Here is a 71,565-nt window from a genome sequence, read left to right as displayed (position 1 = left end):
AAACAATCTTTGTGTTCCCTTCAAGCTAGGTGAAGGACGGCTTTCACACACACTTATCTCTCAGAACTGAGCATGTGGAGGGACGTTCGTTCATCCAGCACAAAGGGAACGGGTTGCAGGAGAAACCCTTACTCTGGATTCTCAGCCTGTTTCCTAGTGTCGGTTTGAAGTGCCTGCCGTTTTCACTGTAAAACCGAGTTGGAGCTTGTACCTCCCCATATATATGTATGGAGTCGTGTTTGCAACTGAAAAGAAACTTTGTGTTCCCTTCACGCTAGGTGAAGGACGGCTTTCACACACACTTATCCCTCAGAACTGAGCATGTGGAGAGACGTTCGTTCATCCAGCACAAAGGGAACGGGTTGTAGGAGAAACCCTTACTCTGGTTTCTCAGTCTGTTTCCTAGTGCCGGTTTGAAGTGCCTGCCGTTTTCACTGTAAAACCGAGTTGGAGCTTGTACCTCCCCATATATATGTATGGAGTGAGTGGAGTTGGCAACTGATAAGAAACTTTGTGTTCCCTTCACGCTAGGTGAAGGACGGCTTTCACACACACTTATCCCTCAGAACTGAGCATGTGGAGAGACGTTCGTTCATCCAGCACAAAGGGAACGGGTTGTAGGAGAAACCCTTACTCTGGATTCTCAGCCTGTTTCCTAGTGTCGGTTTGAAGTGCCTGCCATTTTCACTGTAAAACCGAATTGGAGCTTGTACCTCCCCATATATATGTATGGAATCGTGTTTGCAACTGAAAAGAAACTTCGTGTTCCCTTCACGCTAGGTGAAGGACGGCTTTCACACACACTTATCCCTCAGAACTGAGCATGTGGAGAGACGTTCGTTCATCCAGCACAAAGGGAACGGGTTGTAGGAGAAACCCTTACTCTGGTTTCTCAGTCTGTTTCCTAGTGCCGGTTTGAAGTGCCTGCCGTTTTCACTGTAAAACCGAGTTGGAGCTTGTACCTCCCCATATATATGTATGGAGTGGAGTTGGCAACTGAAAAGAAACTTTGTGTTCCCTTCAAGCTAGGTGAAGGACGGCTTTCACACACACTTATCTCTCAGAACTGAGCATGTGGAGAGACGTTCGTTCATCCAGCACAAAGGGAACGGGATGTAGGAGAAACCCTTACTCTGGTTTCTCAGTCTGTTTCCTAGTGCCGGTTTGAAGTGCCTGCCGTTTTCACTGTAAAACCGAGTTGGAGCTTGTTCCTCCCCATATATATGTATGGAGTGGAGTTTGCAATTGAAAAGAAACTTTGTGTTCCCTTCAAGCTAGGTGAAGGACGGCTTTCACACACACTTATCTCTCAGAACTGAGCATGTGGAGAGACGTTCGTTCATCCAGCACAAAGGGAACGGGTTGCAGGAGAAACCCTTACTCTGGTTTCTCAGTCTGTTTCCTAGTGCCGGTTTGAAGTCAATGACGTTTTCACTGTAAATCCGAGTTGCAGCTTGTTCCTCGCCATATATATATATGGAGTGGAGTTTGCAACTGAAAAGAAACTTTGTGTTCCCTTCAAGCTAGGTGAAGGACGGCTTTCACACACACTTATCTCTCAGAACTGAGCATGTGGAGAGACGTTCGTTCATCCAGCACAAAGGGAACGGGATGTAGGAGAAACCCTTACTCTGGTTTCTCAGTCTGTTTCCTAGTGCCGGTTTGAAGTGCCTGCCGTTTTCACTGTAAAACCGAGTTGGAGCTTGTTCCTCCCCATATATATGTATGGAGTGGAGTTTGCAATTGAAAAGAAACTTTGTGTTCCCTTCAAGCTAGGTGAAGGACGGATTTCACACACACTTATCTCTCAGAACTGAGCATGTGGAGAGACGTTCGTTCATCCAGCACAAAGGGAACGGGTTGCAGGAGAAACCCTTACTCTGGTTTCTCAGTCTGTTTCCTAGTGCCGGTTTAAAGTGCCTGACGTTTTCACTGTAAAACCAAGTTGGAGCTTGTACCTCCCCATATATATGTATGGAGTGGAGTTGGCAACTGAAAAGAAACTTTGTGTTCCCTTCAAGCTAGGTGAAGGACGGCTTTCACACACACTTATCTCTCAGAACTGAGCATGTGGAGAGACGTTCATTCATCCAGCACAAAGGGAACGGGTTGCAGGAGAAACCCTTACTCTGGTTTCTCAGTCTGTTTCCTAGTGCCGGTGTGAAGTGCCTGCCGTTTTCACTGTAAAACCGAGTTGGAGCTTGTACCTCCCCATTTATATGTATGGAGTGGAGTTTGCAACTGAAAAGAAACTTTGTGTTCCCTTCAAGCTAGGTGAAGGACGGCTTTCACACACACTTATCTCTCAGAACTGAGCATGTGGAGGGACGTTCGTTCATCCAGCACAAAGGGAACGGGTTGCAGGAGAAACCCTTACTCTGGATTCTCAGCCTGTTTCCTAGTGTCGGTTTGAAGTGCCTGCCGTTTTCACTGTAAAACCGAATTGGAGCTTGTACCTCCCCATATATATGTATGGAGTCGTGTTTGCAACTGAAAAGAAACTTTGTGTTCCCTTCACGCTAGGTGAAGGACGGCTTTCACACACACTTATCCCTCAGAACTGAGCATGTGGAGAGACGTTCGTTCATCCAGCACAAAGGGAACGGGTTGTAGGAGAAACCCTTACTCTGGTTTCTCAGTCTGTTTCCTAGTTCCGGTTTGAAGTGCCTGCCGTTTTCACTGTAAAACCGAGTTGGAGATTGTACCTCCCCATATATATGTATGGAGTGGAGTTGGCAACTGAAAAGAAACTTTGTGTTCCCTTCAAGCTAGGTGAAGGACGGCTTTCACACACACTTATCTCTCAGAACTGAGCATGTGGAGAGACGTTCGTTCATCCACTACAAAGGGAACGGTTTGCAGGAGAAACCCTTACTCTGGTTTCTCAGTCTGTTTCCTAGGGCCGGTTTGAAGTGCCTGCCGTTTTCACTGTAAAACCGAGTTGGAGCTTGTTCCTCCCCATATATATGTAAGGAGTGGAGTTTGCAACTGAAAAGAAACTTTGTGTTCCCTTCAAGATAGGTGAAGGTTGACTTTTACACACAGTTATCTCTCAGAACTGAGCATGTGGAGAGACGTTCGTTCATCCAGCACAAAGGGAACGGGTTGCAAGAGAAACCCTTACTCTGGTTTCTCAGTCTGTTTCCTAGTGCCGGTTTGAAGTGCCTGCCGTTTTCACTGTAAAACCGAGTTGGAGCTTGTTCCTCCCCATATATATGTATGGAGTGGAGTTTGCAATTGAAAAGAAACTTCGTGTTCCCTTTAAGCTAGGTGAAGGACGGCTTTCACACACACTTATCTCTCAGAACTGAGCATGTTGAGAGACGTTCGTTCATCCAGCACAAAGGGAACGGGATGTAGGAGAAACCCTTACTGTGGTTTCTCAGTCTGTTTCCTAGTGCCGGTTTGAAGTGCCTGCCGTTTTCACAGTAAAACCGAGTTGGAGCTTGTTCCTCCCCATATATATGTATGGAGTGGAGTTTGCAACTGAAAAGAAACTTTGTGTTCCCTTCAAGCTATGTGAAGGACGGATTTCACACACACTTATCTCTCAGAACTGAGCATGTGGAGAGACGTTCGTTCATCCAGCACAAAGGGAACGGGATGTAGGAGAAACCCTTACTCTGGTTTCTCAGTCTGTTTCCTAGTTCCGGTTTGAAGTGCCTGCCGTTTTCACTGTAAAACCGAGTTGGAGCTTGTTCCTCCCCATATATATGTATGGAGTGGATTTGGCAACTTTAAAGAAACTTTGTGTTCCCTTCAAGCTAGGTGAAGGTCGGCTTTCACACACACTTATCTCTCAGAACTGAGCATGTGGAGAGACGTTCTTTCATCCAGCACAAAGGGAACGGGATGTAGGAGAAACCTTTACTCTGGTTTCTCAGTCTGTTTCCTAGTGCCGGTTTGAAGTGCCTGCCGTTTTCACTGTAAAACCGAGTTGGAGCTTGTTCCTCCCCATATATATGTATGGAGTGGAGTTTGCAATTGAAAAGAAACTTTGTGTTCCCTTCAAGCTAGGTGAAGGACGGCTTTCACACACACTTATCTCTCAGAACTGAGCATGTGGAGAGACGTTCGTTCATCCAGCACAAAGGGAACGGGTTGCAGGAGAAACCCTTACTCTGGTTTCTCAGTCTGTTTCCTAGTGCCGGTTTGAAGTCAATGACGTTTTCACTGTAAATCCGAGTTGCAGCTTGTTCTTCGCCATATATATATATGGAGTGGAGGTTGCAACTGAAAAGAAACTTTGTGTTCCATTCAAGCAAGGTGAAGGACGGCTTTCACACACACTTATCTCTCAGAACTGAGCATGTGGAGAGACGTTCGTTCATCCAGCACAAAGGGAACGGGATGTAGGAGAAACCCTTACTCTGGTTTCTCAGTTTGTTTCCTAGTGCCGGTTTGAAGTGCCTGCCGTTTTCACTGTAAAACCGAGTTGGAGCTTGTTCCTCCCCATATATATGTATGGAGTGGAGTTTGCAATTGAAAAGAAACTTTGTGTTCCCTTCAAACTAGGTGAAGGACGGCTTTCACACACACTTATCTCTCAGAACTGAGCATGTGGAGAGACGTTCGTTCATCCAGCACAAAGGGAAAGGGTTGCAGGAGAAACCCTTACTCTGGTTTCTCAGTCTGTTTCCTAGTGCCGGTTTGAAGTCAATGACGTTTTCACTGTAAATCCGAGTTGCAGCTTGTTCCTCGCCATATATATATATGGAGTGGAGTTTGCAACTGAAAAGAAACTTTGTGTTCCCTTCAAGCTAGGTGAAGGACGGCTTTCACACACACTTATCTCTCAGAACTGAGCATGTGGAGAGACGTTCGTTCATCCAGCACAAAGGGAACGGGTTGCAGGAGAAACCCTTACTCTGGTTTCTCAGTCTGTTTCCTAATGCCGGTTTGAAGTGCCTGCCGTTTTCACTGTAAAACCGAGTTGGAGCTTGTACCTCCCCATATATATGTATGGAGTGCAGTTTGAAACTGAAAAGAAACTTTGTGTTCCCTTCAAGCTAGGTGAAGGATGGCTTTCACACACACTTATCTCTCAGATCTGAGCATGTGGACAGACGTTCGTTCATCCAGCACATAGGGAACGGTTTGCAGGAGAAACCCTTACTCTGGTTTCTCAGTCTGTTTCCCAGTGCCGGTTTGAAGTGCCTGCCGTTTTCACTGTAAAACCGAGTTGGAGATGGTACCTCCCCTTATATATGAATCGAGTGGAGTTTGCAACTGAAAAAAACTTTGTGTTCCCTTCAAGCTAGGTGAAGGACGGCTTTCACACACACTTATCTCTCAGAACTGAGCATGTGGAGAGACGTTCGTTCATCCAGCACAAAGGGAACGGGTTGCAGGAGAAACCCTTACTCTGGTTTCTCAGTCTGTTTCCTAGTGCCGGTTTGAAGTGCCTGCCGTTTTCACTGTAAAACCGAGTTGGAGCTTGTACCTCCCCATATATATGTATGGAGTGGAGTTGGCAACTGAAAAGAAACTTTGTGTTCCCTTCAAGCTAGGTGAAGGACGGCTTTCACACACACTTATCTCTCAGAACTGAGCATGTGGAGAGACGTTCGTTCATCCAGCACAAAGGGAACGGGTTGCAGGAGAAACCCTTACTCTGGTTTCTCAGTCTGTTTCCTAGTGCCGGTTTGAAGTCAATGACGTTTTCACTGTAAATCCGAGTTGCAGCTTGTTCCTCGCCATATATATATATGGAGTGGTGTTTGCAACTGAAAAGAAACTTTGTGTTCCCTTCAAGCTAGGTGAAGGACGGCTTTCACACACACTTATCTCTCAGAACTGAGCATGTGGAGAGACGTTCGTTCATCCAGCACAAATGGAACGGGATGTAGGAGAAACCCTTACTCTGGTTTCTCAGTCTGTTTCCTAGTGCCGGTTTGAAGTGCCTGCCGTTTTCACTGTAAAACCGAGTTGGAGCTTGTTCCTCCCCATATATATGTATGGAGTGGAGTTTGCAATTGAAAAGAAACTTTGTGTTCCCTTCAAGCTAGGTGAAGGACGGATTTCACACACACTTATCTCTCAGAACTGAGCATGTGGAGAGACGTTCGTTCATCCAGCACAAAGGGAACGGGTTGCAGGAGAAACCCTTACCCTGGTTTCGCAGTCTGTTTCCTAGTGCCGGTTTAAAGTGCCTGACGTTTTCACTGTAAAACCAAGTTGGAGCTTGTACCTCCCCATATATATGTATGGAGTGGAGTTGGCAACTGAAAAGAAACTTTGTGTTCCCTTCAAGCTAGGTGAAGGACGGCTTTCACACACACTTATCTCTCAGAACTGAGCATGTGGAGAGACGTTCGTTCATCCAGCACAAAGGGAACGGGTTGCAGGAGAAACCCTTACTCTGGTTTCTCAGTCTGTTTCCTAGTGCCGGTTTGAAGTCAATGACGTTTTCACTGTAAATCCGAGTTGCAGCTTGTTCCTCGCCATATATATATATGGAGTGGAGTTTGCAACTGAAAAGAAACTTTGTGTTCCCTTCAAGCTAGGTGAAGGACGGCTTTCACACACACTTATCTCTCAGAACTGAGCATGTGGAGAGACGTTCGTTCATCCAGCACAAATGGAACGGGATGTAGGAGAAACCCTTACTCTGGTTTCTCAGTCTGTTTCCTAGTGCCGGTTTGAAGTGCCTGCCGTTTTCACTGTAAAACCGAGTTGGAGCTTGTTCCTCCCCATATATATGTATGGAGTGGAGTTTGCAATTGAAAAGAAACTTTGTGTTCCCTTCAAGCTAGGTGAAGGACGGATTTCACACACACTTATCTCTCAGAACTGAGCATGTGGAGAGACGTTCGTTCATCCAGCACAAAGGGAACAGGTTGCAGGAGAAACCCTTACTCTGGTTTCTCAGTCTGTTTCCTAGTGCCGGTTTAAAGTGCCTGACGTTTTCACTGTAAAACCAAGTTGGAGCTTGTACCTCCCCATATATATGTATGGAGTGGTTTTGGCAACTGAAAAGAAACTTTGTGTTCCCTTCAAGCTAGGTGAAGGACGGCTTTCACACACACTTATCTCTCAGAACTGAGCATGTGGAGAGACGTTCGTTCATCCAGCACAAAGGGAACGGGTTGCAGGAGAAACCCTTACTCTGGTTTCTCAGTCTGTTTCCTAGTGCCGGTGTGAAGTGCCTGCCGTTTTCACTGTAAAACCGAGTTGGAGCTTGTACCTCCCCATATATATGTATGGAGCGGAGTTTGCAACTGAAAAGAAACTTTGTGTTCCCTTCAAGCTAGGTGAAGGACGGCTTTCACACACACTTATCTCTCAGAACTGAGCATGTGGAGGGACGTTCGTTCATCCAGCACAAAGGGAACGGTTTGCAGGAGAAACCCTTTCTCTGGATTCTCAGCCTATTTCCTAGTGTCGGTTTGAAGTGCCTGCCGTTTTCACTGTAAAACCGAATTGGAGCTTGTACCTCCCCATATATATGTATGGAGTCGTGTTTGCAACTGAAAAGAAACTTTGTGTTCCCTTCACGCTAGATGAAGGACGGCTTTCACACACACTTATCCCTCAGAACTGAGCATGTGGAGAGACGTTCGTTCATCCAGCACAAAGGGAACGGGTTGCAGGAGAAACCCTTACTCTGGTTTCTCAGTCTGTTTCCTAGTGCCGGTTTGAAGTGCCTGCCGTTTTCACTGTAAAACCGAGTTGGAGCTTGTACCTCCCCATATATATGTATGGAGTGGAGTTGGCAACTGAAAAGAAACTTTGTGTTCCCTTCAAGCTAGGTGAAGGACGGCTTTCACACACACTTATCTCTCAGAACTGAGCATGTGGAGAGACGTTCGTTCATCCAGCACAAAGGGAACGGGTTGCAAGAGAAACCCTTACTCTGGTTTCTCAGTCTGTTTCCTAGTGCCGGTTTGAAGTGCCTGCCGTTTTCACTGTAAAACCGAGTTGGAGCTTGTTCCTCCCCATATATATGTAAGGAGTGGAGTTTGCAACTGAAAAGAAACTTTGTGTTCCCTTCAAGATAGGTGAAGGTTGGCTTTCACACACAGTTATCTCTCAGAACTGAGCATGTGGAGAGACGTTCGTTCATCCAGCACAAAGGGAACGGGTTGCAGGAGAAACCCTTACTCTGGTTTCTCAGTCTGTTTCCTAGTGCCGGATTGAAGTGCCTGCCGTTTTCACTGTAAAACCGAGTTGGAGCTTGTTCCTCCCCATATATATGTATGGAGTGGAGTTGGCAACTTTAAAGAAACTTTGTGTTCCCTTCAAGCTAGGTGAAGGACGGCTTTCACACACACTTATCTCTCAGAACTGAGCATGTGGAGATACGTTCGTTCATCCAGCACAAAGGGAACGGGTTGCAGGAGAAACCCTTACTCTGGTTTCTCAGTCTGTTTCCTTGTGCCGGTTTAAAGTGCCTGCCGTTTTCACTGTAAAACCAAGTTGGAGCTTGTACCTCCCCATATATATGTATGGAGTGGAGTTTGCAACTGAAAAGAAACTTTGTGTTCCCTTCAAGCTAGGTGAAGGACGGCTGTCACACACACTTATCTCTCAGAACTGAGCATGTGGAGAGACGTTCGTTCATCCAGCACAAAGGGAACGGGTTGCAGGTGAAACCCTTACTCTGCTTTCTCAGCTTGTTTCCTACTGTCGGTTTGAAGTGCCTGCCGTTTTCACTGTAAAACCGAGTTGGAGCTTGTTCCTCCCCATATATATGTATGGAGTGGAGTTTGCAACTGAAAAGAAACTTTGTGTTCCCTTCAAGCTAGGTGAAGGTCGGCTTTCACACACACTTATCTCTCAGAACTGAGCATGTGGAGAGACGTTCGTTCATTCAGCACAAAGGGAACGGGTTGCAGGAGAAACCCTTACTCTGGTTTCTCAGTCTCTTTCCTAGTGCCGGTTTGAAGTGCCTGCCGTTTTCACTGTAAAACCGAGTTGGAGCTTGTACCTCCCCATATATATGTATGGAGTGGAGTTGGCAACTGAAAAGAAACTTTGTGTTCCCTTCAAGCTAGGTGAAGGACGGCTTTCACACACACTTATCTCTCAGAACTGAGCATGTGGAGAGACGTTCGTTCATCCAGCACAAAGGGAACGGGTTGCAGGAGAAACCCTTACTCTGGTTTCTCAGTCTGTTTCCTAGTGCCGGTTTGAAGTGCCTGCCGTTGTCACTGTAAAACCGAGTTGGAGCTTGTTCCTCCCCATATATATGTATGGAGTGGAGTTGGCAACTGAAAAGAAACTTTGTGTTCCCTTCAAGCTAGGTGAAGGACGGCTTTCACACACACTTATATCTCAGAACTGAGCATGTGGAGGGACGTTCGTTCATCCAGCATAAAGGGAAAGGGTTGCAGGAGAAACCCTTACTCTGGTTTCTCAGTCTGTTTCCTAGTGGCGGTTTGAAGTGCCTGCCGTTCTCACTGTAAAACCGAGTTGGAGCTTGTACCTCCCCATATATATATATGGAGTGGAGTTGGCAACTGAAAAGAAACTTTGTGTTCCCTTCAAGCTAGGTGAAGGACGGCTTTCACACACACTTATCTCTCAGAAGTGAGCATGAGAAGAGACGTTCGTTCATCCAGCACAAAGGGAACGGTTTGCAGGAGAAACCTTTACTCTGGTTTCTCAGTCTGTTTCCTAGTGCCGGTTTGAAGTGCCTGCCGTTTTCACTGTAAAACCGAGTTGGAGCTTGTTCCTCCCCATCTATATGTAAGGAGTGGAGTTGGCAACTGAAAAGAAACTTTGTGTTCCCTTCAAGCTAGGTGAAGGACGGCTTTCACACACACTTATCTCTCAGAACTGAGCATGTGGAGAGACGTTCGTTCATCCAGCACAAATGGAACGGATTGCAGGAGAAACCCTTACTCTGGTTTCTCAGTCTGTTTCCTAGTGCCGGTTTGAAGTGACTGCCGTTTTCACTGTAAAGCCGAGTTGGAGCTTGTACCTCCCCATATATATGTATGGAGTGGAGTTTGCAATTGAAAAGAAACTTTGTGTTCCCTTCAAGCTAGGTGAAGGCCGGCTTTCACACACACTTATCTCTCAGAACTGAGCATGTGGAGAGACGTTTGTTCATCCAGCACAAAGGGAACGGGTTGCAGGAGAAACCCTTACTCTGGTTTCTCAGTCTGTTTCCTAGTGCCGGTTTGAAGTGCCTGCCGTTTTCACTGTAAAGCCGAGTTGGAGCTTGTACCTCCCCATATATATGTATGGAGTGGAGTTGGCAACTGAAAAGAAACTTTGTGTTCCCTTCAAGCTAGGTGAAGTACGGCTTTCACACACACTTATCTCTCAGAACTGAGCATGTGGAGAGACGTTCGTTCATCCAGCACAAAGGGAACGGGTTGCAGGAGAAACCCTTACTCTGGTTTCTCAGTCTGTTTCCTAGTGCCGGTTTGAAGTGCCTGCCGTTTTCACTGTAAAACCGAGTTGGAGCTTGTTCCTCCCCATCTATATGTAAGGAGTGGAGTTGGCAACTGAAAAGAAACTTTGTGTTCCCTTCAAGCTAGGTGAAGGACGGCTTTCACACACACTTATCTCTCAGAACTGAGCATGTGGAGAGACGTTCGTTCATCCAGCACAAATGGAACGGATTGCAGGAGAAACCCTTACTCTGGTTTCTCAGTCTGTTTCCTAGTGCCGGTTTGAAGTGACTGCCGTTTTCACTGTAAAGCCGAGTTGGAGCTTGTACCTCCCCATATATATGTATGGAGTGGAGTTTGCAATTGAAAAGAAACTTTGTGTTCCCTTCAAGCTAGGTGAAGGCCGGCTTTCACACACACTTATCTCTCAGAACTGAGCATGTGGAGAGACGTTCGTTCATCCAGCACAAAGGGAACGGGTTGCAGGAGAAACCCTTACTCTGGTTTCTCAGTCTGTTTCCTAGTGCCGGTTTGAAGTGCCTGCCGTTTTCACTGTAAAGCCGAGTTGGAGCTTGTACCTCCCCATATATATGTATGGAGTGGAGTTGGCAACTGAAAAGAAACTTTGTGTTCCCTTCAAGCTAGGTGAAGTACGGCTTTCACACACACTTATCTCTCAGAACTGAGCATGTGGAGAGACGTTCGTTCATCCAGCACAAAGGGAACGGGTTGCAGGAGAAACCCTTACTCTGGTTTCTCAGTCTGTTTCCTAGTGCCGGTTTGAAGTGCCTGCCGTTTTCACTGTAAAACCGAGTTGGAGCTTGTACCTCCCCATATATATGTATGGAGTGCAGTTTGAAACTGAAAAGAAACTTTGTGTTCCCTTCAAGCTAGGTGAAGGATGGCTTTCACACACACTTATCTCTCAGATCTGAGCATGTGGACAGACGTTCGTTCATCCAGCACATAGGGAACGGTTTGCAGGAGAAATCCTTACTCTGGTTTCTCAGTCTGTTTCCTAGTGCCGGTTTGAAGTGCCTGCCGTTTTCACTGTAAAACCGAGTTGGAGATTGTACCTCCCCTTATATATGAATCGAGTGGAGTTTGCAACTGAAAAAAACTTTGTGTTCCCTTCAAGCTAGGTGAAGGACGGCTTTCACACACACTTATCTCTCAGAACTGAGCATGTGGAGAGACGTTCGTTCATCCAGCACAAAGGGAACGGGGTGCAGGAGAAACCCTTACTCTGGTTTCTCAGTCTGTTTCCTAGTGCCGGTTTGAAGTGCCTGCCGTTTTCACTGTAAAACCGAGTTGGAGCTTGTACCTCCCCATATATATGTATGGAGTGGAGTTGGCAACTGAAAAGAAACATTGTGTTCCCTTCAAGCTAGGTGAAGGACGGCTTTCACACACACTTATCTCTCAGAACTGAGCATGTGGAAAGACGTTCGTTCATCCAGCACAAAGGGAACGGGTTCCAGGAGAAACCCTTACTCTGGTTTCTCAGTCTGTTTCCTAGTGCCGGTTTGAAGTGCCTGCCGTTTTCACTGTAAAACCGAGTTGGAGCTTGTACCTCCACATATATATGTATGGAGTGGAGTTGGCAACCGAAAAGAAACTTTGTGTTCCCTTCAAGCTAGGTGAAGGACGGCTTTCACACACACTTATCTCTCAGAACTGAGCATGTGGAGAGACGTTCGTTCATCCAGCACAAAGGGAACCGGTTGCAGGAGAAACCCTTACTCTGGTTTCTCAGTCTGTTTCCTAGTGCCGGTTTGAAGTGCCTGCCGTTTTCACTGTAAAACCGAGTTGGAGCTTGTACCTCCCCATATATATGTATGGAGTGGAGTTGGCAACTGAAAAGAAACTTTGTGTTCCCTTCAAGCTAGGTGAAGGCCGGCTTTCACACACACTTATCTCTCAGAACTGAGCATGTGGAGAGACGTTCGTTCATCCAGCACAAAGGGAACGGGTTGCAGGAGAAACCCTTACCCTGGTTTCGCAGTCTGTTTCCTAGTGCCGGTTTAAAGTGCCTGACGTTTTCACTGTAAAACCAAGTTGGAGCTTGTACCTCCCCATATATATGTATGGAGTGGAGTTGGCAACTGAAAAGAAACTTTGTGTTCCCTTCAAGCTAGGTGAAGGACGGCTTTCACACACACTTATCTCTCAGAACTGAGCATGTGGAGAGACGTTCGTTCATCCAGCACAAAGGGAACGGGTTGCAGGAGAAACCCTTACTCTGGTTTCTCAGTCTGTTTCCTAGTGCCGGTTTGAAGTCAATGACGTTTTCACTGTAAATCCGAGTTGCAGCTTGTTCCTAGCCATATATATATATGGAGTGGAGTTTGCAACTGAAAAGAAACTTTGTGTTCCCTTCAAGCTAGGTGAAGGACGGCTTTCACACACACTTATCTCTCAGAACTGAGCATGTGGAGAGACGTTCGTTCATCCAGCACAAATGGAACGGGATGTAGGAGAAACCCTTACTCTGGTTTCTCAGTCTGTTTCCTAGTGCCGGTTTGAAGTGCCTGCCGTTTTCACTGTAAAACCGAGTTGGAGCTTGTTCCTCCCCATATATATGTATGGAGTGGAGTTTGCAATTGAAAAGAAACTTTGTGTTCCCTTCAAGCTAGGTGAAGGACGGATTTCACACACACTTATCTCTCAGAACTGAGCATGTGGAGAGACGTTCGTTCATCCAGCACAAAGGGAACAGGTTGCAGGAGAAACCCTTACTCTGGTTTCTCAGTCTGTTTCCTAGTGCCGGTTTAAAGTGCCTGACGTTTTCACTGTAAAACCAAGTTGGAGCTTGTACCTCCCCATATATATGTATGGAGTGGTTTTGGCAACTGAAAAGAAACTTTGTGTTCCCTTCAAGCTAGGTGAAGGACGGCTTTCGCACACACTTATCTCTCAGAACTGAGCATGTGGAGAGACGTTCGTTCATCTAGCACAAAGGGAACGGGTTGCAGGAGAAACCCTTACTCTGGTTTCTCAGTCTGTTTCCTAGTGCCGGTGTGAAGTGCCTGCCGTTTTCACTGTAAAACCGAGTTGGAGCTTGTACCTCCCCATATATATGTATGGAGCGGAGTTTGCAACTGAAAAGAAACTTTGTGTTCCCTTCAAGCTAGGTGAAGGACGGCTTTCACACACACTTATCTCTCAGAACTGAGCATGTGGAGGGACGTTCGTTCATCCAGCACAAAGGGAACGGTTTGCAGGAGAAACCCTTTCTCTGGATTCTCAGCCTATTTCCTAGTGTCGGTTTGAAGTGCCTGCCGTTTTCACTGTAAAACCGAATTGGAGCTTGTACCTCCCCATATATATGTATGGAGTCGTGTTTGCAACTGAAAAGAAACTTTGTGTTCCCTTCACGCTAGATGAAGGACGGCTTTCACACACACTTATCCCTCAGAACTGAGCATGTGGAGAGACGTTCGTTCATCCAGCACAAAGGGAACGGGTTGCAGGAGAAACCCTTACTCTGGTTTCTTAGTCTGTTTCCTAGTGCCGGTTTGAAGTGCCTGCCGTTTTCACTGTAAAACTGAGTTGGAGCTTGTACCTCCCCATATATATGTATGGAGTGGAGTTGGCAACTGAAAAGAAACTTTGTGTTCCCTTCAAGCTAGGTGAAGGACGGCTTTCACACACACTTATCTCTCAGAACTGAGCATGTGGAGAGACGTTCGTTCATCCAGCACAAAGGGAACGGGTTGCAAGAGAAACCCTTACTCTGGTTTCTCAGTCTGTTTCCTAGTGCCGGTTTGAAGTGCCTGCCATTTTCACTGTAAAACCGAGTTGGAGCTTGTTCCTCCCCATATATATGTAAGGAGTGGAGTTTGCAACTGAAAGAAACTTTGTGTTCCCTTCAAGATAGGTGAAGGTTGGCTTTCACACACAGTTATCTCTCAGAACTGAGCATGAGGAGAGACGTTCGTTCATCCAGCACAAAGGGAACGGGTTGCAGGAGAAACCCTTACTCTGGTTTCTCAGTCTGTTTCCTAGTGCCGGATTGAAGTGCCTGCCGTTTTCACTGTAAAACCGAGTTGGAGCTTGTTCCTCCCCATATATATGTATGGAGTGGATTTGGCAACTTTAAAGAAACTTTGTGTTCCCTTCAAGCTAGGTGAAGGACGGCTTTCACACACACTTATCTCTCAGAACTGAGCATGTGGAGAGACGTTCGTTCATCCAGCACAAAGGGAACGGTTTGCAGGAGAAACCCTTACTCTGGTTTCTCAGTCTGTTTCCTAGTGCCGGTTTAAAGTGCCTGCCGTTTTCACTGTAAAACCAAGTTGGAGCTTGTACCTCCCCATATATATGTATGGAGTGGAGTTTGCAACTGAAAAGAAACTTTGTGTTCCCTTCAAGCTAGGTGAAGGACGGCTGTCACACACACTTATCTCTCAGAACTGAGCATGTGGAGAGACGTTCGTTCATCCAGCACAAAGGGAACGGGTTGCAGGTGAAACCCTTACTCTGCTTTCTCAGCTTGTTTCCTACTGTCGGTTTGAAGTGCCTGCCGTTTTCACTGTAAAACCGAGTTGGAGCTTGTTCCTCCCCATATATATGTATGGAGTGGAGTTGGCAACTGAAAAGAAACTTTGTGTTCCCTTCAAGCTAGGTGAAGGACGGGTTTCACACACACTTATCTCTCAAAACTGAGCATGTGGAGAGACGTTCGTTCATCCAGCACAAAGGGAACGGGTTGCAGGTGAAACCCTTACTCTGGTTTCTCAGCCTGTTTCCTAGTGTCGGTTTGAAGTGCCTGCCGTTTTCACTGTAAAACCGAGTTGGAGCTTGTACCTCCCCATATATATGTATGGAATGTTGTTTGCAACTGAAAAGAAACTTTGTGTTCCCTTCAAGCTAGGTGAAGGTCGGCTTTCACACACACTTATCTCTCAGAACTGAGCATGTGGAGAGACGTTCGTTCATTCAGCACAAAGGGAACGGGTTGCAGGAGAAACCCTTACTCTGGTTTCTCAGTCTCTTTCCTAGTGCCGGTTTGAAGTGCCTGCCGTTTTCACTGTAAAACCGAGTTGGAGCTTGTACCTCCCCATATATATGTATGGAGTGGAGTTGGCAACTGAAAAGAAACTTTGTGTTCCCTTCAAGCTAGGTGAAGGACGGCTTTCACACACACTTATCTCTCAGAACTGAGCATGTGGAGAGACGTTCGTTCATCCAGCACAAAGGGAACGGGTTGCAGGAGAAACCCTTACTCTGGTTTCTCAGTCTGTTTCCTAGTGCCGGTTTGAAGTGCCTGCCGTTTTCACTGTAAAACCGAGTTGGAGCTTGTTCCTCCCCATATATATGTATGGAGTGGAGTTGGCAACTGAAAAGAAACTTTGTGTTCCCTTCAAGCTAGGTGAAGGACGGCTTTCACACACACTTATATCTCAGAACTGAGCATGTGGAGGGACGTTCGTTCATCCAGCATAAAGGGAACGGGTTGCAGGAGAAACCCTTACTCTGGTTTCTCAGTCTGTTTCCTAGTGGCGGTTTGAAGTGCCTGCCGTTCTCACTGTAAAACCGAGTTGGAGCTTGTACCTCCCCATATATATATATGGAGTGGAGTTGGCAACTGAAAAGAAACTTTGTGTTCCCTTCAAGCTAGGTGAAGGACGGCTTTCACACACACTTATCTCTCAGAAGTGAGCATGAGAAGAGACGTTCGTTCATCCAGCACAAAGGGAACGGTTTGCAGGAGAAACCTTTACTCTGGTTTCTCAGTCTGTTTCCTAGTGCCGGTTTGAAGTGCCTGCCGTTTTCACTGTAAAACCGAGTTGGAGCTTGTTCCTCCCCATCTATATGTAAGGAGTGGAGTTGGCAACTGAAAAGAAACTTTGTGTTCCCTTCAAGCTAGGTGAAGGACGGCTTTCACACACACTTATCTCTCAGAACTGAGCATGTGGAGAGACGTTCGTTCATCCAGCACAAATGGAACGGATTGCAGGAGAAACCCTTACTCTGGTTTCTCAGTCTGTTTCCTAGTGCCGGTTTGAAGTGACTGCCGTTTTCACTGTAAAGCCGAGTTGGAGCTTGTACCTCCCCATATATATGTATGGAGTGGAGTTTGCAATTGAAAAGAAACTTTGTGTTCCCTTCAAGCTAGGTGAAGGCCGGCTTTCACACACACTTATCTCTCAGAACTGAGCATGTGGAGAGACGTTCGTTCATCCAGCACAAAGGGAACGGGTTGCAGGAGAAACCCTTACTCTGGTTTCTCAGTCTGTTTCCTAGTGCCGGTTTGAAGTGCCTGCCGTTTTCACTGTAAAACCGAGTTGGAGCTTGTTCCTCCCCATATATATGTATGGAGTGGATTTTGCAACTGAAAAGAAACTTTGTGTTCCCTTCAAGCTAGGTGAAGGACGGGTTTCACACACACTTATCTCTCAAAACTGAGCATGTGGAGAGACGTTCGTTCATCCAGCACAAAGGGAACGGGTTGCAGGTGAAACCCTTACTCTGGTTTCTCAGCCTGTTTCCTAGTGTCGGTTTGAAGTGCCTGCCGTTTTCACTGTAAAACCGAGTTGGAGCTTGTACCTCCCCATATATATGTATGGAATGGTGTTTGCAACTGAAAAGAAACTTTGTGTTCCCTTCAAGCTAGGTGAATTTCGGCTTTCACACACACTTATCTCTCAGAACTGAGCATGTGGAGAGACGTTCGTTCATTCAGCACAAAGGGAACGGGTTGCAGGAGAAACCCTTACTCTGGTTTCTCAGTCTCTTTCCTAGTGCCGGTTTGAAGTGCCTGCCGTTTTCACTGTAAAACCGAGTTGGAGCTTGTACCTCCCCATATATATGTATGGAGTGGAGTTGGCAACTGAAAAGAAACTTTGTGTTCCCTTCAAGCTAGGTGAAGGACGGCTTTCACACACACTTATCTCTCAGAACTGAGCATGTGGAGAGACGTTCGTTCATCCAGCACAAAGGGAACGGGTTGCAGGAGAAACCCTTACTCTGGTTTCTCAGTCTGTTTCCTAGTGCCGGTTTGAAGTGCCTGCCGTTGTCACTGTAAAACCGAGTTGGAGCTTGTTCCTCCCCATATATATGTATGGAGTGGAGTTGGCAACTGAAAAGAAACTTTGTGTTCCCTTCAAGCTAGGTGAAGGACGGCTTTCACACACACTTATATCTCAGAACTGAGCATGTGGAGGGACGTTCGTTCATCCAGCATAAAGGGAAAGGGTTGCAGGAGAAACCCTTACTCTGGTTTCTCAGTCTGTTTCCTAGTGGCGGTTTGAAGTGCCTGCCGTTCTCACTGTAAAACCGAGTTGGAGCTTGTACCTCCCCATATATATATATGGAGTGGAGTTGGCAACTGAAAAGAAACTTTGTGTTCCCTTCAAGCTAGGTGAAGGACGGCTTTCACACACACTTATCTCTCAGAAGTGAGCATGAGAAGAGACGTTCGTTCATCCAGCACAAAGGGAACGGTTTGCAGGAGAAACCTTTACTCTGGTTTCTCAGTCTGTTTCCTAGTGCCGGTTTGAAGTGCCTGCCGTTTTCACTGTAAAACCGAGTTGGAGCTTGTTCCTCCCCATCTATATGTAAGGAGTGGAGTTGGCAACTGAAAAGAAACTTTGTGTTCCCTTCAAGCTAGGTGAAGGACGGCTTTCACACACACTTATCTCTCAGAACTGAGCATGTGGAGAGACGTTCGTTCATCCAGCACAAATGGAACGGATTGCAGGAGAAACCCTTACTCTGGTTTCTCAGTCTGTTTCCTAGTGCCGGTTTGAAGTGACTGCCGTTTTCACTGTAAAGCCGAGTTGGAGCTTGTACCTCCCCATATATATGTATGGAGTGGAGTTTGCAATTGAAAAGAAACTTTGTGTTCCCTTCAAGCTAGGTGAAGGCCGGCTTTCACACACACTTATCTCTCAGAACTGAGCATGTGGAGAGACGTTCGTTCATCCAGCACAAAGGGAACGGGTTGCAGGAGAAACCCTTACTCTGGTTTCTCAGTCTGTTTCCTAGTGCCGGTTTGAAGTGCCTGCCGTTTTCACTGTAAAGCCGAGTTGGAGCTTGTACCTCCCCATATATATGTATGGAGTGGAGTTGGCAACTGAAAAGAAACTTTGTGTTCCCTTCAAGCTAGGTGAAGGACGGCTTTCACACACACTTATCTCTCAGAACTGAGCATGTGGAGAGACGTTCGTTCATCCAGCACAAAGGGAACGGGTTGCAGGAGAAACCCTTACTCTGGTTTCTCAGTCTGTTTCCTAGTGCCGGTTTGAAGTGCCTGCCGTTTTCACTGTAAAACCGAGTTGGAGCTTGTACCTCCCCATATATATGTATGGAGTGCAGTTTGAAACTGAAAAGAAACTTTGTGTTCCCTTCAACCTAGGTGAAGGATGGCTTTCACACACACTTATCTCTCAGATCTGAGCATGTGGACAGACGTTCGTTCATCCAGCACATAGGGAACGGTTTGCAGGAGAAATCCTTACTCTGGTTTCTCAGTCTGTTTCCTAGTGCCGGTTTGAAGTGCCTGCCGTTTTCACTGTAAAACCGAGTTGGAGATTGTACCTCCCCTTATATATGAATCGAGTGGAGTTTGCAACTGAAAAAAACTTTGTGTTCCCTTCAAGCTAGGTGAAGGACGGCTTTCACACACACTTATCTCTCAGAACTGAGCATGTGGAGAGACGTTCGTTCATCCAACACAAAGGGAACGGGGTGCAGGAGAAACCCTTACTCTGGTTTCTCAGTCTGTTTCCTAGTGCCGGTTTGAAGTGCCTGCCGTTTTCACTGTAAAACCGAGTTGGAGCTTGTACCTCCCCATATATATGTATGGAATGGAGTTGGCAACTGAAAAGAAACATTGTGTTCCCTTCAAGCTAGGTGAAGGACGGCTTTCACACACACTTATCTCTCAGAACTGAGCATGTGGAAAGACGTTCGTTCATCCAGCACAAAGGGAACGGGTTCCAGGAGAAACCCTTACTCTGGTTTCTCAGTCTGTTTCCTAGTGCCGGTTTGAAGTGCCTGCCGTTTTCACTGTAAAACCGAGTTGGAGCTTGTACCTCCCCATATATATGTATGGAGTGGAGTTGGCAACTGAAAAGAAACTTTGTGTTCCCTTCAAGCTAGGTGAAGGACGGCTTTCACACACACTTATCTCTCAGAACTGAGCATGTGGAGAGACGTTCGTTCATCCAGCACAAAGGGAACCGGTTGCAGGAGAAACCCTTACTCTGGTTTCTCAGTCTGTTTCCTAGTGCCGGTTTGAAGTGCCTGCCGTTTTCACTGTAAAACCGAGTTGGAGCCTGTACCTCCCCATATATATGTATGGAGTGGAGTTGGCAACTGAAAAGAAACTTTGTGTTCCCTTCAAGCTAGGTGAAGGCCGGCTTTCACACACACTTATCTCTCAGAACTGAGCATGTGGAGAGACGTTCGTTCATCCAGCACAAAGGGAACGGGTTGCAGGAGAAACCCTTACCCTGGTTTCGCAGTCTGTTTCCTAGTGCCGGTTTAAAGTGCCTGACGTTTTCACTGTAAAACCAAGTTGGAGCTTGTACCTCCCCATATATATGTATGGAGTGGAGTTGGCAACTGAAAAGAAACTTTGTGTTCCCTTCAATCTAGGTGAAGGACGGCTTTCACACACACTTATCTCTCAGAACTGAGCATGTGGAGAGACGTTCGTTCATCCAGCACAAAGGGAACGGGTTGCAGGAGAAACCCTTACTCTGGTTTCTCAGTCTGTTTCCTAGTGCCGGTTTGAAGTCAATGACGTTTTCACTGTAAATCCGAGTTGCAGCTTGTTCCTAGCCATATATATGTATGGAGTGGAGTTTGCAACTGAAAAGAAACTTTGTGTTCCCTTCAAGCTAGGTGAAGGACGGCTTTCACACACACTTATCTCTCAGAACTGAGCATGTGGAGAGACGTTCGTTCATCCAGCACAAATGGAACGGGATGTAGGAGAAACCCTTACTCTGGTTTCTCAGTCTGTTTCCTAGTGCCGGTTTGAAGTGCCTGCCGTTTTCACTGTAAAACCGAGTTGGAGCTTGTTCCTCCCCATATATATGTATGGAGTGGAGTTTGCAATTGAAAAGAAACTTTGTGTTCCCTTCAAGCTAGGTGAAGGACGGATTTCACACACACTTATCTCTCAGAACTGAGCATGTGGAGAGACGTTCGTTCATCCAGCACAAAGGGAACAGGTTGCAGGAGAAACCCTTACTCTGGTTTCTCAGTCTGTTTCCTAGTGCCGGTTTAAAGTGCCTGACGTTTTCACTGTAAAACCAAGTTGGAGCTTGTACCTCCCCATATATATGTATGGAGTGGTTTTGGCAACTGAAAAGAAACTTTGTGTTCCCTTCAAGCTAGGTGAAGGACGGCTTTCACACACACTTATCTCTCAGAACTGAGCATGTGGAGAGACGTTCGTTCATCTAGCACAAAGGGAACGGGTTGCAGGAGAAACCCTTACTCTGGTTTCTCAGTCTGTTTCCTAGTGCCGGTGTGAAGTGCCTGCCGTTTTCACTGTAAAACCGAGTTGGAGCTTGTACCTCCCCATATATATGTATGGAGTCGTGTTTGCAACTGAAAAGAAACTTTGTGTTCCCTTCACGCTAGATGAAGGACGGCTTTCACACACACTTATCCCTCAGAACTGAGCATGTGGAGAGACGTTCGTTCATCCAGCACAAAGGGAACGGGTTGCAGGAGAAACCCTTACTCTGGTTTCTCAGTCTGTTTCCTAGTGCCGGATTGAAGTGCCTGCCGTTTTCACTGTAAAACCGAGTTGGAGCTTGTTCCTCCCCATATATATGTATGGAGTGGAGTTGGCAACTTTAAAGAAACTTTGTGTTCCCTTCAAGCTAGGTGAAGGACGGCTTTCACACACACTTATCTCTCAGAACTGAGCATGTGGAGAGACGTTCGTTCATCCAGCACAAAGGGAACGGGTTGCAGGAGAAACCCTTACTCTGGTTTCTCAGTCTGTTTCCTAGTGCCGGTTTAAAGTGCCTGCCGTTTTCACTGTAAAACCAAGTTGGAGCTTGTACCTCCCCATATATATGTATGGAGTGGAGTTTGCAACTGAAAAGAAACTTTGTGTTCCCTTCAAGCTAGGTGAAGGACGGCTGTCACACACACTTATCTCTCAGAACTGAGCATGTGGAGAGACGTTCGTTCATCCAGCACAAAGGGAACGGGTTGCAGGTGAAACCCTTACTCTGCTTTCTCAGCTTGTTTCCTACTGTCGGTTTGAAGTGCCTGCCGTTTTCACTGTAAAACCGAGTTGGAGCTTGTTCCTCCCCATATATATGTATGGAGTGGAGTTGGCAACAGAAAAGAAACTTTGTGTTCCCTTCAAGCTAGGTGAAGGACGGGTTTCACACACACTTATCTCTCAAAACTGAGCATGTGGAGAGACGTTCGTTCATCCAGCACAAAGGGAACGGGTTGCAGGTGAAACCCTTACTCTGGTTTCTCAGCCTGTTTCCTAGTGTCGGTTTGAAGTGCCTGCCGTTTTCACTGTAAAACCGAGTTGGAGCTTGTACCTCCCCATATATATGTATGGAATGGTGTTTGCAACTGAAAAGAAACTTTGTGTTCCCTTCAAGCTAGGTGAAGGTCGGCTTTCACACACACTTATCTCTCAGAACTGAGCATGTGGAGAGACGTTCGTTCATTCAGCACAAAGGGAACGGGTTGCAGGAGAAACCCTTACTCTGGTTTCTCAGTCTCTTTCCTAGTGCCGGTTTGAAGTGCCTGCCGTTTTCACTGTAAAACCGAGTTGGAGCTTGTACCTCCCCATATATATGTATGGAGTGGAGTTGGCAACTGAAAAGAAACTTTGTGTTCCCTTCAAGCCATGTGAAGGACGGCTTTCACACACACTTATCTCTCAGAACTGAGCATGTGGAGAGACGTTCGTTCATCCAGCACAAAGGGAACGGGTTGCAGGAGAAACCCTTACTCTGGTTTCTCAGTCTGTTTCCTAGTGCCGGTTTGAAGTGCCTGCCGTTTTCACTGTAAAACCGAGTTGGAGCTTGTTCCTCCCCATATATATGTATGGAGTGGAGTTGGCAACTGAAAAGAAACTTTGTGTTCCCTTCAAGCTAGGTGAAGGACGGCTTTCACACACACTTATATCTCAGAACTGAGCATGTGGAGGGACGTTCGTTCATCCAGCATAAAGGGAACGGGTTGCAGGAGAAACCCTTACTCTGGTTTCTCAGTCTGTTTCCTAGTGGCGGTTTGAAGTGCCTGCCGTTCTCACTGTAAAACCGAGTTGGAGCTTGTACCTCCCCATATATATATATGGAGTGGAGTTGGCAACTGAAAAGAAACTTTGTGTTCCCTTCAAGCTAGGTGAAGGACGGCTTTCACACACACTTATCTCTCAGAAGTGAGCATGAGAAGAGACGTTCGTTCATCCAGCACAAATGGAACGGTTTGCAGGAGAAACCTTTACTCTGGTTTCTCAGTCTGTTTCCTAGTGCCGGTTTGAAGTGCCTGCCGTTTTCACTGTAAAACCGAGTTGGAGCTTGTTCCTCCCCATCTATATGTAAGGAGTGGAGTTGGCAACTGAGAAGAAACTTTGTGTTCCCTTCAAGCTAGGTGAAGGATGGCTTTCACACACACTTATCTCTCAGATCTGAGCATGTGGACAGACGTTCGTTCATCCAGCACATAGGGAACGGTTTGCAGGAGAAATCCTTACTCTGGTTTCTCAGTCTGTTTCCTAGTGCCGGTTTGAAGTGCCTGCCGTTTTCACTGTAAAACCGAGTTGGAGATTGTACCTCCCCTTATATATGAATCGAGTGGAGTTTGCAACTGAAAAAAACTTTGTGTTCCCTTCAAGCTAGGTGAAGGACGGCTTTCACACACACTTATCTCTCAGAACTGAGCATGTGGAGAGACGTTCGTTCATCCAGCACAAAGGGAACGGGGTGCAGGAGAAACCCTTACTCTGGTTTCTCAGTCTGTTTCCTAGTGCCGGTTTGAAGTGCCTGCCGTTTTCACTGTAAAACCGAGTTGGAGCTTGTACCTCCCCATATATATGTATGGAGTGGAGATTGCAACTGAAAAGAAACTTTGTGTTCCCTTCAAGCTAGGTGAAGGACGGCTTTCACACACACTTATCTCTCAGAACTGAGCATGTGGAAAGACGTTCGTTCATCCAGCACAAAGGGAACGGGTTCCAGGAGAAACCCTTACTCTGGTTTCTCAGTCTGTTTCCTAGTGCCGGTTTGAAGTGCCTGCCGTTTTCACTGTAAAACCGAGTTGGAGCTTGTACCTCCCCATATATATGTATGGAGTGGAGTTGGCAACTGAAAAGAAACTTTGTGTTCCCTTCAAGCTAGGTGAAGGACGGCTTTCACACACACTTATCTCTCAGAACTGAGCATGTGGAGAGACGTTCGTTCATCCAGCACAAAGGGAACGGGTTGCAGGAGAAACCCTTACTCTGGTTTCTCAGTCTGTTTCCTAGTGCCGGTTTGAAGTCAATGACGTTTTCACTGTAAATCCGAGTTGCAGCTTGTTCCTCGCCATATATATATATGGAGTGGAGTTTGCAACTGAAAAGAAACTTTGTGTTCCCTTCAAGCTAGGTGAAGGACGGCTTTCACACACACTTATCTCTCAGAACTGAGCATGTGGAGAGACGTTCGTTCATCCAGCACAAAGGGAACGGGATGTAGGAGAAACCCTTACTCTGGTTTCTCAGTCTGTTTCCTAGTGCCGGTTTGAAGTGCCTGCCGTTTTCACTGTAAAACCGAGTTGGAGCTTGTTCCTCCCCATATATATGTATGGAGTGGAGTTTGCAATTGAAAAGAAACTTTGTGTTCCCTTCAAGCTAGGTGAAGGACGGATTTCACACACACTTATCTCTCAGAACTGAGCATGTGGAGAGACGTTCGTTCATCCAGCACAAAGGGAACGGGATGTAGGAGAAACCCTTACTCTGGTTTCTCAGTCTGTTTCCTAGTGCCGGTTTGAAGTGCCTGCCGTTTTCACTGTAAAACCGAGTTGGAGCTTGTTCCTCCCCATATATATGTAAGGAGAGGAGTTTGCAACTGAAAAGAAACTTTGTGTTCCCTTTAAGCTAGGTGAAGTACGGATTTCACACACACTTATCTCTCAGAACTGAGCATGTGGAGAGACGTTCGTTCATCCAGCACAAAGGGAACGGGATGTAGGAGAAACCCTTACTCTGGTTTCTCAGTCTGTTTCCTAGTTCCGGTTTGAAGTGCCTGCCGTTTTCACTGTAAAACCGAGTTGGAGCTTGTTCCTCCCCATATATATGTATGGAGTGGAGTTGGCAACTTTAAAGAAACTTTGTGTTCCCTTCAAGCTAGGTGAAGGACGGCTTTCACACACACTTATCTCTCAGAACTGAGCATGTGGAGAGACGTTCGTTCATCCAGCACAAAGGGAACGGGATGTAGGAGAAACCCTTACTCTGGTTTCTCAGTCTGTTTCCTAGTGCCGGTTTGAAGTGCCTGCCGTTTTCACTGTAAAACCGAGTTGGAGCTTGTTCCTCCCCATATATATGTATGGAGTGGAGTTTGCAATTGAAAAGAAACTTTGTGTTCCCTTCAAGCTAGGTGAAGGACGGCTTTCACACACACTTATCTCTCAGAACTGAGCATGTGGAGAGACGTTCGTTCATCCAGCACAAAGGGAACGGGTTGCAGGAGAAACCCTTACTCTGGTTTCTCAGTCTGTTTCCTAGTGCCGGTTTGAAGTCAATGACGTTTTCACTGTAAATCCGAGTTGCAGCTTGTTCCTCGCCATATATATATATGGAGTGGAGTTTGCTACTGAAAAGAAACTTTGTGTTCCCTTCAAGCTAGGTGAAGGACGGCTTTCACACACACTTATCTCTCAGAACTGAGCATGTGGAGAGACGTTCGTTCATCCAGCACAAAGGGAACGGGATGTAGGAGAAACCCTTACTCTGGTTTCTCAGTCTGTTTCCTAGTGCCGGTTTGAAGTGCCTGACGTTTTCACTGTAAAACCAAGTTGGAGCTTGTTCCTCCCCATATATATGTATGGAGTGGAGTTTGCAATTGAAAAGAAACTTTGTGTTCCCTTCAAGCTAGGTGAAGGACGGATTTCACACACACTTATCTCTCAGAACTGAGCATGTGGAGAGACGTTCGTTCATCCAGCACAAAGGGAACGGGTTGCAGAAGAAACCCTTACTCTGGTTTCTCAGTCTGTTTCCTAGTGCCGGTTTAAAGTGCCTGACGTTTTCACTGTAAAACCAAGTTGGAGCTTGTACCTCCCCATATATATGTATGGAGTGGAGTTGGCAACTGAAAAGAAACTTTGTGTTCCCTTCAAGCTAGGTGAAGGACGGCTTTCACACACACTTATCTCTCAGAACTGAGCATGTGGAGAGACGTTCGTTCATCCAGCACAAAGGGAACGGGTTGCAGGAGAAACCCTTACTCTGGTTTCTCAGTCTGTTTCCTAGTGCCGGTGTGAAGTGCCTGCCGTTTTCACTGTAAAACCGAGTTGGAGCTTGTACCTCCCCATATATATGTATGGAGTGGAGTTTGCAACTGAAAAGAAACTTTGTGTTCCCTTCAAGCTAGGTGAAGGACGGCTTTCACACACACTTATCTCTCAGAACTGAGCATGTGGAGGGTCGTTCGTTCATCCAGCACAAAGGGAACGGGTTGCAGGAGAAACCCTTACTCTGGATTCTCAGCCTGTTTCCTAGTGTCGGTTTGAAGTGCCTGCCGTTTTCACTGTAAAACCGAATTGGAGCTTGTACCTCCCCATATATATGTATGGAGTCGTGTTTGCAACTGAAAAGAAACTTTGTGTTCCCTTCACGCTAGGTGAAGGACGGCTTTCACACACACTTATCTCTCATAACTGAGCATGTGGAGAGACGTTCGTTCATCCAGCACAAAGGGAACGGGATGTAGGAGAAACCCTTACTCTGGTTTCTCAGTCTGTTTCCTAGTGCCGGTTTGAAGTGCCTGCCGTTTTCACTGTAAAACCGAGTTGGAGCTTTTCCTCCCCATATATATGTAAGGAGAGGAGTTTGCAACTGAAAAGAAACTTTGTGTTCCCTTTAAGCTAGGTGAAGTACGGATTTCACACACACTTATCTCTCAGAACTGAGCATGTGGAGAGACGTTCGTTCATCCAGCACAAAGGGAACGGGATGTAGGAGAAACCCTTACTCTGGTTTCTCAGTCTGTTTCCTAGTTCCAGTTTGAAGTGCCTGCCGTTTTCACTGTAAAACCGAGTTGGAGCTTGTTCCTCCCCATATATATGTATGGAGTGGAGTTGGCAACTTTAAAGAAACTTTGTGTTCCCTTCAAGCTAGGTGAAGGACGGCTTTCACACACACTTATCTCTCAGAACTGAGCATGTGGAGAGACGTTCGTTCATCCAGCACAAAGGGAACGGGATGTAGGAGAAACCCTTACTCTGGTTTCTCAGTCTGTTTCCTAGTGCCGGTTTGAAGTGCCTGCCGTTTTCACTGTAAAACCGAGTTGGAGCTTGTTCCTCCCCATATATATGTATGGAGTGGAGTTTGCAATTGAAAAGAAACTTTGTGTTCCCTTCAAGCTAGGTGAAGGACGGCTTTCACACACACTTATCTCTCAGAACTGAGCATGTGGAGAGACGTTCGTTCATCCAGCACAAAGGGAACGGGTTGCAGGAGAAACCCTTACTCTGGTTTCTCAGTCTGTTTCCTAGTGCCGGTTTGAAGTCAATGACGTTTTCACTGTAAATCCGAGTTGCAGCTTGTTCCTCGCCATATATATATATGGAGTGGAGTTTGCAACTGAAAAGAAACTTTGTGTTCCATTCAAGCTAGGTGAAGGACGGCTTTCACACACACTTATCTCTCAGAACTGAGCATGTGGAGAGACGTTCGTTCATCCAGCACAAAGGGAACGGGATGTAGGAAAAACCATTACTCTGGTTTCTCAGTCTGTTTCCTAGTGCCGGTTTGAAGTGCCTGCCGTTTTCACTGTAAAACCAAGTTGGAGCTTGTTCCTCCCCATATATATGTATGGAGTGGAGTTTGCAATTGAAAAGAAACTTTGTGTTCCCTTCAAGCAAGGTGAAGGACGGATTTCACACACACTTATCTCTCAGAACTGAGCATGTGGAGAGACGTTCGTTCATCCAGCACAAAGGGAACGGGTTGCAGAAGAAACCCTTACTCTGGTTTCTCAGTCTGTTTCCTAGTGCCGGTTTAAAGTGCCTGACGTTTTCACTGTAAAACCAAGTTGGAGCTTGTACCTCCCCATATATATGTATGGAGTGGAGTTGGCAACTGAAAAGAAACTTTGTGTTCCGTTCAAGCTAGGTGAAGGACGGCTTTCACACACACTTATCTCTCAGAACTGAGCATGTGGAGAGACGTTCGTTCATCCAGCACAAAGGGAACGGGTTGCAGGTGAAACCCTTACTCTGGTTTCTCAGCCTGTTTCCTAGTGCCGGTTTGAAGTGCCTGCCGTTTTCACTGTAAAACCGAGTTGGAGCTTGTACCTCCCCATATATATGTATGGATTGGTGTTTGCAACTGAAAAGAATCTTTGTGTTCCCTTGAAGCTACGTGAAGGTCGGCTTTCACACACACTTATCTCTCAGAACTGAGCATGTGGAGAGACGTTCGTTCATTCAGCACAAAGGGAACGGGTTGCAGGAGAAACCCTTACTCTGGTTTCTCAGTCTCTTTCCTAGTGCTGGTTTGAAGTGCCTGCCGTTTTCACTGTAAAACCGAGTTGGAGCTTGTATCTCCCCATATATATATATGGAGTGGAGTTGGCAACTGAAAAGAAACTTTGTGTTCCCTTCAAGCTAGGTGAAGGACGGCTTTCACACACACTTATCTCTCAGAAGTGAGCATGAGGAGAGACGTTCGTTCATCCAGCACAAAGGGAACGGTTTGCAGGAGAAACCTTTACTCTGGTTTCTCAGTCTGTTTCCTAGTGCCGGTTTGAAGTGCCTGCCGTTTTCACTGTAAAACCGAGTTGGAGCTTGTTCCTCCCCATATATATGTATGGATTGGAGTTTGCAATTGAAAAGAAACTTTGTGTTCCCTTCAAGCTAGGTGAAGGACGGATTTCACACACACTTATCTCTCAGAACTGAGCATGTGGAGAGACGTTCGTTCATCCAGCACAAAGGGAACGGGTTGCAGGAGAAACCCTTACTCTTGTTTCTCAGTCTTTTTCCTAGTGCCGGTTTAAAGTGCCTGACGTTTTCACTGTAAAACCAAGTTGGAGCTTGTACCTCCCCATATATATGTATGGAGTGGAGTTGGCAACTGAAAAGAAACTTTGTGTTCCCTTCAAGCTAGGTGAAGGACGGCTTTCACACACACTTATCTCTCAGAACTGAGCATGTGGAGAGACGTTCGTTCATCCAGCACAAAGGGAACGGGTTGCAGGAGAAACCCTTACTCTGGTTTCTCAGTCTGTTTCCTAGTGCCGGTGTGAAGTGCCTGCCGTTTTCACTGTAAAACCGAGTTGGAGCTTGTACCTCCCCATATATATGTATGGAGTGGAGTTTGCAACTGAAAAGAAACTTTGTGTTCCCTTCAAGCTAGGTGAAGGACGGCTTTCACACACACTTATCTCTCAGAACTGAGCATGTGGAGGGTCGTTCGTTCATCCAGCACAAAGGGAACGGGTTGCAGGAGAATCCCTTACTCTGGTTTCTCAGTCTGTTTCCTAGTGCCGGTTTGAAGTGCCTGCCGTTTTCACTGTAAAACCGAGTTGGAGCTTGTTCCTCCCCATATATATATAAGGAGTGGAGTTTGCAACTGAAAAGAAACTTTGTGTTCCCTTCAAGATAGGTGAAGGTTGGCATTCACACACAGTTATCTCTCAGAACTGAGCATGTGGAGAGACGTTCGTTCATCCAGCACAAAGGGAACGGGTTGCAGGAGAAACCCTTACTCTGGTTTCTCAGTCTGTTTCCTAGTGCCGGTTTGAAGTGCCTGCCGTTTTCACTGTAAAACCGAGTTGGAGCTTGTTCCTCCCCATATATATGTATGGAGTGGAGTTGGCAACTTTAAAGAAACTTTGTGTTCCCTTCAAGCTAGGTGAAGGACTGCTTTCACACACACTTATCTCTCAGAACTGAGCATGTGGAGAGACGTTCGTTCATCCAGCACAAAGGGAACGGGTTGCAGGAGAAATCCTTACTCTGGTTTCTCAGTCTGTTTCCTAGTGCCGGTTTGCAGTGCCTGCCGTTTTCACTGTAAAACCAAGTTGGAGCTTGTACCTCCCCATATATATGTATGGAGTGGTGTTGGCAACTAAAAAGAAACTTTGTGTTCCCTTCAAGCTAGGTGAAGGACGGCTTTCACACACACTTATCTCTCAGAACTGAGCATGTGGAGAGACGTTCGTTCATCCAGCACAAAGGGAACGGGTTGCAGGAGAAACCCTTACTCTGGTTTCTCAGTCTGTTTCCTAGTGCCGGTGTGAAGTGCCTGCCGTTTTCACTGTAAAACCGAGTTGGAGCTTGTACCTCCCCATATATATGTATGGAGTGGAGTTTGCAACTGAAAAGAAACTTTGTGTTCCCTTCAAGCTAGGTGAAGGACGGCTTTCACACACACTTATCTCTCAGAACTGAGCATGTGGAGGGTCGTTCGTTCATCCAGCACAAAGGGAACGGGTTGCAGGAGAAACCCTTACTCTGGATTCTCAGCCTGTTTCCTAGTGTCGGTTTGAAGTGCCTGCCGTTTTCACTGTAAAACCGAATTGGAGCTTGTACCTCCCCATATATATGTATGGAGTCGTGTTTGCAACTGAAAAGAAACTTTGTGTTCCCTTCACGCTAGGTGAAGGACGGCTTTCACACACACTTATCTCTCATAACTGAGCATGTGGAGAGACGTTCGTTCATCCAGCACAAAGGGAACGGGATGTAGGAGAAACCCTTACTCTGGTTTCTCAGTCTGTTTCCTAGTGCCGGTTTGAAGTGCCTGCCGTTTTCACTGTAAAACCGAGTTGGAGCTTGTTCCTCCCCATATATATGTAAGGAGAGGAGTTTGCAACTGAAAAGAAACTTTGTGTTCCCTTTAAGCTAGGTGAAGTACGGATTTCACACACACTTATCTCTCAGAACTGAGCATGTGGAGAGACGTTCGTTCATCCAGCACAAAGGGAACGGGATGTAGGAGAAACCCTTACTCTGGTTTCTCAGTCTGTTTCCTAGTTCCGGTTTGAAGTGCCTGCCGTTTTCACTGTAAAACCGAGTTGGAGCTTGTTCCTCCCCATATATATGTTTGGAGTGGAGTTGGCAACTTTAAAGAAACTTTGTGTTCCCTTCAAGCTAGGTGAAGGACGGCTTTCACACACACTTATCTCTCAGAACTGAGCATGTGGAGAGACGTTCGTTCATCCAGCACAAAGGGAACGGGATGTAGGAGAAACCCTTACTCTGGTTTCTCAGTCTGTTTCCTAGTGCCGGTTTGAAGTGCCTGCCGTTTTCACTGTAAAACCGAGTTGGAGCTTGTTCCTCCCCATATATATGTATGGAGTGGAGTTTGCAATTGAAAAGAAACTTTGTGTTCCCTTCAAGCTAGGTGAAGGACGGCTTTCACACACACTTATCTCTCAGAACTGAGCATGTGGAGAGACGTTCGTTCATCCAGCACAAAGGGAACGGGTTGCAGGAGAAACCCTTACTCTGGTTTCTCAGTCTGTTTCCTAGTGCCGGTTTGAAGTCAATGACGTTTTCACTGTAAATCCGAGTTGCAGCTTGTTCCTCGCCATATATATATATGGAGTGGAGTTTGCAACTGAAAAGAAACTTTGTGTTCCCTTCAAGCTAGGTGAAGGACGGCTTTCACACACACTTATCTCTCAGAACTGAGCATGTGGAGAGACGTTCGTTCATCCAGCACAAAGGGAACGGGATGTAGGAGAAACCCTTACTCTGGTTTCTCAGTCTGTTTCCTAGTGCCGGTTTGAAGTGCCTGCCGTTTTCACTGTAAAACCAAGTTGGAGCTTGTTCCTCCCCATATATATGTATGGAGTGGAGTTTGCAATTGAAAAGAAACTTTGTGTTCCCTTCAAGCTAGGTGAAGGACGGATTTCACACACACTTATCTCTCAGAACTGAGCATGTGGAGAGACGTTCGTTCATCCAGCACAAAGGGAACGGGTTGCAGGAGAAACCCTTACTCTGGTTTCTCAGTCTGTTTCCTAGTGCCGGTTTAAAGTGCCTGACGTTTTCACTGTAAAACCAAGTTGGAGCTTGTACCTCCCCATATATATGTATGGAGTGGAGTTGGCAACTGAAAAGAAACTTTGTGTTCCCTTCAAGCTAGGTGAAGGACGGCTTTCACACACACTTATCTCTCAGAACTGAGCATGTGGAGAGACGTTCGTTCATCCAGCACAAAGGGAACGGGTTGCAGGTGAAACCCTTACTCTGGTTTCTCAGCCTGTTTCCTAGTGCCGGTTTGAAGTGCCTGCCGTTTTCACTGTAAAACCGAGTTGGAGCTTGTACCTCCCCATATATATGTATGGATTGGTGTTTGCAACTGAAAAGAAACTTTGTGTTCCCTTCAAGCTACGTGAAGGTCGGCTTTCACACACACTTATCTCTCAGAACTGAGCATGTGGAGAGACGTTCGTTCATTCAGCACAAAGGGAACGGGTTGCAGGAGAAACCCTTACTCTGGTTTCTCAGTCTCTTTCCTAGTGCTGGTTTGAAGTGCCTGCCGTTTTCACTGTAAAACCGAGTTGGAGCTTGTATCTCCCCATATATATATATGGAGTGGAGTTGGCAACTGAAAAGAAACTTTGTGTTCCCTTCAAGCTAGGTGAAGGACGGCTTTCACACACACTTATCTCTCAGAAGTGAGCATGAGGAGAGACGTTCGTTCATCCAGCACAAAGGGAACGGTTTGCAGGAGAAACCTTTACTCTGGTTTCTCAGTCTGTTTCCTAGTGCCCGTTTGAAGTGCCTGCCGTTTTCACTGTAAAACCGAGTTGGAGCTTGTTCCTCCCCATATATATGTATGGATTGGAGTTTGCAATTGAAAAGAAACTTTGTGTTCCCTTCAAGCTAGGTGAAGGACGGATTTCACACACACTTATCTCTCAGAACTGAGCATGTGGAGAGACGTTCGTTCATCCAGCACAAAGGGAACGGGTTGCAGGAGAAACCCTTACTCTTGTTTCTCAGTCTTTTTCCTAGTGCCGGTTAAAAGTGCCTGACGTTTTCACTGTAAAACCAAGTTGGAGCTTGTACCTCCCCATATATATGTATGGAGTGGAGTTGGCAACTGAAAAGAAACTTTGTGTTCCCTTCAAGCTAGGTGAAGGACGGCTTTCACACACACTTATCTCTCAGAACTGAGCATGTGGAGAGACGTTCGTTCATCCAGCACAAAGGGAACGGGTTGCAGGAGAAACCCTTACTCTGGTTTCTCAGTCTGTTTCCTAGTGCCGGTTTGAAGTGCCTGCCGTTTTCACTGTAAAACCGAGTTGGAGCTTGTACCTCCCCATATATATGTATGGAGTGGAGTTTGCAACGGAAAAGAAACTTTGTGTTCCCTTCAAGCTAGGTGAAGGACGGCTTTCACACACACTTATCTCTCAGAACTGAGCATGTGGAGGGTCGTTCGTTCATCCAGCACAAAGGGAACGGGTTGCAGGAGAAACCCTTACTCTGGATTCTCAGCCTGTTTCCTAGTGTCGGTTTGAAGTGCCTGCCGTTTTCACTGTAAAACCGAATTGGAGCTTGTACCTCCCCATATATATGTATGGAGTCGTGTTTGCAACTGAAAAGAAACTTTGTGTTCCCTTCACGCTAGGTGAAGGACGGCTTTCACACACACTTATCTCTCAGAACTGAGCATGTGGAGAGACGTTCGTTCATCCAGCAGAAAGGGAACGGGTTGCAGGAGAATCCCTTACTCTGGTTTCTCAGTCTGTTTCCTAGTGCCGGTTTGAAGTGCCTGCCGTTTTCACTGTAAAACCGAGTTGGAGCTTGTTCCTCCCCATATATATGTAAGGAGTGGATTTTGCAACTGAAAAGAAACTTTGTGTTCCCTTCAAGATAGGTGAAGGTTGGCATTCACACACAGTTATCTCTCAGAACTGAGCATGTGGAGAGACGTTCGTTCATCCAGCACAAAGGGAACGGGTTGCAGGAGAAACCCTTACTCTGGTTTCTCAGTCTGTTTCCTAGTGCCGGTTTGAAGTGCCTGCCGTTTTCACTGTAAAACCGAGTTGGAGCTTGTTCCTCCCCATATATATGTATGGAGTGGAGTTGGCAACTTTAAAGAAACTTTGTGTTCCCTTCAAGCTAGGTGAAGGACGGCTTTCACACACACTTATCTCTCAGAACTGAGCATGTGGAGAGACGTTCGTTCATCCAGCACAAAGGGAACGGGTTGCAGGAGAAATCCTTACTCTGGTTTCTCAGTCTGTTTCCTAGTGCCGGTTTAAAGTGCCTGCCGTTTTCACTGTAAAACCAAGTTGGAGCTTGTACCTCCCCATATATATGTATGGAGTGGTGTTGACAAATAAAAAGAAACTTTGTGTTCCCTTCAAGCTAGGTGAAGGACGGCTGTCACACACACTTATCTCTCAGAACTGAGCATGTGGAGAGACGTTCGTTCATTCAGCACAAAGGGAACGGGTTGCAGGAGAAACCTTTACTCTGGTTTCTCAGTCTCTTTCCTAGTGCCGGTTTGAAGTGCCTGCCGTTTTCACTGTAAAACCGAGTTGGAGCTTGTACCTCCCCATATATATGTATGGAGTGGAGTTGGCAACTGAAAAGAAACTTTGTGTTCCCTTCAAGCTAGGTGAAGGACGGCTTTCACACACACTTATCTCTCAGAACTGAGCATGTGGAGAGACGTTCGTTCATCCAGCACAAAGGGAACGGGTTGCAGGAGAAACCCTTACTCTGGTTTCTCAGTCTGTTTCCAAGTGCCGCTTTGAAGTGCCTGCCGTTTTCACTGTAAATCCGAGTTGGAGCTTGTACCTCCCCATATATATGTATGGAGTGGAGTTTGCAACTGAAAAGAAACTTTGTGTTCCCTTCAAGCTAGGTGAAGGACGGCTTTCACACACACTTATCTCTCAGAACTGAGCATGTGGAGAGACGTTCGTTCATCCAGCACGAAGGGAACGGGTTGCAGGAGAAACCCTTACTCTGGTTTCTCAGTCTGTTTCCTAGTGCCGGTTTGAAGTGCCTGCCGTTTTCACAGTAAAACCGAGTTGGAGCTTGTACCTCCCCATATATATGTATGGAGTGGAGTTTGCAACTGAAAAGAAACCTTGTGCTCCCTTCAAGCTAGGTGAAGGACGGCTTTCACACACACTTATCTCTCAGAACTGAGCATGTGGAGAGACGTTCGTTCATTCAGCACAAAGGGAACGGGTTGCAGGAGAAACCCTTACTCTGGTTTCTCAATCTGTTTCCTAGTGCCGGTTTGAAGTGCCTGCCGTTTTCACTGTAAAACCGAGTTGGAGCTTGTACCTCCCCATATATATGTATGGAGTGGAGTTGGCAACTGAAAAGAAACTTTGTGTTCCCTTCAAGCTAGGTGAAGGACGGCTTTCACACACACTTATCTCTCAGAACTGAGCATGTGGAGAGACGTTCGTTCATCCAGCACAAAGGGAACGGGTTGCAGGAGAAACCCTTACTCTGGTTTCTCAGTCTGTTTCCTAGTGCCGGTTTGAAGTGCCTGCCGTTTTCACTGTAAAACCGAGTTGGAGCTTGGACCTCCCCATATATATGTATGGAGTGCAGTTTGAAACTGAAAAGAAACTTTGTGTTCCCTTCAAGCTAGGTGAAGGATGGCTTTCACACACACTTATCTCTCAGATCTGAGCATGTGGACAGACGTTCGTTCATCCAGCACATAGGGAACGGTTTGCAGGAGAAACCCTTTCTCTGGTTTCTCAGTCTGTTTCCTAGTGCCGGTTTGAAGTGCCTGCCGTTTTCACGGTAAAACCGAGTTGGAGCTTGTTCCTCCCCATATATATGTATGGAGTGGAGTTTGCAATTAAAAAGAAACTTTGTGTTCCCTTCAAGCTAGGTGAAGGACGGCTTTCACACACACTTATCTCTCAGAACTGAGCATGTGGAGAGACGTTCGTTCATCCAGCACAAAGGGAACGGGTTGCAGGAGAAACCCTTACTCTGGTTTCTCAGTCTGTTTCCTAGTGCCGGTTTGAAGTCAATGACGTTTTCACTGTAAATCCGAGTTGCAGCTTGTTCCTCGCCATATATATATATGGAGTGGAGTTTGCAACTGAAAAGAAACTTTGTGTTCCCTTCAAGCTAGGTGAAGGACGGCTTTCACACACACTTATCTCTCAGAACTGAGCATGTGGAGAGACGTTCGTTCATCCAGCACAAATGGAACGGGATGTAGGAGAAACCCTTACTCTGGTTTCTCAGTCTGTTTCCTAGTGCCGGTTTGAAGTGCCTGCCGTTTTCACTGTAAAACCGAGTTGGAGCTTGTTCCTCCCCATATATATGTATGGAGTGGAGTTTGCAATTGAAAAGAAACTTTGTGTTCCCTTCAAGCTAGGTGAAGGACGGATTTCACACACACTTATCTCTCAGAACTGAGCATGTGGAGAGACGTTCGTTCATCCAGCACAAGGGGAACGGGATGTAGGAGAAACCCTTACTCTGGTTTCTCAGTCTGTTTCCTAGTGCCGGTTTGAAGTGCCTGCCGTTTTCACTGTAAAACCGAGTTGGAGCTTGTTCCTCCCCATATATATGTAAGGAGTGGAGTTTGCAACTGAAAAGAAACTTTGTGTTCCCTTTAAGCTAGGTGAAGGACGGATTTCACACACACTTATCTCTCAGAACTGAGCATGTGGAGAGACGTTCGTTCATCCAGCACAAAGGGAACGGGATGTAGGAGAAACCCTTACTCTGGTTTCTCAGTCTGTTTACTAGTTCCGGTTTGAAGTGCCTGCCGTTTTCACTGTAAAACCGAGTTGGAGCTTGTTCCTCCCCATATATATGTAAGGAGTGGAGTTTGCAACTGAAAAGAAACTTTGTGTTCCCTTTAAGCTAGGTGAAGGACGGATTTCACACACACTTATCTCTCAGAACTGAGCATGTGGAGAGACGTTCGTTCATCCAGCACAAAGGGAACGGGATGTAGGAGAAACCCTTACTCTGGTTTCTCAGTCTGTTTACTAGTTCCGGTTTGAAGTGCCTGCCGTTTTCACTGTAAAACCGAGTTGGAGCTTGTTCCTCCCCATATATATGTATGGAGTGGAGTTGGCAACTTTAAAGAAACTTTGTGTTCCCTTCAAGCTAGGTGAAGGACGGCTTTCACACACACTTATCTCTCAGAACTGAGCATGTGGAGAGACGTTCGTTCATCCAGCACAAAGGGAACGGGTTGCAGGAGAAACCCTTACTCTGGTTTCTCAGTCTGTTTCCTTGTGTCGGTTTGAAGTCAATGACGTTTTCACTGTAAATCCGAGTTGCAGCTTGTTCCTCGCCATATATATATATGGAGTGGAGTTTGCAACTGAAAAGAAACTTTGTGTTACCTTCAAGCTAGGTGAAGGACGGCTTTCACACACACTTATCTCTCAGAACTGAGCATGTGGAGAGACGTTCGTTCATCCAGCACAAAGGGAACGGGATGTAGGAGAAACCCTTACTCTGGTTTCTCACTCTGTTTCCTAGTGCCGGTTTGAAGTGCCTGCCGTTTTCACTGTAAAACCGAGTTGGAGCTTGTTCCTCCCCATATATATGTATGGAGTGGAGTTTGCAATTGAAAAGAAACTTTGTGTTCCCTTCAAGCTAGGTGAAGGACGGATTTCACACACACTTATCTCTCAGAACTGAGCATGTGGAGAGACGTTCGTTCATCCAGCACAAAGGGAACGGGTTGCAGAAGAAACCCTTACTCTGGTTTCTCAGTCTGTTTCCTAGTGCCGGTGTGAAGTGCCTGCCGTTTTCACTGTAAAACCGAGTTGGAGCTTGTACCTCCCCATATATATGTATGGAGTGGAGTTTGCAACTGAAAAGAAACTTTGTGTTCCCTTCAAGCTAGGTGAAGGACGGATTTCACACACACTTATCTCTCAGAACTGAGCATGAGGAGGGACGTTCGTTCATCCAGCACAAAGGGAACGGGTTGCAGGAGAAACCCTTACTCTGGATTCTCAGCCTGTTTCCTAGTTTCGGTTTGAAGTGCCTGCCGTTTTCACTGTAAAACCGAATTGGAGCTTGTACCTCCCCATATATATGTATGGAGACGTGTTTGCAACTGAAAAGAAACTTTGTGTTCCCTTCACGCTAGGTGAAGGACGGCTTTCACACACACTTATCCCTCAGAACTGAGCATGTGGAGAGACGTTCGTTCATCCAGCACAAAGGGAACGGGTTGTAGGAGAAACCCTTACTCTGGTTTCTCAGTCTGTTTCCTAGTGCCGGTTTGATGTGCCTGCCGTTTTCACTGTAAAACCGAGTTGGAGATTGTACCTCCCCATATATATGTATGGATTGGAGTTGGCAACTGAAAAGAAACTTTGTGTTCCCTTCAAGCTAGGTGAAGGACGGCTTTCACACACACTTATCTCTCAGAACTGAGCATGTGGAGAGACGTTCGTTCATCCAGCACAAAGGGAACGGGTTGCAAGAGAAACCCTTACTCTGGTTTCTCAGTTTGTTTCCTAGTTCCGGTTTGAAGTGCCTGCCGTTTTCACTGTAAAACCGAGTTGGAGCTTGTTCCTCCCCATATATATGTAAGGAGTGGAGTTTGCAACTGAAAAGAAACTTTGTGTTCCCTTCAAGATAGGTGAAGGTTGGCTTTCACACACAGTTATCTCTCAGAACTGAGCATGTGGAGAGACGTTCGTTCATCCAGCACAAAGGGAACGGGTTGTAGGAGAAACCCTTACTCTGGTTTCTCAGTCTGTTTCCTAGTGCCGGTTTGAAGTGCCTGCCGTTTTCACTGTAAAACCGAGTTGGAGCTTGTACCTCCCCATATATATGCATGGAGTGGAGTTGGCAACTGAAAAGAAACTTTGTGTTCCCTTCAAGCTAGGTGAAGGACGGCTTTCACACACACTTATCTCTCAGAACTGAGCATGTGGAGAGACGTTCGTTCATCCAGCACAAAGGGAACGGGTTGCAGGAGAAACCCTTACTCTGGTTACTCAGTCTGTTTCCTAGTGCCGGTTTGAAGTCAATGACGTTTTCACTGTAAATCCGAGTTGCAGTTTGTTCCTCGCCATATATATATATGGAGTGGAGTTTGCAACTGAAAAGAAACTTTGTGTTCCCTTCAAGCTAGGTGAAGGACGGCTTTCACACACACTTATCTCTCAGAACTGAGCATGTGGAGAGACGTTCGTTCATCCAGCACAAATGGAACGGGATGTAGGAGAAACCCTTACTCTGGTTTCTCAGTCTGTTTCCTAGTGCCAGTTTGAAGTGCCTGCCGTTTTCACTGTAAAACCGAGTTGGAGCTTGTTCCTCTCCATATATATGTATGGAGTGGAATTTGCAATTGAAAAGAAACTTTGTGTTCCCTTCAAGCTAGGTGAAGGACGGATTTCACACACAATTATCTCTCAGAACTGAGCATGTGGAGAGACGTTCGTTCATCCAGCACAAAGGGAACGGGATGTAGGAGAAACCCTTACTCTGGTTTCTCAGTCTGTTTCCTAGTGCCGGTTTGAAGTGCCTGCCGTTTTCACTGTAAAACCGAGTTGGAGCTTGTTCCTCCCCATATATATGTAAGGAGTGGAGTTTGCAACTGAAAAGAAACTTTGTGTTCCCTTTAAGCTAGGTGAAGGACGGATTTCACACACACTTATCTCTCAGAACTGAGCATGTGGAGAGACGTTCGTTCATCCAGCACAAAGGGAACGGGATGTAGGAGAAACCCTTACTCTGGTTTCTCAGTCTGTTTACTAGTTCCGGTTTGAAGTGCCTGCCGTTTTCACTGTAAAACCGAGTTGGAGCTTGTTCCTCCCCATATATATGTATGGAGTGGAGTTGGCAACTTTAAAGAAACTTTGTGTTCCCTTCAAGCTAGGTGAAGGACGGCTTTCACACACACTTATCTCTCAGAACTGAGCATGTGGAGAGACGTTCGTTCATCCAGCACAAAGGGAACGGGTTGCAGGAGAAACCCTTACTCTGGTTTCTCAGTCTGTTTCCTAGTGCCGGTTTGAAGTCAATGACGTTTTCACTGTAAATCCGAGTTGCAGCTTGTTCCTCGCCATATATATATATGGAGTGGAATTTGCAACTGAAAAGAAACTTTGTGTTCCCTTCAAGCTAGGTGAAGGACGGCTTTCACACACACTTATCTCTCAGAACTGAGCATGTGGAGAGACGTTCGTTCATCCAGCACAAAGGGAACGGGATGTAGGAGAAACCCTTACTCTGGTTTCTCACTCTGTTTCCTAGTGCCGGTTTGAAGTGCCTGCCGTTTTCACTGTAAAACCGAGTTGGAGCTTGTTCCTCCCCATATATATGTATCGAGTGGAGTTTGCAACTGAAAAAAACTTTGTGTTCCCTTCAAGCTAGGTGAAGGACGGCTTTCACACACACTTATCTCTCAGAACTGAGCATGTGGAGAGACGTTCGTTCATCCAGCACAAATGGAACGGGTTGCAGGAGAAACCCTTACTCTGGTTTCTCAGTCTGTTTCCTAGTGCCGGTTTGAAGTGCCTGCCGTTTTCACTGTAAAACCGAGTTGGAGCTTGTACCTCCCCATATATATGTATGGAGTGCAGTTGGCAACTGAAAAGAAACTTTGTGTTCCCTTCAAGCTAGGTGAAGGACGGCTTTCACACACACTTATCTCTCAGAACGGAGCATGTGGAGAGACGTTCGTTCATCCAGCACAAAGGGAACGGGATGTAGGAGAAACCCTTACTCTGGTTTCTCAGTCTGTTTCCTAGTGCCGGTTTGAAGTGCCTGCCGTTTTCACTGTAAAACCGAGTTGGAGCTTGTTCCTCCCCATATATATGTATGGAGTGGAGTTTGCAATTGAAAAGAAACTTTGTGTTCCCTTCAAGCTAGGTGAAGGACGGCTTTCACACACACTTATCTCTCAGAACTGAGCATGTGGAGAGACGTTCGTTCATCCAGCACAAAGGGAACGGGATGTAGGAGAAACCCTTACTCTGGTTTCTCAGTCTGTTTCCTAGTGCCGGTTTGAAGTGCCTGCCGTTTTCACTGTAAAACCGAGTTGGAGCTTGTTCCTCCCCATATATATGTATGGAGTGGAGTTTGCAATTGAAAAGAAACTTTGTGTTCACTTCAAGCTAGGTGAAGGACGGATTTCACACACACTTATCTCTCAGAACTGAGCATGTGGAGAGACGTTCGTTCATCCAGCACAAAGGGAACGGGTTGCAGGAGAAACCCTTACTCTGGTTTCTCAGTCTGTTTCCTAGTGCCGGTGTGAAGTGCCTGCCGTTTTCACTGTAAAACCGAGTTGGAGCTTGTACCTCCCCATATATATGTATGGATTGGAGTTGGCAACTGAAAAGAAACTTTGTGTTCCCTTCAAGCTAGGTGAAGGACGGCTTTCACACACACTTATCTCTCAGAACTGAGCATGTGGAGAGACGTTCGTTCATCCAGCACAAAGGGAACGGGTTGCAGGAGAAACCCTTACTCTGGTTTCTCAGTCTGTTTCCTAGTGCCGGTTTGAAGTGCCTGCCGTTTTCACTGTAAAACCGAGTTGGGGCTTGTACCTCCCCATATATATGTATGGAGTGCAGTTGGCAACTGAAAAGAAACTTTGTGTTCCCTTCAAGCTAGGTGAAGGACGGCTTTCACACACACTTATCTCTCAGAACGGAGCATGTGGAGAGACGTTCGTTCATCCAGCACAAAGGGAACGGGATGTAGGAGAAACCCTTACTCTGGTTTCTCAGTCTGTTTCCTAGTGCCGGTTTGAAGTGCCTGCCTTTTTCACTGTAAAACCGAGTTGGAGCTTGTTCCTCCCCATATATATGTATGGAGTGGAGTTTGCAATTGAAAAGAAACTTTGTGTTCCCTTCAAGCTAGGTGAAGGACGGCTTTCACACACACTTATCTCTCAGAACTGAGCATGTGGAGAGACGTTCGTTCATCCAGCACAAAGGGAACGGGATGTAGGAGAAACCCTTACTCTGGTTTCTCAGTCTGTTTCCTAGTGCCGGTTTGAAGTGCCTACCGTTTTCACTGTAAAACCGAGTTGGAGCTTGTTCCTCCCCATATATATGTATGGAGTGGAGTTTGCAATTGAAAAGAAACTTTGTGTTCCCTTCAAGCTAGGTGAAGGACGGATTTCACACACACTTATCTCTCAGAACTGAGCATGTGGAGAGAAGTTCGTTCATCCAGCACAAAGGGAACGGGTTGCAGGAGAAACCCTTACTCTGGTTTCTCAGTCTGTTTCCTAGTGCCGGTTTAAAGTGCCTGACTTTTTCACTGTAAAACCAAGTTGGAGCTTGTACCTCCCCATATATATGTATGGAGAGGAGTTTGCAACTGAAAAGAAACTTTGTGTTCCCTTCAAGCTAGGTGAAGGACGGCTTTCACACACACTTATCTCTCAGAACTGAGCATGTGGAGAGACGTTCGTTCATCCAGCACAAAGGGAACGGGTTGCAGGAGAAACCCTTACTCTGGATTCTCAGCCTGTTTCCTAGTGTCGGTTTGAAGTGCCTGCCGTTTTCACTGTAAAACCGAATTGGAGCTTGTACCTCCCCATATATATGTATGGCGTCGTGTTTGCAACTGAAAAGAAACTTTGTGTTCCCTTCACGCTAGGTGAAGGACGGCTTTCACACACACTTATCCCTCAGAACTGTGCATGTGGAGAGACGTTCGTTCATCCAGCACAAAGTGAACGGGTTTCAGGAGAAACCCTTACTCTGGTTTCTCAGTCTGTTTCCTAGTGCCGGTTTGAAGTGCCTGCCGTTTTCACTGTAAAACCGAGTTGGAGCTTGGACCTCCCCATATATATGTATGGAGTGGAGTTGGCAACTGAAAAGAAACTTTGTGTTCCCTTCAAGCTAGGTGAAGGACGGCTTTCACACACACTTATCTCTCAGAACTGAGCATGTGGAGAGACGTTCGTTCATCCAGCACAAAGGGAACGGGTTGCAAGAGAAACCCTTACTCTGGTTTCTCAGTCTGTTTCCTAGTGCCGGTTTGAAGTGCCTGCCGTTTTCACTGTAAAACCGAGTTGGAGCTTGTTCCTCCCCATATATATGTAAGGAGTGGAGTTTGCAACTGAAAAGAAACTTTGTGTTCCCTTCAAGATAGGTGAAGGTTGGCTTTCACACACACTTATCTCTCAGAACTGAGCATGTGGAGAGACGTTCGTTCATCCAGCACAAAGGGAACGGGTTGCAGGAGAAACCCTTACTCTGGTTTCTCAGTCTGATTCCTAGTGCCGGTTTAAAGTGCCTGACGTTTTCACTGTAAAACCAAGTTGGAGCTTGTACCTCCCCATATATATGTATGGAGTGGAGTTGGCAACTGAAAAGAAACTTTGTGTTCCCTTCAAGCTAGGTGAAGGACGGCTTTCACACACACTTATCTCTCAGAACTGAGCATGTGGAGAGACGTTCGTTCATCCAGCACAAAGGGAACGGGTTGCAGGAGAAACCCTTACTCTGGTTTCTCAGTCTGTTTCCTAGTGCCGGTGTAAAGTGCCTGCCGTTTTCACTGTAAAACCGAGTTGGAGCTTGAACCTCCCCATATATATGTATGGAGTGGAGTTTGCAACTGAAAAGAAACTTTGTGTTCCCTTCAAGCTAGGTGAAGGACGGCTTTCACACACACTTATCTCTCAGAACTGAGCATGTGGAGGGACGTTCGTTCATCCAGCACAAATGGAACGGGTTGCCGGAGAAACCCTTACTCTGGTTTCTCAGCCTGTTTCCTAGTGTCGGTTTGAAGTGCCTGCCGTTTTCACTGTAAAACCGAATGGAGCTTGTACCTCCCCATATATATGTATGGAGTCGTGTTTGCAACTGAAAAGAAACTTTGTGTTCCCTTCACGCTAGGTGAAGGACGGCTTTCACACACACTTATCCCTCAGAACTGAGCATGTGGAGAGACGTTCGTTCATCCAGCACAAAGGGAACGGATTGCAGGAGAAACCCTTACTCTGGTTTCTCAGTCTGTTTCCTAGTGCCGGTTTGAAGTGCCTGCCGTTTTCACTGTAAAACCGAGTTGGAGCTTGTACCTCCCCATATATATGTATGGAGTGGAGTTGGCCACTGAAAAGAAACTTTGTGTTCCCTTCAAGCTAGGTGAAGGACGGCTTTCACACACACTTATCTCTCAGAACTGAGCATGTGGAGAGACGTTCGTTCATCCAGCACAAAGGGAACGGGTTGCAGGAGAAACCCTTACTCTGCTTTCTCAGTCTGTTTCCTAGTGCCGGTTTGAAGTGCCTGCCGTTTTCACTGTAAAACCGAGTTGGAGCTTGTTCCTCCCCATATTTATGTATGGAGTGGAGTTGGCAACTGAAAAGAAACTTTGTGTTCCCTTCAAGCTAGGTGAAGGACGGCTTTCACACACACTTATCTCTCAGAACTGAGCATGTGGAGAGACGTTCGTTCATCCAGCACAAATGGAACGGGATGGAGGAGAAACCCTTACTCTGGTTTCTCAGTCTGTTTCCTAGTGCCGGTTTGAAGTGCCTGCCGTTTTCACTGTAAAACCGAGTTGGAGCTTGTTCCTCCCCATATATACGTATGGAGTGGAGTTTGCAATTGAAAAGAAACTTTGTGTTCCCTTCAAGCTAGGTGAAGGACGGCTTTCACACACACTTATCTCTCAGAACTGAGCATGTGGAGAGACGTTCGTTCATCCAGCACAAAGGGAACGGGATGTAGGAGAAACCCTTACTCTGGTTTCTCAGTCTGTTTCCTAGTGCCGGTTTGAAGTGCCTGCCGTTTTCACTGTAAAACCGAGTTGGAGCTTGTTCCTCCCCATATATATGTAAGGAGTGGAGTTTGCAACTGAAAAGAAACTTTGTGTTCCCTTCAAGCTAGGTGAAGGACGGCTTTCACACACACTTATCTCTCAGAACTGAGCATGTGGAGGGACGTTCGTTCATCCAGCACAAATGGAACGGGTTGCCGGAGAAACCCTTACTCTGGTTTCTCAGCCTGTTTCCTAGTGTCGGTTTGAAGTGCCTGCCGTTTTCACTGTAAAACCGAATGGAGCTTGTACCTCCCCATATATATGTATGGAGTCGTGTTTGCAACTGAAAAGAAACTTTGTGTTCCCTTCACGCTAGGTGAAGGACGGCTTTCACACACACTTATCCCTCAGAACTGAGCATGTGGAGAGACGTTCGTTCATCCAGCACAAAGGGAACGGATTGCAGGAGAAACCCTTACTCTGGTTTCTCAGTCTGTTTCCTAGTGCCGGTTTGAAGTGCCTGCCGTTTTCACTGTAAAACCGAGTTGGAGCTTGTACCTCCCCATATATATGTATGGAGTGGAGTTGGCCACTGAAAAGAAACTTTGTGTTCCCTTCAAGCTAGGTGAAGGACGGCTTTCACACACACTTATCTCTCAGAACTGAGCATGTGGAGAGACGTTCGTTCATCCAGCACAAAGGGAACGGGTTGCAGGAGAAACCCTTACTCTGCTTTCTCAGTCTGTTTCCTAGTGCCGGTTTGAAGTGCCTGCCGTTTTCACTGTAAAACCGAGTTGGAGCTTGTTCCTCCCCATATTTATGTATGGAGTGGAGTTGGCAACTGAAAAGAAACTTTGTGTTCCCTTCAAGCTAGGTGAAGGACGGCTTTCACACACACTTATCTCTCAGAACTGAGCATGTGGAGAGACGTTCGTTCATCCAGCACAAATGGAACGGGATGGAGGAGAAACCCTTACTCTGGTTTCTCAGTCTGTTTCCTAGTGCCGGTTTGAAGTGCCTGCCGTTTTCACTGTAAAACCGAGTTGGAGCTTGTTCCTCCCCATATATACGTATGGAGTGGAGTTTGCAATTGAAAAGAAACTTTGTGTTCCCTTCAAGCTAGGTGAAGGACGGCTTTCACACACACTTATCTCTCAGAACTGAGCATGTGGAGAGACGTTCGTTCATCCAGCACAAAGGGAACGGGATGTAAGAGAAACCCTTACTCTGGTTTCTCAGTCTGTTTCCTAGTGCCGGTTTGAAGTGCCTGCCGTTTTCACTGTAAAACCGAGTTGGAGCTTGTTCCTCCCCATATATATGTAAGGAGTGGAGTTTGCAACTGAAAAGAAACTTTGTGTTCCCTTCAAGCTAGGTGAAGGACGGCTTTCACACACACTTATCTCTCAGAACTGAGCATGTGGAGGGACGTTCGTTCATCCAGCACAAAGGGAACGGGTTGCAGGAGAAACCCTTACTCTGGATTCTCAGCCTGTTTCCTAGTGTCGGTTTGAAGTGCCTGCCGTTTTCACTGTAAAACCGAATTGGACCTTGTACCTCCCCATATATATGTATGGAGTCGTGTTTGCAACTGAAAAGAAACTTTGTGTTCCCTTCACGCTAGGTGAAGGACGGCTTTCACACACACTTATCCCTCAGAACTGAGCATGTGGAGAGACGTTCGTTCATCCAGCACAAAGGGAACGGGTTGTAGGAGAAACCCTTACTCTGGTTTCTCAGTCTGTTTCCTAGTGCCGGTTTGAAGTGCCTGCCGTTTTCACTGTAAAACCGAATTGGAGCTTTTACCTCCCCATATATATGTATGGAGTGAGTGGAGTTGGCAACTGAAAAGAAACTTTGTGTTCCCTTCCCGATAGGTGAAGGACGGCTTTCACACACACTTATCCCTCAGAACTGAGCATGTGGAGAGACGTTCGTTCATCCAGCACAAAGGGAACGGGTTGTAGGAGAAACCCTTACTCTGGATTCTCAGCCTGTTTCCTAGTGTCGGTTTGAAGTGCCTGCAGTTTTCACTGTAAAACCGAATTGGAGCTTGTACCTCCCCATATATATGTATGGAGTCGTGTTTGCAACTGAAAAGAAACTTTGTGTTCCCTTCACGCTAGGTGAAGGACGGCTTTCACACACACTTATCCCTCAGAACTGAGCATGTGGAGAGACGTTCGTTCATCCAGCACAAAGGGAACGGGTTGTAGGAGAAACCCTTACTCTGGTTTCTCAGTCTGTTTCCTAGTGCCGGTTTGAAGTGCCTGCTGTTTTCACTGTAAAACCGAGTTGGAGCTTGTACCTCCCCATATATATGTATGGAGTGGAGTTGGCAACTGAAAAGAAACTTTGTGTTCCCTTCAAGCTAGGTGAAGGACGGCTTTCACACACACTTATCCCTCAGAACTGAGCATGTGGAGAGACGTTCGTTCATCCAGCACAAAGGGAACGGGATGTAGGAGAAACCCTTACTCTGGTTTCTCACTCTGTTTCCTAGTGCCGGTTTGAAGTGCCTGCCGTTTTCACTGTAAAACCGAGTTGGACCTTGTTCCTTCCCATATATATGTATGGAGTGGAGTTTGCAATTGAAAAGAAACTTTGTGTTCCCTTCAAGCTAGGTGAAGGACGGCTTTCACACACACTTATCTCTCAGAACTGAGCATGTGGAGAGACGTTCGTTCATCCAGCACAAAGGGAACGGGTTGCAGGAGAAACCCTTACTCTGGTTTCTCAGTCTGTTTCCTAGTGCCGGTTTGAAGTCAATGACGTTTTCACTGTAAATCCGAGTTGCAGCTTGTTCCTCGCCATATATATATATGAAGTGGAGTTTGCAACTGAAAAGAAACTTTGTGTTCCCTTCAAGCTAGGTGAAGGACGGCTTTCACACACACTTATCTCTCAGAACTGAGCATGTGGAGGGACGTTCGTTCATCCAGCACAAAGGGAACGGGTTGCAGGAGAAACCCTTACTCTGGATTCTCAGCCTGTTTCCTAGTGTCGGTTTGAAGTGCCTGCCGTTTTCACTGTAAAACCGAATTGGAGCTTGTACCTCCCCATATATATGTATGGAGTCGTGTTTGCAACTGAAAAGAAACTTTGTGTTCCCTTCACGCTAGGTGAAGGACGGCTTTCACACACACTTATCCCTCAGAACTGAGCATGTGGAGAGACGTTCGTTCATCCAGCACAAAGGAACGGGTTGTAGGAGAAACCCTTACTCTGGTTTCTCAGTCTGTTTCCTAGTGCCGGTTTGAAGTGCCTGCCGTTTTCACTGTAAAACCGAGTTGGAGCTTGTACCTCCCCATATATATGTATGGATTGAGTGGAGTTGGCAACTGAAAAGAAACTTTGTGTTCCCTTCACGCTAGGTGAAGGACGGCTTTCACACACACTTATCCCTCAGAACTGAGCATGTGGAGAGACGTTCGTTCATCCAGCACAAAGGGAACGGGTTGTAGGAGAAACCCTTACTCTGGATTCTCAGCCTGTTTCCTAGTGTCGGTTTGAAGTGCCTGCCGTTTTCACTGTAAAACCGAATTGGAGCTTGTACCTCCCCATATATATGTATGGAGTCGTGTTTGCAACTGAAAAGAAACTTTGTGTTCCCTTCACGCTAGGTGAAGGACGGCTTTCACACACACTTATCCCTCAGAACTGAGCATGTGGAGAGACGTTCGTTCATCCAGCACAAAGGGAACGGGTTGTAGGAGAAACCCTTACTCTGGTTTCTCAGTCTGTTTCCTAGTGCCGGTTTGAAGTCAATGACGTTTTCACTGTAAATCCGAGTTGCAGCTTGTTCCTCGCCATATATATATATGGAGTGGAGTTTGCAACTGAAAAGAAACTTTGTGTTCCCTTCAAGCTAGGTGAAGGACGGCTTTCACACACACTTATCTCTCAGAACTGAGCATGTGGAGAGACGTTCGTTCATCCAGCACAAAGGGAACGGGATGTAGGAGAAACCCTTACTCTGGTTTCTCAGTCTGTTTCCTAGTGCCGGTTTGAAGTGCCTGCCGTTTTCACTGTAAAACCGAGTTGGAGCTTGTTCCTCCCCATATATATGTATGGAGTGGAGTTTGCAATTGAAAAGAAACTTTGTGTTCCCTTCAAGCTAGGTGAAGGACGGATTTCACACACACTTATCTCTCAGAACTGAGCATGTGGAGAGACGTTCGTTCATCCAGCACAAAGGGAACGGGTTGCAGGAGAAACCCTTACTCTGGTTTCTCAGTCTGTTTCCTAGTGCCGGTTTAAAGTGCCTGCCGTTTTCACTGTAAAACCGAGTTGGAGCTTGTACCTCCCCATATATATGTATGGAGTGGAGTTGGCAACTGAAAAGAAACTTTGTGTTCCCTTCAAGCTAGGTGAAGGACGGCTTTCACACACACTTATCTCTCAGAACTGAGCATGTGGAGAGACGTTCGTTCATCCAGCACAAAGGGAACGGGATGTAGGAGAAACCCTTACTCTGGTTTCTCAGTCTGTTTCCTAGTGCCGGTTTGAAGTGCCTGCCGTTTTCACTGTAAAACCGAGTTGGAGCTTGTTCCTCCCCATATATATGTATGGAGTGGAGTTTGCAATTGAAAAGAAACTTTGTGTTCCCTTCAAGCTAGGTGAAGGACGGCTTTCACACACACTTATCTCTCAGAACTGAGCATGTGGAGAGACGTTCGTTCATCCAGCACAAAGGGAACGGGTTGCAGGAGAAACCCTTACTCTGGTTTCTCAGTCTGTTTCCTAGTGCCGGTTTGAAGTCAATGACGTTTTCACTGTAAATCCGAGTTGCAGCTTGTTCCTCGCCATATATATATATGGAGTGGAGTTTGCAACTGAAAAGAAACTTTGTGTTCCCTTCAAGCTAGGTGAAGGACGGCTTTCACACACACTTATCTCTCAGAACTGAGCATGTGGAGAGACGTTCGTTCATCCAGCACAAAGGGAACGGGATGTAGGAGAAACCCTTACTCTGGTTTCTCAGTCTGTTTCCTAGTGCCGGTTTGAAGTGCCTGCCGTTTTCACTGTAAAACCGAGTTGGAGCTTGTTCCTCCCCATATATATGTATGGAGTGGAGTTTGCAATTGAAAAGAAACTTTGTGTTCCCTTCAAGCTAGGTGAAGGACGGATTTCACACACACTTATCTCTCAGAACTGAGCATGTGGAGAGACGTTCGTTCATCCAGCACAAAGGGAACGGGTTGCAGGAGAAACCCTTACTCTGGTTTCTCAGACTGTTTCCTAGTGCCGGTTTAAAGTGCCTGACGTTTTCACTGTAAAACCAAGTTGGAGCTTGTACCTCCCCATATATATGTATGGAGTGGAGTTGGCAACTGAAAAGAAACTTTGTGTTCCCTTCAAGCTAGGTGAAGGACGGCTTTCACACACACTTATCTCTCAGAACTGAGCATGTGGAGAGACGTTCGTTCATCCAGCACAAAGGGAACGGGTTGCATGAGAAACCCTTACTCTGGTTTCTCAGTCTGTTTCCTAGTGCCGGTGTGAAGTGCCTGCCGTTTTCACTGTAAAACCGAGTTGGAGCTTGTACCTCCCCATATATATGTATGGAGTGCAGTTGGCAACTGAAAAGAAACTTTGTGTTCCCTTCAAGCTAGGTGAAGGACGGCTTTCACACACACTTATCTCTCAGAACTGAGCATGTGGAGGGACGTTCGTTCATCCAGCACAAAGGGAACGGGTTGCAGGAGAAACCCTTACTCTGGATTCTCAGCCTGTTTCCTAGTGTCGGTTTGAAGTGCCTGCCGTTTTCACTGTAAAACCGAATTGGAGCTTGTACCTCCCCATATATATGTATGGAGTCGTGTTTGCAACTGAAAAGAAACTTTGTGTTCCCTTCACGCTAGGTGAAGGACGGCTTTCACACACACTTATCCCTCAGAACTGAGCATGTGGAGAGACGTTCGTTCATCCAGCACAAAGGGAACGGGTTGTAGGAGAAACCCTTACTCTGGTTTCTCAGTCTGTTTCCTAGTGCCGGTTTGAAGTGCCTGCCGTTTTCACTGTAAAACCGAGTTGGAGATTGTACCTCCCCATATATATGTATGGAGTGGAGTTGGCAACTGAAAAGAAACTTTGTGTTCCCTTCAAGCTAGGTGAAGGACGGCTTTCACACACACTTATCTCTCAGAACTGAGCATGTGGAGAGACGTTCGTTCATCCAGCACAAAGGGAACGGGTTGCAAGAGAAACCCTTACTCTGGTTTCTCAGTCTGTTTCCTAGTGCCGGTTTGAAGTGCCTGCCGTTTTCACTGTAAAACCGAGTTGGAGCTTGTTCCTCCCCATATATATGTAAGGAGTGGAGTTTGCAACTGAAAAGAAACTTTGTGTTCCCTTCAAGATAGGTGAAGGTTGGCTTTCACACACAGTTATCTCTCAGAACTGAGCATGTGGAGAGACGTTCGTTCATCCAGCACAAAGGGAACGGGTTGCAAGAGAAACCCTTACTCTGGTTTCTCAGTCTGTTTCCTAGGGCCGGTTTGAAGTGCCTGCCGTTTTCACAGTAAAACCGAGTTGGAGCTTGTTCCACCCCATATATATGTATGGAGTGGAGTTTGCAATTGAAAAGAAACTTTGTGTTCCCTTCAAGCTAGGTGAAGGACGGCTTTCACACACACTTATCTCTCAGAACTGAGCATGTGGAGAGACGTTCGTTCATCCAGCACAAAGGGAACGGGATGTAGGAGAAACCCTTACTGTGGTTTCTCAGTCTGTTTCCTAGTGCCGGTTTGAAGTGCCTGCCGTTTTCACAGTAAAACCGAGTTGGAGCTTGTTCCTCCCCATATATATGTAAGGAGTGGAGTTTGCAACTGAAAAGAAACTTTGTGTTCCCTTCAAGCTATGTGAAGGACGGATTTCACACACACTTATCTCTCAGAACTGAGCATGTGGAGAGACGTTCGTTCATCCAGCACAAAGGGAACGGGATGTAGGAGAAACCCTTACTCTGGTTTCTCAGTCTGTTTCCTAGTTCCGGTTTGAAGTGCCTGCCGTTTTCACTGTAAAACCGAGTTGGAGCTTGTTCCTCCCCATATATATGTATGGAGTGGAGTTTGCAATTGAAAAGAAACTTTGTGTTCCCTTCAAGCTAGGTGAAGGACGGCTTTCACACACACTTATCTCTCAGAACTGAGCATGTGGAGAGACGTTCGTTCATCCAGCACAAAGGGAACGGGTTGCAGGAGAAACCCTTACTCTGGTTTCTCAGTCTGTTTCCTAGTGCCGGTTTGAAGTCAATGACGTTTTCACTGTAAATCCGAGTTGCAGCTTGTTCCTCGCCATATATATATATGGAGTGGAGTTTGCAACTGAAAAGAAACTTTGTGTTCCCTTCAAGCTAGGTGAAGGACGGCTTTCACACACACTTATCTCTCAGAACTGAGCATGTGGAGAGACGTTCGTTCATCCAGCACAAAGGGAACGGGATGTAGGAGAAACCCTTACTCTGGTTTCTCAGTCTGTTTCCTAGTGCCAGTTTGAAGTGCCTGCCGTTTTCACTGTAAAACCGAGTTGGAGCTTGTTCCTCCCCATATATATGTATGGAGTGGAGTTTGCAATTGAAAAGAAACTTTGTGTTCCCTTCAAGCTAGGTGAAGGACGGCTTTCACACACACTTATCTCTCAGAACTGAGCATGTGGAGAGACGTTCGTTCATCCAGCACAAAGGGAACGGGTTGCAGGAGAAACCCTTACTCTGGTTTCTCAGTCTGTTTCCTAGTGCCGGTTTAAAGTGCCTGACGTTTTCACTGTAAAACCAAGGTGGAGCTTGTACCTCCCCATATATATGTATGGAGTGGAGTTGGCAACTGAAAAGAAACTTTGTGTTCCCTTCAAGCTAGGTGAAGGACGGCTTTCACACACACTTATCTCTCAGAACTGAGCATGTGGAGAGACGTTCGTTCATCCAGCACAAAGGGAACGGGTTGCAGGAGAAACCCTTACTCTGGTTTCTCAGTCTGTTTCCTAGTGCCGGTGTGAAGTGCCTGCCGTTTTCACTGTAAAACCGAGTTGGAGCTTGTACCTCCCCATATATATGTATGGAGTGCAGTTGGCAACTGAAAAGAAACTTTGTGTTCCCTTCAAGCTAGGTGAAGGACGGCTTTCACACACACTTATCTCTCAGAACTGAGCATGTGGAGGGACGTTCGTTCATCCAGCACAAAGGGAACGGGTTGCAGGAGAAACCCTTACTCTGGATTCTCAGCCTGTTTCCTAGTGTCTGTTTGAAGTGCCTGCCGTTTTCACTGTAAAACCGAATTGGAGCTTGTACCTCCCCATATATATGTATGGAGTCGTGTTTGCAACTGAAAAGAAACTTTGTGTTCCCTTCACGCTAGGTGAAGGACGGCTTTCACACACACTTATCCCTCAGAACTGAGCATGTGGAGAGACGTTCGTTCATCCAGCACAAAGGGAACGGGTTGTAGGAGAAACCCTTACTCTGGTTTCTCAGTCTGTTTCCTAGTGCCGGTTTGAAGTGCCTGCCGTTTTCACTGTAAAACCGAGTTGGGGATTGTACCTCCCCATATATATGTATGGAGTGGAGTTGGCAACTGAAAAGAAACTTTGTGTTCCCTTCAAGCTAGGTGAAGGACGGCTTTCACACACACTTATCTCTCAGAACTGAGCATGTGGAGAGACGTTCGTTCATCCAGCACAAAGGGAACGGGTTGCAAGAGAAACCCTTACTCTGGTTTCTCAGTCTGTTTCCTAGTGCCGGTTTGAAGTGCCTGCCGTTTTCACTGTAAAACCGAGTTGGAGCTTGTTCCTCCCCATATATATGTAAGGAGTGGAGTTTGCAACTGAAAAGAAACTTTGTGTTCCCTTCAAGATAGGTGAAGGTTGGTTTTCACACACAGTTATCTCTCAGAACTGAGCATGTGGAGAGACGTTCGTTCATCCAGCACAAAGGGAACGGGTTGCAAGAGAAACCCTTACTCTGGTTTCTCAGTCTGTTTCCTAGTGCCGGTTTGAAGTGCCTGCCGTTTTCACTGTAAAACCGAGTTGGAGCTTGTTCCTCCCCATATATATGTATGGAGTGGAGTTTGCAATTGAAAAGAAACTTTGTGTTCCCTTCAAGCTAGGTGAAGGACGGCTTTCACACACATTTATCTCTCAGAACTGAGCATGTGGAGAGACGTTCGTTCATCCAGCACAAAGGGAACGGGATGTAGGAGAAACCCTTACTGTGGTTTCTCAGTCTGTTTCCTAGTGCCGGTTTGAAGTGCCTGCCGTTTTCACAGTAAAACCGAGTTGGAGCTTGTTCCTCCCCATATATATGTAAGGAGTGGAGTTTGCAAATGAAAAGAAACTTTGTGTTCCCTTCAAGCTGTGTGAAGGACGGATTTCACACACACTTATCTCTCAGAACTGAGCATGTGGAGAGACGTTCGTTCATCCAGCACAAAGGGAACGGGATGTAGGAGAAACCCTTACTCTGGTTTCTCAGTCTGTTTCCTAGTGCCGGTTTGAAGTGCCTGCCGTTTTCACTGTAAAACCGAGTTGGAGCTTGTTCCTCCCCATATATATGTATGGAGTGGATTTGGCAACTTTAAAGAAACTTTGTGTTCCCTTCAAGCTAGGTGAAGGACGGCTTTCACACACACTTATCTCTCAGAACTGAGCATGTGGAGAGACGTTCGTTCATCCAGCACAAAGGGAACGGGATGTAGGAGAAACCTTTACTCTGGTTTCTCAGTCTGTTTCCTAGTGCCGGTTTGAAGTGCCTGCCGTTTTCACTGTAAAACCGAGTTGGAGCTTGTTCCTCCCCATATATATGTATGGAGTGGAGTTTGCAATTGAAAAGAAACTTTGTGTTCCCTTCAAGCTAGGTGAAGGACGGCTTTCACACACACTTATCTCTCAGAACTGAGCATGTGGAGAGACGTTCGTTCATCCAGCACAAAGGGAACGGGTTGCAGGAGAAACCCTTACTCTGGTTTCTCAGTCTGTTTCCTAGTGCCGGTTTGAAGTCAATGACGTTTTCACTGTAAATCCGAGTTGCAGCTTGTTCTTCGCCATATATATATATGGAGTGGAGTTTGCAACTGAAAAGAAACTTTGTGTTCCATTCAAGCAAGGTGAAGGACGGCTTTCACACACACTTATCTCTCAGAACTGAGCATGTGGAGAGACGTTCGTTCATCCAGCACAAAGGGAACGGGATGTAGGAGAAACCCTTACTCTGGTTTCTCAGTTTGTTTCCTAGTGCCGGTTTGAAGTGCCTGCCGTTTTCACTGTAAAACCGAGTTGGAGCTTGTTCCTCCCCATATATATGTATGGAGTGGACTTTGCAATTGAAAAGAAACTTTGTGTTCCCTTCAAACTAGGTGAAGGACGGCTTTCACACACACTTATCTCTCAGAACTGAGCATGTGGAGAGACGTTCGTTCATCCAGCACAAAGGGAACGGGTTGCAGGAGAAACCCTTACTCTGGTTTCTCAGTCTGTTTCCTAGTGCCGGTTTGAAGTCAATGACGTTTTCACTGTAAATCCGAGTTGCAGCTTGTTCCTCGCCATATATATATATGGAGTGGAGTTTGCAACTGAAAAGAAACTTTGTGTTCCCTTCAAGCTAGGTGAAGGACGGCTTTCACACACATTTATCTCTCAGAACTGAGCATGTGGAGAGACGTTCGTTCATCCAGCACAAAGGGAACGGGATGTAGGAGAAACCCTTACTCTGGTTTCTCAGTCTGTTTCCTAGTGCCGGTGTGAAGTGCCTGCCGTTTTCACTGTAAAACCGAGTTGGAGCTTGTACCTCCCCATATATATGTATGGAGTGGAGTTTGCAACTGAAAAGAAACTTTGTGTTCCCTTCAAGCTAGGTGAAGGACGGCTTTCACACACATTTATCTCTCAGAACTGAGCATGCGGAGAGACGTTCGTTCATCCAGCACAAAGGGAACGGGTTGCAGGAGAAACCCTTACTCTGGTTTCTCAGTCTGTTTCCTAGTGCCGGTGTGAAGTGCCTGCCGTTTTCACTGTAAAACCGAGTTGGAGCTTGTACCTCCCCATATATATGTATGGAGTGGAGTTTGCAACTGAAAAGAAACTTTGTGTTCCGTTCAAGCTAGGTGAAGGACGGCTTTCACACACACTTATCTCTCAGAACTGAGCATGTGGAGGGACGTTCGTTCATCCAGCACAAAGGGAACGGGTTGCAGGAGAAACCCTTACTCTGGTTTCTCAGTCTGTTTCCTAGTGCCGGTTTGAAGTGCCTGCCGTTTTCACTGTAAAACCGAGTTGGAGCTTGTTCCTCCCCATATATATGTATGGAGTGGAGTTGGCAACTGAAAAGAAACTTTGTGTTACCTTCAAGCTAGGTGAAGGACAGCTTTCACACACACTTATCTCTCAGAACTGAGCATGTGGAGAGACGTTCGTTCATCCAGCACAAAGGGAACGGATTGCAGGAGAAACCCTTACTCTGGTTTCTCAGTCTGTTTCCTAGTGCCGGTTTGAAGTGCCTGCCGTTTTCACTGTAAAGCCGAGTTGGAGCTTGTACCTCCCCATATATATGTATGGAGTGGAGTTTGCAACTGAAAAGAAACTTTGTGTTCCCTTCAAGCTAGGTGAAGGACGGCTTTCACACACACTTATCTCTCAGAACTGAGCATGTGGAGAGACGTTCGTTCATCCAGCACAAAGGGAACGGGTTGCAGGAGAAACCCTTACTCTGGTTTCTCAGTCTGTTTCCTAGTGCCGGTTTGAAGTGCCTGCCGTTTTCACTGTAAAGCCGAGTTGGAGCTTGTACCTCCCCATATATATGTATGGAGTGGAGTTGGCAACTGAATAGAAACTTTGTGTTCCCTTCAAGCTAGGTGAAGGACGGCTTTCACACACACTTATCTCTCAGAACTGAGCATGTGGAGAGACGTTCGTTCATCCAGCACAAAGGGAACGGGTTGCAGGAGAAACCCTTACTCTGGTTTCTCAGTCTGTTTCCTAGTGCCGGTTTGAAGTGCCTGCCGTTTTCACTGTAAAACCGAGTTGGAGCTTGTACCTCCCCATATATATGTATGGAGTGCAGTTTGAAACTGAAAAGAAACTTTGTGTTCCCTTCAAGCTAGGTGAAGGATGGCTTTCACACACACTTATCTCTCAGATCTGAGCATGTGGACAGACGTTCGTTCATCCAGCACATAGGGAACGGTTTGCAGGAGAAACCCTTACTCTGGTTTCTCAGTCTGTTTCCCAGTGCCGGTTTGAAGTGCCTGCCGTTTTCACTGTAAAACCGAGTTGGAGATTGTACCTACCCTTATATATGAATCGAGTGGATTTTGCAACTGAAAAAAACTTTGTGTTCCCTTCAAGCTAGGTGAAGGACGGCTTTCACACACACTTATCTCTCAGAACTGAGCATGTGGAGAGACGTTCGTTCATCCAGCACAAAGGGAACGGGTTGCAGGAGAAACCATTACTCTGGTTTCTCAGTCTGTTTCCTAGTGCCGGTTTGAAGTCAATGACGTTTTCACTGTAAATCCGAGTTGCAGCTTGTTCTTCACCATATATATATATGGAGTGGAGTTTGCAACTGAAAAGAAACTTTGTGTTCCATTCAAGCAAGGTGAAGGACGGCTTTCACACACACTTATCTCTCAGAACTGAGCATGTGGAGAGACGTTCGTTCATCCAGCACAAAGGGAACGGGATGTAGGAGAAACCCTTACTCTGGTTTCTCAGTATGTTTCCTAGTGCCGGTTTGAAGTGCCTGCCGTTTTCACTGTAAAACCGAGTTAGAGCTTGTTCCTCCCCATATATATGTATGGAGTGGAGTTTGCAATTGAAAAGAAACTTTGTGTTCCCTTCAAACTAGGTGAAGGACGGCTTTCACACACACTTATCTCTCAGAACTGAGCATGTGGAGAGACGTTCGTTCATCCAGCACAAAGGGAACGGGTTGCAGGAGAAACCCTTACTCTGGTTTCTCAGTCTGTTTCCTAGTGCCGGTTTGAAGTCAATGACGTTTTCACTGTAAATCCGAGTTGCAGCTTGTTCCTCGCCATATATATATATGGAGTGGAGTTTGCAACTGAAAAGAAACTTTGTGTTCCCTTCAAGCTAGGTGAAGGACGGCTTTCACACACATTTATCTCTCAGAACTGAGCATGTGGAGAGACGTTCGTTCATCCAGCACAAAGGGAACGGGATGTAGGAGAAACCCTTACTCTGGTTTCTCAGTCTGTTTCCTAGTGCCGGTGTGAAGTGCCTGCCGTTTTCACTGTAAAACCGAGTTGGAGCTTGTACCTCCCCATATATATGTATGGAGTGGAGTTTGCAACTGAAAAGAAACTTTGTGTTCCCTTCAAGCTAGGTGAAGGACAGCTTTCACACACATTTATCTCTCAGAACTGAGCATGTGGAGAGACGTTCGTTCATCCAGCACAAAGGGAACGGGTTGCAGGAGAAACCCTTACTCTGGTTTCTCAGTCTGTTTCCTAGTGCCGGTGTGAAGTGCCTGCCGTTTTCACTGTAAAACCGAGTTGGAGCTTGTACCTCCCCATATATATGTATGGAGTGGAGTTGGCAACTGAAAAGAAACTTTGTGTTCCCTTCAAGTTAGTTGAAGGACGGCTTTCACACACACTTATCTCTCAGAACTGAGCATGTGGAGGGACGTTCGTTCATCCAGCACAAAGGGAACGGGTTGCAGGAGAAACCCTTACTCTGGTTTCTCAGTCTGTTTCCTAGTGCCGGTTTGAAGTGCCTGCCGTTTTCACTGTAAAACCGAGTTGGAGCTTGTTCCTCCCCATATATATGTATGGAGTGGAGTTGGCAACTGAAAAGAAATTTTGTGTTCCCTTCAAGCTAGGTGAAGGACAGCTTTCACACACACTTATCTCTCAGAACTGAGCATGTGGAGAGACGTTCGTTCATCCAGCACAAAGGGAACGGGTTGCAGGAGAAACCCTTACTCTGGTTTCTCAGTCTGTTTCCTAGTGCCGGTTTGCAGTGCCTGCCGTTTTCACTGTAAAGCCGAGTTGGAGCTTGTACCTCCCCATATATATGTATGGAGTGGAGTTTGCAACTGAAAAGAAACTTTGTGTTCCCTTCAAGCTAGGTGAAGGACGGCTTTCACACACACTTATCTCTCAGAACTGAGCATGTGGAGAGACGTTCGTTCATCCAGCACAAAGGGAACGGGTTGCAGGAGAAACCCTTACTCTGGTTTCTCAGTCTGTTTCCTAGTGCCGGTTTGAAGTGCCTGCCGTTTTCACTGTAAAGCCGAGTTGGAGCTTGTACCTCCCCATATATATGTATGGAGTGGAGTTGGCAACTGAAAAGAAACTTTGTGTTCCCTTCAAGCTAGGTGAAGGACGGCTTTCACACACACTTATCTCTCAGAACTGAGCATGTGGAGAGACGTTCGTTCATCCAGCACAAAGGGAACGGGTTGCAGGAGAAACCCTTACTCTGGTTTCTCAGTCTGTTTCCTAGTGCCGGTTTGAAGTGCCTGCCGTTTTCACTGTAAAACCGAGTTGGAGCTTGTACCTCCCCATATATATGTATGGAGTGCAGTTTGAAACTGAAAAGAAACTTTGTGTTCCCTTCAAGCTAGGTGAAGGATGGCTTTCACACACACTTATCTCTCAGATCTGAGCATGTGGACAGACGTTCGTTCATCCAGCACATAGGGAACGGTTTGCAGGAGAAACCCTTACTCTGGTTTCTCAGTCTGTTTCCCAGTGCCGGTTTGAAGTGCCTGCCGTTTTCACTGTAAAACCGAGTTGGAGATTGTACCTCCCCTTATATATGAATCGAGTGGAGTTTGCAACTGAAAAAAACTTTGTGTTCCCTTCAAGCTAGGTGAAGGACGGCTTTCACACACACTTATCTCTCAGAACTGAGCATGTGGAGAGACGTTCGTTCATCCAGCACAAAGGGAACGGGTTGCAGGAGAAACCCTTACTCTGGTTTCTCAGTCTGTTTCCTAGTGCCGGTTTGAATTCAATGACGTTTTCACTGTAAATCCGAGTTGCAGCTTGTTCTTCGCCATATATATATATGGAGTGGAGTTTGCAACTGAAAAGAAACTTTGTGTTCCATTCAAGCAAGGTGAAGGACGGCTTTCACACACACTTATCTCTCAGAACTGAGCATGTGGAGAGACGTTCGTTCATCCAGCACAAAGGGAACGGGTTGCAGGAGAAACCCTTACTCTGGTTTCTCAGTCTGTTTCCTAGTGGCGGTTTGAAGTGCCTGCCGTTCTCACTGTAAAACCGAGTTGGAGCTTGTACCTCCCCATATATATATATGGAGTGGAGTTGGCAACTGAAAAGAAACTTTGTGTTCCCTTCAAGCTAGGTGAAGGTCGGCTTTCACACACACTTATCTCTCAGAAGTGAGCATGAGAAGAGACGTTCGTTCATCCAGCACAAAGGGAACGGTTTGCAGGAGAAACCTTTACTCTGGTTTCTCAGTCTGTTTCCTACTGCCGGTTTGAAGTGCCTGCCGTTTTCACTGTAAAACCGAGTTGGAGCTTGTTCCTCCCCATCTATATGTAAGGAGTGGAGTTGGCAACTGAAAAGAAACTTTGTGTTCCCTTCAAGCTAGGTGAAGGACGGCTTTCACACACACTTATCTCTCAGAACTGAGCATGTGGAGAGACCTTCGTTCATCCAGCACAAATGGAACGGATTGCAGGAGAAACCCTTACTCTGGTTTCTCAGTCTGTTTCCTAGTGCCGGTTTGAAGTGACTGCCGTTTTCACTGTAAAGCCGAGTTGGAGCTTGTACCTCCCCATATATATGTATGGAGTGGAGTTTGCAATTGAAAAGAAATTTTGTGTTCCCTTCAAGCTAGGTGAAGGCCGGCTTTCACACACACTTATCTCTCAGAACTGAGCATGTGGAGAGACTTTCGTTCATCCAGCACAAAGGGAACGGGTTGCAGGAGAAACCCTTACTCTGGTTTCTCAGTCTGTTTCCCAGTGCCGGTTTGAAGTGCCTGCCGTTTTCACTGTAAAGCCGAGTTGGAGCTTGTACCTCCCCATATATATGTATGGAGTGGAGTTGGCAACTGAAAAGAAACTTTGTGTTCCCTTCAAGCTTGGTGAAGGACGGCTTTCACACACACTTATCTCTCAGAACTGAGCATGTGGAGAGACGTTCGTTCATCCAGCACAAAGGGAACGGGTTGCAGGAGAAACCCTTACTCTGGTTTCTCAGTCTGTTTCCTAGTGCCGGTGTGAAGTGCTGCCGTTTTCACTGTAAAACCGAGTTGGAGCTTGTACCTCCCCATATATATGTATGGAGTGGAGTTTGCAACTGAAAAGAAACTTTGTGTTCCCTTCAAGCTAGGTGAAGGATGGCTTTCACACACACTTATCTCTCAGATCTGAGCATGTGGACAGACTTTCGTTCATCCAGCACATAGGGAACGGTTTGCAGGAGAAATCCTTACTCTGGTTTCTCAGTCTGTTTCCTAGTGCCGGTTTGAAGTGCCTGCCGTTTTCACTGTAAAACCGAGTTGGAGATTGTACCTCCCCTTATATATGAATCGAGTGGAGTTTGCAACTGAAAAAAACTTTGTGTTCCCTTCAAGCTAGGTGAAGGACGGCTTTCACACACACTTATCTCTCAGAACTGAGCATGTGGAGAGACGTTCGTTCATCCAGCACAAAGGGAACGGGTTGCAGGAGAAACCCTTACTCTGGTTTCTCAGTCTGTTTCCTAGTGCCGGTTTGAAGTGCCTGCCGTTTTCACTGTAAAACCGAGTTGGAGCTTGTACCTCCCCATATATATGTATGGAGTGGAGTTGGCAACTGAAAAGAAACTTTGTGTTCCCTTCAAGCTAGGTGAAGGACGGCTTTCACACACACTTATCTCTCAGAACTGAGCATGTGGAAAGACTTTCGTTCATCCAGCACAAAGGGAACGGGTTCCAGGAGAAACCCTTACTCTGGTTTCTCAGTCTGTTTCCTAGTGCCGGTTTGAAGTGCCTGCCGTTTTCACTGTAAAACCGAGTTGGAGCTTGTACCTCCCCATATATATGTATGGAGTGGAGCTGGCAACTGAAAAGAAACTTTGTGTTCCCTTCAAGCTAGGTGAAGGACGGCTTTCACACACACTTATCTCTCAGAACTGAGCATGTGGAGAGACGTTCGTTCATCCAGCACAAAGGGAACGGGTTGCAGGAGAAACCCTTACTCTGGTTTCTCAGTCTGTTTCCTAGTGCCGGTTTGAAGTGCCTGCCGTTTTCACTGTAAAACCGAGTTGGAGCTTGTACCTCCCCATATATATGTATGGAGTGGAGTTGGCAACTGAAAAGAAACTTTGTGTTCCCTTCAAGCTAGGTGAAGGACGGCTTTCACACACACTTATCTCTCAGAACTGAGCATGTGGAGAGACGTTCGTTCATCCAGCACAAAGGGAACGGGTTGCAGGAGAAACCCTTACTCTGGTTTCTCAGTCTGTTTCCTAGTGCCGGTTTAAAGTGCCTGCCGTTTTCACTGTAAAACCGAGTTGGAGCTTGTACCTCCCCATATATATGTATGGAGTGGAGTTGGCAACTGAAAAGAAACTTTGTGTTCCCTTCAAGCTAGGTGAAGGACGGCTTTCACACACACTTATCTCTCAGAACTGAGCATGTGGAGAGACGTTCGTTCATCCAGCACAAAGGGAACGGGATGTAGGAGAAACCCTTACTCTGGTTTCTCAGTCTGTTTCCTAGTGCCGGTTTGAAGTGCCTGCCGTTTTCACTGTAAAACCGAGTTGGAGCTTGTTCCTCCCCATATATATGTATGGAGTGGAGTTTGCAATTGAAAAGAAACTTTGTGTTCCCTTCAAGCTAGGTGAAGGACGGCTTTCACACACACTTATCTCTCAGAACTGAGCATGTGGAGAGACGTTCGTTCATCCAGCACAAAGGGAACGGGTTGCAGGAGAAACCCTTACTCTGGTTTCTCAGTCTGTTTCCTAGTGCCGGTTTGAAGTCAATGACGTTTTCACTGTAAATCCGAGTTGCAGCTTGTTCCTCGCCATATATATATATGGAGTGGAGTTTGCAACTGAAAAGAAACTTTGTGTTCCCTTCAAGCTAGGTGAAGGACGGCTTTCACACACACTTATCTCTCAGAACTGAGCATGTGGAGAGACGTTCGTTCATCCAGCACAAAGGGAACGGGATGTAGGAGAAACCCTTACTCTGGTTTCTCAGTCTGTTTCCTAGTGCCGGTTTGAAGTGCCTGCCGTTTTCACTGTAAAACCGAGTTGGAGCTTGTACCTCCCCATATATATGTATGGAGTGCAGTTGGCAACTGAAAAGAAACTTTGTGTTCCCTTCAAGCTAGGTGAAGGACGGCTTTCACACACACTTATCTCTCAGAACTGAGCATGTGGAGGGACGTTCGTTCATCCAGCACAAAGGGAACGGGTTGCAGGAGAAACCCTTACTCTGGATTCTCAGCCTGTTTCCTAGTGTCGGTTTGAAGTGCCTGCCGTTTTCACTGTAAAACCGAATTGGAGCTTGTACCTCCCCATATATATGTATGGAGTCGTGTTTGCAACTGAAAAGAAACTTTGTGTTCCCTTCACGCTAGGTGAAGGACGGCTTTCACACACACTTATCCCTCAGAACTGAGCATGTGGAGAGACGTTCGTTCATCCAGCACAAAGGGAACGGGTTGTAGGAGAAACCCTTACTCTGGTTTCTCAGTCTGTTTCCTAGTGCCGGTTTGAAGTGCCTGCCGTTTTCACTGTAAAACCGAGTTGGAGATTGTACCTCCCCATATATATGTATGGAGTGGAGTTGGCAACTGAAAAGAAACTTTGTGTTCCCTTCAAGCTAGGTGAAGGACGGCTTTCACACACACTTATCTCTCAGAACTGAGCATGTGGAGAGACGTTCGTTCATCCAGCACAAAGGGAACGGGTTGCAAGAGAAACCCTTACTCTGGTTTCTCAGTCTGTTTCCTAGTGCCGGTTTGAAGTGCCTGCCGTTTTCACTGTAAAACCGAGTTGGAGCTTGTTCCTCCCCATATATATGTAAGGAGTGGAGTTTGCAACTGAAAAGAAACTTTGTGTTCCCTTCAAGATAGGTGAAGGTTGGCTTTCACACACAGTTATCTCTCAGAACTGAGCATGTGGAGAGACGTTCGTTCATCCAGCACAAAGGGAACGGGTTGCAAGAGAAACCCTTACTCTGGTTTCTCAGTCTGTTTCCTAGGGCCGGTTTGAAGTGCCTGCCGTTTTCACAGTAAAACCGAGTTGGAGCTTGTTCCACCCCATATATATGTATGGAGTGGAGTTTGCAATTGAAAAGAAACTTTGTGTTCCCTTCAAGCTAGGTGAAGGACGGCTTTCACACACACTTATCTCTCAGAACTGAGCATGTGGAGAGACGTTCGTTCATCCAGCACAAAGGGAACGGGATGTAGGAGAAACCCTTACTGTGGTTTCTCAGTCTGTTTCCTAGTGCCGGTTTGAAGTGCCTGCCGTTTTCACAGTAAAACCGAGTTGGAGCTTGTTCCTCCCCATATATATGTAAGGAGTGGAGTTTGCAACTGAAAAGAAACTTTGTGTTCCCTTCAAGCTATGTGAAGGACGGATTTCACACACACTTATCTCTCAGAACTGAGCATGTGGAGAGACGTTCGTTCATCCAGCACAAAGGGAACGGGATGTAGGAGAAACCCTTACTCTGGTTTCTCAGTCTGTTTCCTAGTTCCGGTTTGAAGTGCCTGCCGTTTTCACTGTAAAACCGAGTTGGAGCTTGTTCCTCCCCATATATATGTATGGAGTGGAGTTTGCAATTGAAAAGAAACTTTGTGTTCCCTTCAAGCTAGGTGAAGGACGGCTTTCACACACACTTATCTCTCAGAACTGAGCATGTGGAGAGACGTTCGTTCATCCAGCACAAAGGGAACGGGTTGCAGGAGAAACCCTTACTCTGGTTTCTCAGTCTGTTTCCTAGTGCCGGTTTGAAGTCAATGACGTTTTCACTGTAAATCCGAGTTGCAGCTTGTTCCTCGCCATATATATATATGGAGTGGAGTTTGCAACTGAAAAGAAACTTTGTGTTCCCTTCAAGCTAGGTGAAGGACGGCTTTCACACACACTTATCTCTCAGAACTGAGCATGTGGAGAGACGTTCGTTCATCCAGCACAAAGGGAACGGGATGTAGGAGAAACCCTTACTCTGGTTTCTCAGTCTGTTTCCTAGTGCCAGTTTGAAGTGCCTGCCGTTTTCACTGTAAAACCGAGTTGGAGCTTGTTCCTCCCCATATATATGTATGGAGTGGAGTTTGCAATTGAAAAGAAACTTTGTGTTCCCTTCAAGCTAGGTGAAGGACGGCTTTCACACACACTTATCTCTCAGAACTGAGCATGTGGAGAGACGTTCGTTCATCCAGCACAAAGGGAACGGGTTGCAGGAGAAACCCTTACTCTGGTTTCTCAGTCTGTTTCCTAGTGCCGGTTTAAAGTGCCTGACGTTTTCACTGTAAAACCAAGGTGGAGCTTGTACCTCCCCATATATATGTATGGAGTGGAGTTGGCAACTGAAAAGAAACTTTGTGTTCCCTTCAAGCTAGGTGAAGGACGGCTTTCACACACACTTATCTCTCAGAACTGAGCATGTGGAGAGACGTTCGTTCATCCAGCACAAAGGGAACGGGTTGCAGGAGAAACCCTTACTCTGGTTTCTCAGTCTGTTTCCTAGTGCCGGTGTGAAGTGCCTGCCGTTTTCACTGTAAAACCGAGTTGGAGCTTGTACCTCCCCATATATATGTATGGAGTGCAGTTGGCAACTGAAAAGAAACTTTGTGTTCCCTTCAAGCTAGGTGAAGGACGGCTTTCACACACACTTATCTCTCAGAACTGAGCATGTGGAGGGACGTTCGTTCATCCAGCACAAAGGGAACGGGTTGCAGGAGAAACCCTTACTCTGGATTCTCAGCCTGTTTCCTAGTGTCGGTTTGAAGTGCCTGCCGTTTTCACTGTAAAACCGAATTGGAGCTTGTACCTCCCCATATATATGTATGGAGTCGTGTTTGCAACTGAAAAGAAACTTTGTGTTCCCTTCACGCTAGGTGAAGGACGGCTTTCACACACACTTATCCCTCAGAACTGAGCATGTGGAGAGACGTTCGTTCATCCAGCACAAAGGGAACGGGTTGTAGGAGAAACCCTTACTCTGGTTTCTCAGTCTGTTTCCTAGTGCCGGTTTGAAGTGCCTGCCGTTTTCACTGTAAAACCGAGTTGGGGATTGTACCTCCCCATATATATGTATGGAGTGGAGTTGGCAACTGAAAAGAAACTTTGTGTTCCCTTCAAGCTAGGTGAAGGACGGCTTTCACACACACTTATCTCTCAGAACTGAGCATGTGGAGAGACGTTCGTTCATCCAGCACAAAGGGAACGGGTTGCAGGAGAAACCCTTACTCTGGTTTCTCAGTCTGTTTCCTAGTGCCGGTTTGAAGTGCCTGCCGTTTTCACTGTAAAACCGAGTTGGAGCTTGTTCCTCCCCATATATATGTAAGGAGTGGAGTTTGCAACTGAAAAGAAACTTTGTGTTCCCTTCAAGATAGGTGAAGGTTGGCTTTCACACACAGTTATCTCTCAGAACTGAGCATGTGGAGAGACGTTCGTTCATCCAGCACAAAGGGAACGGGTTGCAAGAGAAACCCTTACTCTGGTTTCTCAGTCTGTTTCCTAGTGCCGGTTTGAAGTGCCTGCCGTTTTCACTGTAAAACCGAGTTGGAGCTTGTTCCTCCCCATATATATGTATGGAGTGGAGTTTGCAATTGAAAAGAAACTTTGTGTTCCCTTCAAGCTAGGTGAAGGACGGCTTTCACACACATTTATCTCTCAGAACTGAGCATGTGGAGAGACGTTCGTTCATCCAGCACAAAGGGAACGGGATGTAGGAGAAACCCTTACTGTGGTTTCTCAGTCTGTTTCCTAGTGCCGGTTTGAAGTGCCTGCCGTTTTCACAGTAAAACCGAGTTGGAGCTTGTTCCTCCCCATATATATGTAAGGATTGGAGTTTGCAAATGAAAAGAAACTTTGTGTTCCCTTCAAGCTGTGTGAAGGACGGATTTCACACACACTTATCTCTCAGAACTGAGCATGTGGAGAGACGTTCGTTCATCCAGCACAAAGGGAACGGGATGTAGGAGAAACCCTTACTCTGGTTTCTCAGTCTGTTTCCTAGTGCCGGTTTGAAGTGCCTGCCGTTTTCACTGTAAAACCGAGTTGGAGCTTGTTCCTCCCCATATATATGTATGGAGTGGATTTGGCAACTTTAAAGAAACTTTGTGTTCCCTTCAAGCTAGGTGAAGGACGGCTTTCACACACACTTATCTCTCAGAACTGAGCATGTGGAGAGACGTTCGTTCATCCAGCACAAAGGGAACGGGATGTAGGAGAAACCTTTACTCTGGTTTCTCAGTCTGTTTCCTAGTGCCGGTTTGAAGTGCCTGCCGTTTTCACTGTAAAACCGAGTTGGAGCTTGTTCCTCCCCATATATATGTATGGAGTGGAGTTTGCAATTGAAAAGAAACTTTGTGTTCCCTTCAAGCTAGGTGAAGGACGGCTTTCACACACACTTATCTCTCAGAACTGAGCATGTGGAGAGACGTTCGTTCATCCAGCACAAAGGGAACGGGTTGCAGGAGAAACCCTTACTCTGGTTTCTCAGTCTGTTTCCTAGTGCCGGTTTGAAGTCAATGACGTTTTCACTGTAAATCCGAGTTGCAGCTTGTTCTTCGCCATATATATATATGGAGTGGAGTTTGCAACTGAAAAGAAACTTTGTGTTCCATTCAAGCAAGGTGAAGGACGGCTTTCACACACACTTATCTCTCAGAACTGAGCATGTGGAGAGACGTTCGTTCATCCAGCACAAAGGGAACGGGATGTAGGAGAAACCCTTACTCTGGTTTCTCAGTCTGTTTCCTAGTGCCGGTGTGAAGTGCCTGCCGTTTTCACTGTAAAACCGAGTTGGAGCTTGTACCTCCCCATATATATGTATGGAGTGGAGTTTGCAACTGAAAAGAAACTTTGTGTTCCCTTCAAGCTAGGTGAAGGACGGCTTTCACACACATTTATCTCTCAGAACTGAGCATGCGGAGAGACGTTCGTTCATCCAGCACAAAGGGAACGGGTTGCAGGAGAAACCCTTACTCTGGTTTCTCAGTCTGTTTCCTAGTGCCGGTGTGAAGTGCCTGCCGTTTTCACTGTAAAACCGAGTTGGAGCTTGTACCTCCCCATATATATGTATGGAGTGGAGTTTGCAACTGAAAAGAAACTTTGTGTTCCGTTCAAGCTAGGTGAAGGACGGCTTTCACACACACTTATCTCTCAGAACTGAGCATGTGGAGGGACGTTCGTTCATCCAGCACAAAGGGAACGGGTTGCAGGAGAAACCCTTACTCTGGTTTCTCAGTCTGTTTCCTAGTGCCGGTTTGAAGTGCCTGCCGTTTTCACTGTAAAACCGAGTTGGAGCTTGTTCCTCCCCATATAAATGTATGGAGTGGAGTTGGCAACTGAAAAGAAACTTTGTGTTACCTTCAAGCTAGGTGAAGGACAGCTTTCACACACACTTATCCTCAGAACTGAGCATGTGGAGAGACGTTCGTTCATCCAGCACAAAGGGAACGGATTGCAGGAGAAACCCTTACTCTGGTTTCTCAGTCTGTTTCCTAGTGCCGGTTTGAAGTGCCTGCCGTTTTCACTGTAAAGCCGAGTTGGAGCTTGTACCTCCCCATATATATGTATGGAGTGGAGTTTGCAACTGAAAAGAAACTTTGTGTTCCCTTCAAGCTAGGTGAAGGACGGCTTTCACACACACTTATCTCTCAGAACTGAGCATGTGGAGAGACGTTCGTTCATCCAGCACAAAGGGAACGGGTTGCAGGAGAAACCCTTACTCTGGTTTCTCAGTCTGTTTCCTAGTGCCGGTTTGAAGTGCCTGCCGTTTTCACTGTAAAGCCGAGTTGGAGCTTGTACCTCCCCATATATATGTATGGAGTGGAGTTGGCAACTGAAAAGAAACTTTGTGTTCCCTTCAAGCTAGGTGAAGGACGGCTTTCACACACACTTATCTCTCAGAACTGAGCATGTGGAGAGACGTTCGTTCATCCAGCACAAAGGGAACGGGTTGCAGGAGAAACCCTTACTCTGGTTTCTCAGTCTGTTTCCTAGTGCCGGTTTGAAGTGCCTGCCGTTTTCACTGTAAAACCGAGTTGGAGCTTGTACCTCCCCATATATATGTATGGAGTGCAGTTTGAAACTGAAAAGAAACTTTGTGTTCCCTTCAAGCTAGGTGAAGGATGGCTTTCACACACACTTATCTCTCAGATCTGAGCATGTGGACAGACGTTCGTTCATCCAGCACATAGGGAACGGTTTGCAGGAGAAACCCTTACTCTGGTTTCTCAGTCTGTTTCCCAGTGCCGGTTTGAAGTGCCTGCCGTTTTCACTGTAAAACCGAGTTGGAGATTGTACCTCCCCTTATATATGAATCGAGTGGAGTTTGCAACTGAAAAAAACTTTGTGTTCCCTTCAAGCTAGGTGAAGGACGGCTTTCACACACACTTATCTCTCAGAACTGAGCATGTGGAGAGACGTTCGTTCATGCAGCACAAAGGGAACGGGTTGCAGGAGAAACCATTACTCTGGTTTCTCAGTCTGTTTCCTAGTGCCGGTTTGAAGTCAATGACGTTTTCACTGTAAATCCGAGTTGCAGCTTGTTCTTCACCATATATATATATGGAGTGGAGTTTGCAACTGAAAAGAAACTTTGTGTTCCATTCAAGCAAGGTGAAGGACGGCTTTCACACACACTTATCTCTCAGAACTGAGCATGTGGAGAGACGTTCGTTCATCCAGCACAAAGGGAACGGGATGTAGGAGAAACCCTTACTCTGGTTTCTCAGTTTGTTTCCTAGTGCCGGTTTGAAGTGCCTGCCGTTTTCACTGTAAAACCGAGTTAGAGCTTGTTCCTCCCCATATATATGTATGGAGTGGAGTTTGCAATTGAAAAGAAACTTTGTGTTCCCTTCAAACTAGGTGAAGGACGGCTTTCACACACACTTATCTCTCAGAACTGAGCATGTGGAGAGACGTTCGTTCATCCAGCACAAAGGGAACGGGTTGCAGGAGAAACCCTTACTCTGGTTTCTCAGTCTGTTTCCTAGTGCCGGTTTGAAGTCAATGACGTTTTCACTGTAAATCCGAGTTGCAGCTTGTTCCTCGCCATATATATATATGGAGTGGAGTTTGCAACTGAAAAGAAACTTTGTGTTCCCTTCAAGCTAGGTGAAGGACGGCTTTCACACACATTTATCTCTCAGAACTGAGCATGTGGAGAGACGTTCGTTCATCCAGCACAAAGGGAACGGGATGTAGGAGAAACCCTTACTCTGGTTTCTCAGTCTGTTTCCTAGTGCCGGTGTGAAGTGCCTGCCGTTTTCACTGTAAAACCGAGTTGGAGCTTGTACCTCCCCATATATATGTATGGAGTGGAGTTTGCAACTGAAAAGAAACTTTGTGTTCCCTTCAAGCTAGGTGAAGGACAGCTTTCACACACATTTATCTCTCAGAACTGAGCATGTGGAGAGACGTTCGTTCATCCAGCACAAAGGGAACGGGTTGCAGGAGAAACCCTTACTCTGGTTTCTCAGTCTGTTTCCTAGTGCCGGTGTGAAGTGCCTGCCGTTTTCACTGTAAAACCGAGTTGGAGCTTGTACCTCCCCATATATATGTATGGAGTGGAGTTGGCAACTGAAAAGAAACTTTGTGTTCCCTTCAAGTTAGTTGAAGGACGGCTTTCACACACACTTATCTCTCAGAACTGAGCATGTGGAGGGACGTTCGTTCATCCAGCACAAAGGGAACGGGTTGCAGGAGAAACCCTTACTCTGGTTTCTCAGTCTGTTTCCTAGTGCCGGTTTGAAGTGCCTGCCGTTTTCACTGTAAAACCGAGTTGGAGCTTGTTCCTCCCCATATATATGTATGGAGTGGAGTTGGCAACTGAAAAGAAATTTTGTGTTCCCTTCAAGCTAGGTGAAGGACAGCTTTCACACACACTTATCTCTCAGAACTGAGCATGTGGAGAGACGTTCGTTCATCCAGCACAAAGGGAACGGGTTGCAGGAGAAACCCTTACTCTGGTTTCTCAGTCTGTTTCCTAGTGCCGGTTTGCAGTGCCTGCCGTTTTCACTGTAAAGCCGAGTTGGAGCTTGTACCTCCCCATATATATGTATGGAGTGGAGTTTGCAACTGAAAAGAAACTTTGTGTTCCCTTCAAGCTAGGTGAAGGACGGCTTTCACACACACTTATCTCTCAGAACTGAGCATGTGGAGAGACGTTCGTTCATCCAGCACAAAGGGAACGGGTTGCAGGAGAAACCCTTACTCTGGTTTCTCAGTCTGTTTCCTAGTGCCGGTTTGAAGTGCCTGCCGTTTTCACTGTAAAGCCGAGTTGGAGCTTGTACCTCCCCATATATATGTATGGAGTGGAGTTGGCAACTGAAAAGAAACTTTGTGTTCCCTTCAAGCTAGGTGAAGGACGGCTTTCACACACACTTATCTCTCAGAACTGAGCATGTGGAGAGACGTTCGTTCATCCAGCACAAAGGGAACGGGTTGCAGGAGAAACCCTTACTCTGGTTTCTCAGTCTGTTTCCTAGTGCCGGTTTGAAGTGCCTGCCGTTTTCACTGTAAAACCGAGTTGGAGCTTGTACCTCCCCATATATATGTATGGAGTGCAGTTTGAAACTGAAAAGAAACTTTGTGTTCCCTTCAAGCTAGGTGAAGGATGGCTTTCACACACACTTATCTCTCAGATCTGAGCATGTGGACAGACGTTCGTTCATCCAGCACATAGGGAACGGTTTGCAGGAGAAACCCTTACTCTGGTTTCTCAGTCTGTTTCCCAGTGCCGGTTTGAAGTGCCTGCCGTTTTCACTGTAAAACCGAGTTGGAGATTGTACCTCCCCTTATATATGAATCGAGTGGAGTTTGCAACTGAAAAAAACTTTGTGTTCCCTTCAAGCTAGGTGAAGGACGGCTTTCACACACACTTATCTCTCAGAACTGAGCATGTGGAGAGACGTTCGTTCATCCAGCACAAAGGGAACGGGTTGCAGGAGAAACCCTTACTCTGGTTTCTCAGTCTGTTTCCTAGTGCCGGTTTGAATTCAATGACGTTTTCACTGTAAATCCGAGTTGCAGCTTGTTCTTCGCCATATATATATATGGAGTGGAGTTTGCAACTGAAAAGAAACTTTGTGTTCCATTCAAGCAAGGTGAAGGACGGCTTTCACACACACTTATCTCTCAGAACTGAGCATGTGGAGAGACGTTCGTTCATCCAGCACAAAGGG

This window comes from Vicugna pacos, chromosome 22 (genome assembly GCF_048564905.1).
Source record: "Vicugna pacos chromosome 22, VicPac4, whole genome shotgun sequence".
NCBI classification, from domain to species: Eukaryota; Metazoa; Chordata; class Mammalia; order Artiodactyla; family Camelidae; genus Vicugna; species Vicugna pacos.
The sequence above is the reverse complement of the archived record's forward strand: the minus strand, read 5'-3'. Positions refer to the sequence as shown.